General features: G+C 49.7%; 2 protein-coding genes and 1 non-coding gene across 4 annotated transcripts; 2 read left to right on the forward strand and 1 right to left on the reverse strand.

The window, feature by feature from the left end:
• The first annotated feature begins 458 nt into the window (after positions 1–458).
• Mybl2 (MYB proto-oncogene like 2) lies at positions 459–28,915 on the forward strand. 2 transcript variants are annotated; one of them, XM_006235525.5, is made up of 14 exons: positions 459–712; positions 4,777–4,870; positions 7,002–7,073; positions 8,455–8,547; positions 10,019–10,239; positions 13,476–13,635; positions 17,699–17,989; positions 19,465–19,890; positions 20,729–20,868; positions 22,664–22,766; positions 24,207–24,320; positions 25,076–25,180; positions 26,722–26,871; positions 27,386–27,885. In XM_006235525.5, exons 1-14 carry the CDS (start codon positions 693–695, stop codon positions 27,512–27,514), a joined length of 2,118 nt encoding a protein of 705 aa, XP_006235587.1. In that variant the 5' UTR covers positions 459–692; the 3' UTR covers positions 27,515–27,885. The 2 variants fall into 2 exon arrangements, with proteins under 2 accessions (XP_006235587.1, NP_001100006.1); NM_001106536.1 differs by having other exon boundaries at positions 499–712; positions 22,667–22,766; positions 27,386–28,915.
• Positions 5,547–5,665, forward strand: LOC120101931 (5S ribosomal RNA). Its single transcript, XR_005502985.1, has one exon. It is a non-coding gene; the product is annotated as a 5S ribosomal RNA (ribosomal RNA).
• Positions 28,916–31,226: 2,311 nt separating the features above from the next.
• On the reverse strand, positions 31,227–33,922 carry Gtsf1l (gametocyte specific factor 1-like). The gene is made up of 2 exons (NM_001399371.1): positions 33,847–33,922; positions 31,227–32,048 (listed from the first exon to the last, which is right to left on the reverse strand). Exon 2 carries the CDS (start codon positions 31,749–31,751, stop codon positions 31,296–31,298), a length of 456 nt encoding a protein of 151 aa, NP_001386300.1. The 5' UTR covers positions 31,752–32,048; positions 33,847–33,922; the 3' UTR covers positions 31,227–31,295.
• Positions 33,923–51,574: the final 17,652 nt, after the last annotated feature.

Raw genomic sequence — 51,574 nt, forward strand, 5'->3', positions numbered from 1 at the left:
ATTTTGAGCTGGGTCCCTCTGAGGCCGCGGAAGAAGCAAGAGTTGCAAAGGAAAAGATGCAAACCTAGTCAAAGGGAGCATGGGGCCTCTGGGGACAGTCTAAGCAATGACAATTTGGGCGGGAAGTTTCTCCCATTCAGTTCTTTCAGTCTTTGCTATGTGTGTTCCTGGGGGACTATCTAAGATCCACACAGAGCCGGTCCCCGCGCCTCATTGAATCCCAAGGTAGGTGTATCTGGACGTAGTAGATTCCCAACCGCAGCTGGAGCATCTGCCGGCTTGACTAGCACTTTCGGTATCAGCCCTCCGGTAAACTACTCCCCTCCTCCCCTCCATGGGCTCCGCCCCTCCCAGGCTCCTCCTAGGGCCCTGGCGCGCCGGCTCCGCCTCTCGTCTCTAGTACGCCTGGCCCCTTCCGTGAGCTCCGCCCCCGCGAGCTCCGCCCCCGCGCTCGCGCGCCAGGGCCGGGCGGCGCCGACGCACTTGGCGGGAGATAGGAAAGTGGTTCAGTGCGCTCCCTAGGCAGCTGCAGTTCCTGGGAACGTGCGACAAGACCTGCAGACACGCTGACGCCTCAGAGCACCGCCTGGGGCCCGGAGCGGCCGGTGCAGCCTGAGTCCTGACCCCGGCCCGGCTCCCGCTCCGGGCTCGGCCGGCGGGCGTAAGGGCGCGGCGGGGTCCGGGCCGGGGGGATGTCTCGGCGGACGCGCTGGTGAGAGGCTGCGGGCGCGCTGGGGTTTTCGCCCTTCTCCTTGGGTCAGCAAGCGTGAGATGGGGATCCCGGGAGAAATGCACCCCGCGCCGCCGGGTGCAGGGGCGCGCGCCACGTTAGAAGCTCTAGGGACCCCTCGATCGGTTCCCGGGCCTCCTGGGCCCGGGAGCCTGAAAGCGCGGGTTCCCCCTCTAGACCCGGTCCCGGCCCTGGGTGAGGTCCATCGTCTCCCGCCTAATTGCTGGGTGGGGAAGGAAAGCTGTTGCCCGCGGTGTCAGCTGGAGGCCCATTACTGGGTAGGGAGAATGTCTCCCCTTGTCGCAGCGAGTGGAAGGCAGAAGTCTGGGAGACACTTGTCGTTCAAGAGTGGCTCGACTTTGCTGGCGTTCTTTTCTTGTTAGCATTCCGGGAAGCACAAAGCCCCTGGGCCCTCCGCGGGATGTGAGGCTGGGGACTCGTTGTCTCTTTGGGGATTCGGCGGCCGGTTCGGTTTGGTTTCAGAATTCCTCTTCCTGTCCCACGCTAGTTTTGGGCAACCGGGGATGAGTAAAGACTAATGGTGTGCAACGAGACTGGTCTGTCAGCAACCGCTGGGCCAAAGGCAGGAACTACGTTTCCCTCCTAGTTCCCTAGAGGTTCGGTGGCTGAGTCAAGTCTGGACCTTTGGTACATCTGTGTATCTGGGGCCTAATCGCGGGGCTTTCTAAGGAGTGGGATAATAGGGTTCCGCTGTGTTCTCTTTGGGACTCTCCAATTGAGAACACCTTACTCGAGTCTTCAGATGGCCGAATCAAGCTTCGGTTGAGGATAAGGAACAGAGATGCCTGCTTGCTTACTTTCAGAGTTCCTCGGGCCTGGGGCGGGTATTGGTTGGGTCCGTGGGCGCTGATCAGTGTGGTTCCCCATGCCCCAGTTTCTAGGGCAGTTCAGTGCCCAGGAAGAGCGTCTGGAAGTACTACTCCGAGAGCGCCGGGGTTTACTGGAGGGACCCTTTTGTGAAGCACGGGCTCAGTGTCCCTGCATCCTCACGTAGCCTTTCTCTGCCACATGGTGTAACTCCCTGTACCCCAGTGGCCCATTTCCCTCTTGGCCTCTGACTCACCTTTCCCTGGAGCATAGCCCAGAACGTACAAGGGCATGAGAAATGGTATGTGTATATACAAAAATGTGACTTTTCTTTAAACAGCACACAGGCCTCTGCTTTTTCATGCTATGGTTACCAGGGAGGTTAGGGTGTAAAAGTGTGGAGTTTGATGTGGCATAATCTTTGTTGGCCTCACTTTTCACATCTGTTAAATGGAGCCCTTGAGAATGCCAGAATGCATGTGAATGATGGATACTCCCATCTGTTTAATAGTGTGACCCTGCCGGGTGGCCACACACACCTTTAATTCCAGCACTCAGACAGGCGAATCTGAGTTCGAGGAGCAGCATGGTTGGTTTACAGATGGAGTTCCAGACTACATAGAGAAGCTGTGTCTCAAAGAACCGCCCCCCCCCCCCCCCCCAAAATAGTGTCACCATTACAGGGCCCTGAGGCTTCAGAGCTCTGCTACACAGATTTTTTTTTTTTTCCTGCGACATTGGCCAAGCTCTAATAGAATCAGGGCCTTGTGCTGGGTTTTGGAGAAGCAGACTCAATTGTTAGGACTTTAGAGTGGTAGGCAGTGCATGGGTCGGGTCAGACATGACTGAACAAAACTGCGTTGCTAGGTCTAGGAACGTCTTTTCATTTTGGTTAGGGTTTCTAGAATTGTTTAGTAGGCGGTATCTTTGCAAGGATTCATTCATTCACAAATCCACTCCTTCCCTGGGCAAATATTTCTTTAGGCCTTTTCTGTGCCAAATTCCAGGATGTGAATGAAGGTGGAGCTGACCTTTGTGGGTGATGTCAAGACCCGAGGTTGGAACTGAGGGCAGGGCCTGGCTTTCCAAAGTGCTTTGGGTGTGTAGGGGTGACTGGAGAGGCTGTGAGGAGTGTGAGGGAAGAAAGGGGAGGGGTGTGCAGACACCAGCAGCACACTTTGGGGCACAAAGTGTGGCCTGTCTTGCTTGTTTGGAAACCTCCTCTTTTCCCAGTTACATGACTGACTTCACCTTTAGTGTTTGTTAGAGGTGACCCAGTGCAGGCCCCGGGGAAGGATTAAACGAGTTCTGGGAATAACTGGTTGTTTTCCTTTCTTCTTTAGTTATGTACTTGTGTGTGGCTATGTGCACTTGGGTGTAGGTGCCCACAGAGGCCAGAGTCCCTGGATCCTTGTAGAGGTGGGAATTGTGGGAAAGGGGGTTAGAGGTTAAATTTGGATCCTTGTCAAGAGCTGTGTGTTCCTCGACAGAGACAGCTCTCTAGTCCCTAACGAGCATTCCTAGAACTTCATAGTATGATCTCCTTTCTCAAAACCATTAAACTAGGTAATAGGACAGCAGTCAAAAGGCTCCATGTCAGCCAGGCCGTAGTAGACCCTGCCTTTAGGTAATCCCAGCAGGGAGACAGAGGCAGGCAGATCTCTTGAGTCTGCCGAATGAGTTCCAGGATAGCTAGGGCTACACAGAGAAACTGTCTTGAGAAACAAATAAAAACAAACAAACAAAAAAGAACAAAAACTTCCATGTTCGTTCTTTGAAGCTTCCAGACGTCAAATCATTGTATTCTGAGGTCTTTGTTTTCCGTTAGTTGTGCCCGTGTACAGGCAAGGATTGGAAAGGGACAGGCAGGAATGAATGAAGTTCGGCTTGGTGAGGTGGAATATGCCTTTAATCCAGATCAAAAGAATGGAAAAAGTTATTGAGGACATACCTAAGAGGTTTAAAATTTTGCATTTTTGATGATTACAGGTTATCTTTAAAATATCCAATGCCGGCGGCCGTGGGAGAGGTGCCGCAGAGGTTAAGAACACTTAAAGGCTCTTTCAGATGATCCAGGCTCAGTTCCCAGGACCCACCCGATGGCTTACAATCATCTGGAACTCCAGTTCTGGGGGGGGGGGGTCACTATTCTAAATGCATGCACCAGGCTTACGTGCGGTAGGCAGATACAGGCAAAACACCAGGGCACGTCATAACATAAATCTTAAAAAAAAAAACACAGGCAATGCCCAGTGTTAAGTTTGTTATTGAGAAGAAAAAAGTGAGAAGGTGGCTTTGAATATCATTTCCCATCTGTTTTGAGCTAGGTCTGTCTCTAGTTCATGCTGGCCTTGTGTTCACAGCGGATCTGTCTCAGCCTCCAGTCTCGGGGTCGTAGGCCTGCACAAAAATGGCTCAGCCGAATACCACAGTCTTTGTGAAGAGTTTAGATTTTTGTATTTGTGGTGAGGTGGAGGTTAGGAGCCAGGGCTTTGTGCATGCTGGGCAATTTTATCCCCAAAATAAAGCAACGAGAAGGAAAACGGAGCCAGGCATGGTGGCCTAAGTTTCTAATTGCAATTTACAATAGCAGAGAATTAAGGTAGACTTCATAACAAAACTCTTTCTCAACAAATCAAAAAAAAGTATACGCTTCAGCCGGGCAGATGGCTCTGCGGGTGAAGGTGCTGGTGTACGCGTACACAGGCACACCAATAAGTGTAATTTTTAACGCCCATAAACCCATTTCGTTGAGAAGAAAACAGAGGGTAGAGGCTGGTGGGGCATGCATGCCTTCAATATCAGCACTGGCAGTAAGATCTGCGTTTGGGGTCAGCCTGGTCCACACAGCAAGTCCCAGGACAGCCAGGAGAGATACCTCATAGACTCTCTCTCAAAAAAGAAACAAAAAGCAAAGTGAAATTCTACCTATATTTTTCGGCTTTTTGAGACAGGGCTTGCTGATTTAGCCTTGTCCGGGCTTGTCTGGGCTTGAATTGATTATGTAGTTAGAATGACCTTGAACCTTTCTTTTCTGTCACCTGAGTGCTGGATTACCGGTATGGGCCACCACACCGGTACCTACTTTTGTACAAGTAGAAAAGGCAGGCCTGCCTCCCCAAACCTCCCTATAGTTGACCTGCCCCTGGCCACACACTACCACCCCCAGGTAAAGGTGTGTAAACACACTGTCCATGACCTTTAGCTTGCTTCCGCAGTGAGGAACTGGATGAGTTACGCTACCAGGACACGGACTCAGACCTCCTGGAGCAGAGAGACAACAAATGTAAGGTCAAATGGACCCACGAGGAGGTGAGCCTCACAGCTACTCCATGGAATGTGGGGGTGGGGGTGGGGTGGCCTTGTGGGGGGAGACCGGGATAGGCTGGTTAGCCAATGAGTGTCTGACGTCATCATCTATGGACTGTGAAGAAGCTGATGGGCCATCTGCTTCTCTTTGCTTCCCCAGAGCATTCTCGGGCTCTAAGATCTGAGAATGGGGGTTAGTCCTCAAGCCTTGGGACCTCAATCTCTTCTGTGCTTCTTGCTCTGTATCTTAGCTGGCTTTCTGCTGTTACCGCCTAATGCCAGAGACCAGGTATTTTATCAAGATTCCAGGTTTATTCATCTCACCATCCTGGGTGCATATAATTGGAAGGCACTCTGCCCTGTGGGGACTGTGTTCCTGGGCAGTGTAGAACATCACACCGTAAGAGGGATACACAAGAGGCAGTGCCAAACTGCTTACGTAACAGACTTATTCTCAAAATGCTAGCCCGTTGATCCATGTGTTGATAATCTATACTGAGGCCAGAGACACCTCCAATCCTTCTTGGAGTATCTCATGCTGCACAGAGGAGATGAAATTTAAACGTGCTGTGGAAGGAGGCATTTGACCAAGTACTGTTGGCTGCAAGGAAGCTAAATAAATCTGCATCCTTTGTTTTGTTTTTTTTTTTTTAAGTTACTTTTTAAAAGATTTAAAACAGTCTACGGCCATACCACCCTGAACATGCCCAATCTCATCTGATCTTGGAAGCTAAGCAGGGTCAGGCCTGGTTAGTACTTGGCTGGGAGACCACCTGGGAATACTGGGTGCTGTAGGCTTAAAAATAATTAAAACAAAATAATTTTATTATTTTATATGTATGGGTATTTTTTTCCTGCATGTATGTAGGTGCACCACTTGTGTGCCTGGTGTCAATAGAGGCCAGAAGAGGGTGCCAGGTCCTCTGGAACTGGAATTACAGATGGTCGTATACTGCCATGTGGGTGCTGAGAATTGAACCTGTAGCCAGTGCCCTTAACCACTGAGCTAGCTCTCCAGTCCCCTTTCATTAAACTTTATGTATGTTTTTGGATGAGAGAGGGCTGGTGTGTGCTACTTTTTTCTTTGTTTTTATTACGTGTGTGTGAGTGTGCTCGCACATGCAGATGCATTGGGACAACTTTTGCGGGTCAGGTCTCTCCCATTTGGGTTCTAGGGATTGAAGCCACAGAGCAATCTTTTTGGTCCTTTTTGTTTTCAGACAGGGTTTCTCACATACGCTGGGCAGCCCTCCCAGTTTGTGGTACAGCTGAGGTTGGTCTTGAGTTTGTTATTTTTCCTGAAGTAAGAGCTGGAGACAACACACGGTGCCCACTAGGCAAGAGCGCACTCTAGCAGTGCCCACTAGGGAAGGGCGCGCTCTAGCGGTGCCCACTAGGGCAGGGCGCGCTCTAGCGGTGCCCACTAGGGCAGGGCGCGCTCTAGCGGTGCCCACTAGGGTAGGGCGCGCTCTAGCGGTGCCCACTAGGGTAGGGCGCGCTCTAGCGGTGCCCACTAGGGAAGGGCGCGCTCTAGCGGCTCAGCTGCATTCTCAGCCCTGAATGCCAAAACCAGTTCTTGTCTGTCTGTGGGATTCCGTTGTTTCGGTTTGGTTTCGGGTGGATCTCTTGTCTCCCAGGCCGCTCTGGAATGCTAGCTAAGTTGTATATTTTCGGAGAACCTCTGTCTCCAGTGCAGAGGAATAGATGGGAGCCCCCCTTGTTTGGCTTTTGTTTTCTGAAACTTTCCCACTTTGGCAGCTCTCGGATACTTTGTAACAATGACATTGAACCTTGATCATCTGCTTCCCCCTCAGTGGCTAATCTGCCTCTTGTTGATAAGAGTCCTGTCACTGGCATCCTCTCCAGCCATAGCCTCTTCTCTCCCTTCTCCTCAGTTTAAACTGTCCTCCTGGCTGAAGAGGCGGTAACCGTAGCTTTAGCACAGGGTGTCCTCCAGCGTGGAGTGGCTCTGCTTCTGTTTGCCTGAGGCTTTGATTGGCATCTCTGACTAACACTTGGCACTTAGTAGGCACTCAGTTCCTGAGTAATGCATGAATATGCTGTTATCACGGCATCTGTGAGACTTTCCATACATGTGAGCTAAGCCAAGCCCGTGTCTTTCTTACCTTGGCAGGATGAGCTACTGAGGGCCCTGGTGAGGCAGTTTGGACAGCAAGACTGGAAGTTCCTGGCCAGTCACTTTCCTGTGAGTATTGCCCCTCCCCCAGGGCAAGGATTCTCTGTAAGCCCTCTCTAGAAAGCTTAGAAAGTGTAGGTGAGGTGAGGCTGGGAGGCCAGGCTTCCTGTACTACGCTTGGGGAGGCAGAGGCAGGTGGATCTCTGAGTTCAAGGTCAGCCAGGGCTACACAGAAACCTTGTAGCAAAACCAATTTATGTTTATTCCTGACTAGCTTACAAATAAAGGAGACTCAGACTGTGGTTATTATACTTGGCTTTGACAATTATGGGGGGGGTCACCCCTAATCTACCCTTCTAACTGCAGGCCTGGGTACTTCCCCAGCGGTGTACCCCAGATACTTGCTGTTTCTCCTGGCCACGTGCTCATGGTTCCTCTCCCCTCCTAAAGGCTTCTTTCTCCTTCTTCTCCCTCTCCCTCTGGTCTCTCCTCCTCCAACCAGGTCACTCCAAATCCACCTACCTCTAATTCCTCCAGTAATTGGCTATAGCCAATTTTATTTAGCCAATAGTTTTAAATTAAGGAACAAGGAGGTTTGCACAACAAAAGCTTATAAACCCGAGACGTCACTGCTAGAATTTAGCATTATAATATATAGCAGTAGACCAAACCTCAACAAAAAATAAATAAATAAATAAATAAATAAAAGGAAAATCAACCAAATAAAACAGGAAAGTTTCCCGGGAGATGACCTCACATAGCTGCCTTAGCGAATCTTAGTCTGGGGCCCAAAGGCAAGTTTGTTTTTCTTCCAGCAAGTCAGGAGCAGCTGGATACTTAGTTCTGGGCCCTGAACTTGAACCTAAGGGGAAGCGTCGTTTGAGCAGACTTCAAGCTCCTGCACGGTTTTAGTGCCACTACACTAACATGCAAAGTCTGTGGATGAGAGCTCCCTTCTACACACACCCTCCCCAGGACTGCTGGCACCAGGAAAGGCTGGAGTATCCAAGGCCACCACTGACTGCTGGGAGTTCCATAGGCATCCTGGGCTGAGTCATCACCCTTCTTTCTGCCCTCTGCCTTTTTCCTTGTAACCTGAGCTCTTTAAAGACTTAAAAAAAATGTTTTTTTTTTTTCTCCAAGAAGAAAGGAGGGATAACTAATAATTTTCACAAAACTTTCATAGACTCTTAGATAGTGCACCTCACACACACACACACATATACTAGGTTCACAGGATGGGAGGTTCCTTTCCACAGGGCCTGAGTTCATCCTTTAAAGTGAAGCAAAATTACTGTACCCATGTTCTGGTATATTGGCCTCTGGTGTGTGGTGGGTGCGTGGCACAGGACACAGCTACCTAAGGTGTGCTTGTACCCTGCCCCCTGAGCTCAAGGCTCAACCAGAGTTCAATCTTCTAGTGTCAGCATTCTTTCTGTTCCTGTTCTAGAACCGCACAGACCAGCAATGCCAGTACCGGTGGCTGAGGGTTTTGAATCCAGACCTTGTTAAGGGACCGTGGACCAAAGAGGAAGATCAGAAGGTCGGTGCTGGCAAAGGGACTGCACACACGGTGGGCTTGCAGGGAATCTGAACATCCCCGTACCATACAGCTTCTCCAGGGACTTGTGTGTGTTTGTGTAGTGAGAAAGGCCAGCTTTGTAGCTTGGCTGGTCTCATATTCATGCTGTAGCATAATCTGACCTAGAGCTCAGAGCGCTCCTCCAACCCCAGCCTTCCTAGTGCCAGGCCGAGTGGCCACCTCACTCCATGAATCATCCAGACAGCTCTTTGTTGTTGGTTGTTTTCCGAGACAGAGTTTCTCTGTGTAACCTTGGCTGTCCTGGAACACACTCTGTAGACCAAGCTGGCCTCAAACTCAAAGAAATGCACTTGCCTCTGCCTTCCAAGTGCCAGGGGCCACCACCATCCGGTGAGACTACCTAGCTTTTTTTTTTTTTTTTTTTTTTGGTTCTTTTTTTTCCGGAGCTGGGGACCGAACCCAGGGCCTTGCGCTTCCTAGGTAAGCGCTCTACCACTGAGCTAAATCCCCAGCCCCGACTACCTAGCTTTTAACTGGTAACCATACCTACCACATAGAACATCATGGACAGGTAATGGGTGGTCCACATAAGAGGCTTGCTTCGCTAGTGACAGCTGGCATTGAAGCTGTGATAATGTGGTAGACACGGTGACACAGGTTAGACCACACAAACACAATGCTCAGATGCCTGGTTTGAGGGTGCTTCACACGAAACCTGTCGCATGCTGGGTAAAGCTCTCTGTCACTGGGCTTCACCTCTCCTCTGATCCCTGCTCTAGGATTATTTTCTTTTTGAAACGGGGTCTCACGTTAGCTTGGGCTAGCCTCAGACTTTCCGTGCAGCCAGAACTCACTTAAACTCCTGCTTCTCTCCCCTGTGGGTTACAGGAGTTTTGCCACATTTGACATTCAGTGCCATATTTCCGTAGTCTCTCGGGGTGGGTTATTTGTGTAATAGGTGGGTAAATCAAGGCATAGAGAGGGATTGACATTCCCCAAACTGCGATGACCCTGGGCTGCTTTTTTTTTTTTTTTTTTTTTTTTTTTCTTTTCTTTTTTTCGGAGCTGGGGACCGAACCCAGGGCCTTGCGCTCGCTAGGCAAGCGCTCTACCGCTGAGCTAAATCCCCAACCCCCTACCCTGGGCTGCTTTTTCGGTGCTTCTTTAACCATGCAGAAATGAAATAGAATATTTCCACACAGAAATTCCTTTTTTTCCCTAAGTGTCTATTCTTGCCTGGTTTTGCCTGTGCACACATGGGAATACACGTGTTATCACACATCTTGAGGCCGTACACCACAGAAGTGCTGAAGGGATATATCCTGCCCTAGAGTATGGTGCGGGCGGACCTCTCACAGGCTTACTGTAGCTCTGTAAACTGCAAAGTGAGACCCACCGGGCTATCTAGACGTTTAATGGAGGGCGATGGAGGCGGGGTGGGGTCCGGTCCTTCACCGCTGTTCTCTTTAAGGTCATTGAGCTGGTCAAGAAGTACGGCACAAAACAGTGGACGCTCATTGCCAAGCACCTGAAGGGCCGTCTTGGGAAGCAGTGTCGTGAGCGCTGGCACAACCATCTCAACCCTGAGGTGAAGAAGTCCTGCTGGACAGAGGAGGAAGATCGGATCATCTGTGAGGCCCATAAAGTGCTGGGCAACCGCTGGGCTGAGATCGCCAAGATGCTGCCAGGGAGGTGAGGCCATCTCCTGGTAGGGAGGTGAGGCCCATCCTGGGATAGAGTGTCCCAGAGAACTGTGATCAGCCCTATGTGGTCTTTAACATCCAACCAGCCAGGTCTTCTAGAGATGTGCATTAAATGGAAATAGGTCCCTCAAGAATGGCCTGTCTAAAGAGACAGTACTAGGAAGTCTGGTTGAACCCTGTTAGGGGGAATCTGATGGGAGAAACACTAGTTTCTGTCCCCAGATGTTGAACCTGGGCTGACTTCTCGAACTTGTGACCTTGGCTTCACAAATGATACTAATGTGGATATGTACCACCATGCCTGGACAGTCTATTTAATGTATGTGAGTGTTTTGCCTACTTGTGTGTCCGTACCATGTGCATGCCTGGTGCCTGAGGAGGCCAGTTGTGAGCTGGTCTGTGGGTGCTGGGATCAAATCAAGATCTTCTGGAAGAGGGAATGCTGTTAACTGCTGCTGGGCTGTCTGTCTCCTCATCCACTGTGATGGTTTCCATCCTGGTTTTCAGCCATGGAGGATTTAACTCCCTGCGACTCTGACCCTCCCTCCCACCCCATTGCCTACAGTATATCCTATCCTAGTTTCCTTTCTGTTGCAGTGATATAAAACACTTCACCTAAAGCAAGTTGGAGAGAGAAGGGTTGACTTGGCTTGCACTTCCAGGTCACCGTTAATCATCGAGGGATAAAGCAAGAACTTGAAACCAGAACCAAGGGGCAACCCTGCTTGCTGGCTGGTTCCGAGCTTACTTGCATGCTCTTTTGGAGACAGGGGCCTTCCATAGCCCTAGCTATCCCGGAACTCTGCCTATATAAACTGGCCTTGATCTCACAGAAATCCGCCTGCCTCTGCCTCTGCCTCTCAAGTGCTGGGATTAAAGGTGTGCACCCCCGCCTCCCAGCTGACTCCAAGTTATTAATTAAAGTGAAGTAGATGTTGGTCCAGGTGCTGGTGATGCACGCCCTTCCCCCAGCACCTAGGAAGCAGAGGCAGGGGATCTTAGTAGTTAGGACAACAGAAGTTACACTATGATGCCTCAGACATAGAACTAATCTGCTAGTACTGTCTATGAGTATATTTCCTTATTCTCTGGCTTTTGTTCTAAGTGTTTCCCCCTCCACTGTTTGTTTGTTTGTTTGTTTTAATAAAGACAATTTTATTAAAAGTTTAAGAGAAAGACATAGTTCCGGGTAAGTGTAAGTTCCAGCACCCACCAGGAGATGGAGAGAAAGCCATGCCTTTTTAAGTTAGTTGTGGAACAGAAGTAGCTTATTAAGAAAGGTAAGAGCTGGGCAGTGGTGGCACACACCTTTAATACAGGCACTTGGGAGGCAGAGGCTAATGGATGCCTGTGAGTTCAAGACCAGCCTGGTCTACAGAGTTCCCAGGTAGCCAGGGCAACACAGAGAAACCCTCTTGAAAAACAGAGGATGGGAGGGAGGGAAACAGGGTTGGAGAGATGGCTCAGCATATCTTGCTGCTCTGCGGAGGACCTGGGATCAGTTCCCAGCAGCCACGTGGTGCCTAGCAGCCCTCTGTAACTCACTTCAGGGATCCTTTGTCCTCTTCAGCCTCAGACACAGGCACGTCTTTAGTCCCTAGATAAAGTATGCAGGTGGAGCCCGGTTCCTCTGTGCTGTGACTGCCGCCCTGTTAAGTTGCTTGTCTTTGACCTCTCACTGTTAGAATGAACCCTCCTTTTCTGTTGTTTACTTCCTTGTTTTAGTGGAGCACACCCTTCATTAGCATCCTGAGCTCTGTCCTCAATTCTATCTCCCACTTAATAGATGAGTTGAGTAGGTACAGAGCTTAAAAATAACTTTTGTTCAGAATATTGAGAGCATTATGATGCCTTCATCTTTTCCTTCTCTCTTTGGTTTCACGCGTCCTGGGACATTTCTTATTTTTTTTTATTTGTTTTAACCTTCCAATCCTTTGGAAATTACTTTGGCTGAGAAGTTTTTGTTTTCTAAATTCTCCTTTTTGGACCAAGTTCCTAATGTATGTTTGCAGCTGCTAAAATGACCAAAACACCTTCTGTGCCTGTCTGTCGGTCTGTCTGTCTGTCTGTCTGTCTGTCTGGTGTAGTGGTTCACGACCTCTGGTGGTGACCCCTTTTGACGGTCAAATGACAAACACAGGTATTTACAGTTTACAACGGAAGCAAAAGTACGGTTAGGAAGTAGCAGTGGGAGTGACTTTATGGTTGGGGTCACCACAGCGTTAGGAAATTTGAGAATCACTGGCCGTGTGTTTCTCTCTCTTTGCTGACCCATCCGTATTGGTTAACGGGGGAGGTTTGCTGTGAAGGGATGCTGGTCTGTGGACGCCCCAGTGCAGTTAAGAAGCAGTCAGTGACTGTGGTTGAGCTTATCTGTGAATGCCTTTACTGCTTATCTGCTGATGGCCTTTACTGCAGTGTTTGGTGTCCACAGGCCCTTTGGGAGGACATTCCAAGGACCTTTCCTCTGGAGTTAATCATTTCCCCAGAGGCAGGTAATTCCTTTAAGAACATTGTTGCCTGGGCCCCCAGGGTACGTAGATGGGGTATGGGGACCTCACCTCCAGGGTACAGATTTCCATGGAACCCCAGTTTCTGACCTGTGTGTTGTGGCCACAGTTGCTGGGTTATTTCTCTCTAAAGAGGAAACCTCCTGCCTTGGAGGTTGGACAGCTGTTGTGCTTACTTAACCTGGGTTCCTCACTCCAGTCCTGGGGCTCCTGCAGTTCTGGGAGGAGCCTAGGAATGAATTGGTTCTGACTCGAATCCTCCTGTAAGGTCAATTTGGTTTGAACTCCTAGTCTCCTGGGCTGGCTGTTGTCCGCTTTCCATCTTCTGGTAACTTCCACAAGCTCACCTGCTGCCACTTCTTCCCAGGGCCCTTCCTGTTGCTACACCTTTGCTCTCTGGCTTTGTTTCCAGTCTTCCTTTGTTGTTGCAGTGTGATCCTGGGAGAATAGAGAGGAAGGCAGGTGCCAAGTGTCACCTGAGTCTGAGCTGGCTCTTTTCTCGGGGTAAACCCATGCATATTATCTTTGGGGGCCTCCCTTGATTCTCGGTTGGGAACTCGGAACTCCTCTGTGGGGCTTGATTGGCCTCGATCGTGCAGTAGCCTCACCTCCCTCTGCAGTCACCTTGGTTGCAACACTTCACTTACAGATGTGTGGATAAGCTGCAGCCGCTGAGAGCTGCATGTCAGAGGCCCTGGATTTTTTTCTTCCTCAGGACAGACAATGCTGTGAAGAATCACTGGAATTCCACCATCAAAAGGAAAGTCGACACGGGAGGGTTCCCAAACGAGTCCAGAGACTGCAAGCCTGTCTACTTGCTCTTGGAGCTCGAGGACAAGGATTACCAACAGAATGTCCAGCCTGTGGAAGGCCCGGTGAGTGGGCAGCCTTGGGGCTCGTTCTCTGGGCTCGGTTCCAGGCTGGTTGGTTTGCTTTATTTCCTGGTCATCTGACCCAATCTCCCCAAGAACTTCCCCAGAGCCACTCACCCATTTTCTGCCTAGGATCTGAGTGTGGCCAGCATGTTTCTAGAGCTTTGCTTGTGACAGACCAGCTAGCCCTAGTTCTCATTCAGGAGGGGAGAGCAGTGGTATGATGGGTAACACTGAGGATGATGGGTAACACTGGGGAGAGGTCCTAAGGCTCTGTCCTCTCAGTGACTGTCTTCCCGTCAATCTGCCCGTGTGGAGGTCAGAGGACAACTCGTCATGGTGACTTATATGTTTTTTTCTTTCTTTCTTTTGGGGGGGGGGATGGGGGAGGGGTGCATCTTGTGAGACAGGCTCTCTTTCTGTGTGGCTCTGTCCTGGAATGTGCTGTACAGGCCATGCTGGCCTCAAACTGCCTCCCAAGTACTGGGATTAAAGGCACACACCACTATGTTCTGCCCTCAGAAGCCAACGTGGAGGAGTCGGTTCTCTCCTTCCGTAATATGAGTTTCCGCTCATTCTATCTGCTGAGACTTTCCGATTTAAAGATGTTCGTTATATGTGTATGTAGGAGCCCACAAGATCAGACGAGAACATTAGATCCCCTAAAACTGTAGGTTCTGGGAACTGAACATGGGTCCTCTGCAAGAGTAGTAAAGTAATCTTAATTGCTGAGTGGTCTCTGTAGCTCTCTATTTGCTGGTTTTTTAAAAAAGGGCATATATTCTGAATTATGATAATTCTCTAAATGCACATTGGTGCATTTCTAGCTGCTTAACAGCCACTATATTTCTGCATTAGCATCTACCCAGAATCCTTTGCACTTTTCTGTCGGACTTTAACTCCCCTCGTCTCCCTGATGTGTTTTCTGTCTATCACAGTTATAAACAATGACACTGGTAGGTGCGTAGGCTAAATCTCCACTCCCCAGACAGCTGCATTTCCCCTTCTGTTCATGTGTGTGAGTATGAGCACAGGTGTAGGGGTCAGAGGGTAGCTTTTGGGTGCCAGATCTCGCCTACCTTAGATTCTAGAAACTGAACCCCAGGTGTCCAGGTTGTGCATCCTACCCACCTGCTCCCAGTTTCTTTGGAGACAGGGTCTTTTACCCAGGCGTAGTTAAGGGTAGCTTAACTTCAGCTTCTGGTCTTCTGCACGTAAGTCCAGAGGCTGGACTCACATGCATACGCACTGTGCGTGCCCAGTTCATTTGGTCTGGAAGTTGAATGTAAGTATTAGGGCTGTCTAGAGGAACTGTTTATGGACTAAATGTGTGTGTGTGTGTGTGTGTGTGTGTGTGTGTGTGTAATATATAAATCATATATATATATATACATATATATATGTATATATATATATATAGGAGATTCATTAGAATGTCTTTCAAGCTGTGTCCAGCTTGTCCAAGGATCCAGTGGTTGCTTGGCCCACAAGACTGGATGTCTTTTTTTTTTTTAATCTTTATTAACTTGAGTATTATTTACATTTCGATTGTTATTCCCCTTCCCAGTTTCCGGGCCAACATCCCCCTAACCCCTCCACCTCCCCTTCTAGATGGGTTTCCCCAACCCCATCCTCCCCCCATTACCACCCTCCCCCCAACAATCACGTTCACTGGGGGTTCAAGACCAGATGTCTTAGACGGTCTCTATACACTGAATTCTGAAGCTGGCTCTATTGCCAGTGGAGGTGTGGACTTGCCAGCCGGTGAGGGTCAGCTGGCAAAGAGCAAAAAGCTTCCTTCTTCTGTGGCTTATGATGGCTGCCAGCAGGCAGGGCCATTAAAGGAGGATCTTCCCACCACAAAAGATCCAGGTTAAAAGTGGTTTTTCCTGCTTGAAAGCTTTAAGGAAAATTCCTCCCAAGTGCATCCATCCCCTTGTGTTTGAGTTCATTCCAGATGTAGTCAAGTTGACCACCAAGAAGAGCCATCTCACTAGGGCTTCCTGCAAACTAAGCAATCACTCCCCCAATTAATTGGCTAACTGATTTACAGCTCTGCCTCCCAAGCGTTACATTTTAAATGGTGTCTGCCTCGATTTGATTTTCTTTACACATAACATCTTATCTAAGAGGTCAAGAAACTGATTTATTTTTTAAAAAGTAAGACTGGAAACAAAGATGGCTCTGGGAAGATTTCACAGTGAGCAGCTCTGCATTGTCTTGTGCTTTCTGTGCACCAAGCTGGTCAATGATGTGTGTGTTTGTGTCTTAGTTAGGGTTTTTCTGTTGTGAACCATGACCAAGACAACTCTTACAGGGACAACATTTCACTGGGGCTGGCTTATAGGGTTAGAGGTTCAGCCCATTATCCTCAAGGTAGGAGCATGGCAGCATCCAGGCTGGCATGGTGCAGGAGGAGCTGAGAGTTCTACATCTTCATCTGAAGGCTGCTAGCAGAATACTGGCTTCCAGGCAGCTAGGATGAGGATCTTATTGCCCACATCCACAGTGACACACCTATTCCAACAGGGCCACACCTCCTAAAAGTGCTACTTAGTGGGCCGAGCATAGATAAACTGTCACAGTTTGTTTTGTACCCTTTGACTTGTTCTTTCCTTTAAAGGTGTTTTGTACACATTCTGTTGTAACAGTATCTCTCTTACTGGTGGGGGAGACTTGCTGCTCGTTCTACCTGCTACAGATGGTGTTTGGCCCCCTGCTGACAAGTGCAGCTCTGTAGGGGGTATGGCATTGATTGGCGAGGAAAGGGGAGAATAGAGTGAAAGGGTGTCTCCTAGTCCTAATTCCCCAGAGGTCCCCTTACCAAAGGAGTCAGCTTCTGGCAGTTTCCTCGGTATCTGTCACAGCGTTGGGATAATGTATTTTCAGACTCTATAATAAGCACCCAGAAGAGTTTCAGGAATAGTGCAGGGAGTCCCCACGTATACTGGGTTGGTTCCATCCTCATCCCATTCCTAAAGGGCCTTGTTCTTGCTCAATAAGCACCTTCCACAGACCTGCAACCCCAGGGCTCAGCTCAGTTAACCATTTGCCAGACCTATATCAACTCACTGTATTACTTCTGTGTGTCCTGTCCTGTTTGAGATTTACTTCATCTAGGGCGGGGGGACCGGGTCCATGCCTTTAGTCTCAGCACCCAGAGGCAGAAGCTGGTCAGCACAGACTTCTATGCCAACTGGGGCTAATTAAAGATACTGCCTCAAAAAAAAAGAAAGAAAGAAAAAGGGAAAACTCAGACCTACTACGTTTTTATCCCCTGAATGAATGCTTCATACTTTGGCTTGTATATATATATATTTTTTTTCTTTTCCCTTTTCTTTTTTTTCGGAGCTGGGGTCCGAACTCAGGGCCTTGCGCTTGCTAGGCAAGCGCTCTACCACTGAGCTAAATCCCCAACCCCTGGCTTGTATTTTCTAAGATGTGGGCAGTCACTTACATGCTCGTGCATGTTTATTTCTAAGTCGGGGACTTCCATATTGATCCCGAATCTTGTGGAGACAACAATTTATTTTTGTTTGCTTGCTTTAAGGCATTTAAAAAAACCAAAACAAGTGTATGCATGCGTGCACGCACCTGCACGCAAGCACACATGAAGACGTTGGGACAGAGTCTGTTTTCTCCTACTGTGTGGGTCTTAAGGGTTAAACTCAGGTCATCAGCCCAGCTGCAAGCACCTTTACTTAATGAGCCAATTTTAGCCAGTGCTGCTGTGGAATTCACTTAACTTCTGGTAATCGTCCTGCCTTGGCCTTCCAGGTTCTGGGATAGTAGGCAAGTGCAGCTGTGCCCAGCCTTGACTCCAGAGCCTCTGTCTCGCCTGTGTTCTGTTCCATTTTGTTAATGACAGTGTCATTTATGCATAAATCTCATTAGCCCCTGTCATGATACTAATATGTTTTCCAGTGTTCAGGAGGGTTGGAATGTCCCTCAGCCTCTGTTCACATGAGTTCTTTGGATATTTGATTGGGGTTATGTGTCTTTAGCTACAAACAACATTAGCACGCTATTTCAACAAAAATCTCCAGTGTGCCCTTGCGTCCGACAGGGAAGTCTTGTGAGCAGCTGGCCCCTGGCGCCCTCTACTGTGAAGGAGGAGGAGAGCAGCGAGGAGGAGGCTGCCGTGGCTACTACTTCTAAGGAACACAAGCAGGAGCCCGTCCCCACTGATCTGGGGGAAGTGCGCACCCCAGAGCCCCTGGAATTCCTCAAGCGTGAATACCAGGAGGAATCCTCCCCAGAAACAAGCCTGCCCTACAAGTGGGTGGTGGAGGCCGCGAACCTCCTCATCCCTGCTGTGGAGTCCAGCCTCTCCGAAGCTCTGGACTTGATCGAGTCGGTATGTTTGTTGGTCCCAGCAGGCACACAGCGAATAGCACTTCCCTTGTGAGCCGGCCCCCTCCACCGCCGCCATCCTCCTAGCATTTATTGAATGATGGGGGCTGCACAGCTCTGAGCAGTCTTTACCCTCCAGCATGGAGTAGGGTGAAAGGGCTTCCCAGAGAGAAAGGCTGAATTGGCGTTGCATAGCCAGATCTCACTGGAGAGAAGCCCCGAAGGGCCAGGAGTAACAAGACGGTTTCGGCTGCTCAGCCAAGGCCGTATACTGTTGTGATTCATGCTCCCTGCACGGCTTTTTCTGAGGAGACAAACACACAACCTGTTTACCCCAGATAAGTGGTGCTAAGGACAGGTGAAAGGAGCAAGTGCACACAGGTCTAGCATGGCAGACTAATAAAATCCTTAGACACACTGGCAGGTCCATGGGTGACAGGAAGACTGCTGCATGACCAGAAGAATGACAGACTCATAAAGGTGCTCTCCCTGGAGCTTCCGGCCCAACACGCATGCAACCCGCAGGGCAGCATCTCCTTTTTTCACCAGCAGTTATTTACAGCTTTAGAATCCTGGGGAGGGGCCTTGTGGCTCTTGTAACTTTCCTCTAGGAGGGACCGTGTCATTTCTGAGAAAATAGCTCAACAATGACTTTGCCTGCGAGCCTGTGGGTGGAGCCACTCCTCTTGGTTGTGACCTCCAGCTTTAGGCTCCGTCAGCCAGAAGTCCTCATGTCTAACTCTTCCAAGGTGAAGATCAGGGAAAGATGCCCAGAGCCTGCTCTCTATGCCCCCCTCCGCATCTTCCCCAGACATTGTTGCAGGATAGCTTCCTACCACCAAGGTAGATGCCTTCAGTCTCCAAGACCTCTGGTCTCTGAGGTCTCTGATCCCAGCTGCCAGCTAGTTTCCACTTAGGAATAAACTGTCCCGGCTCCGGCAAGTCCCCACAGCCACAACCTGCAGCTGAGCTCGATCTACTCAGGCCACATTTCCAGGATCAAAGTGGAACCTTCTGTTTTCAGAAAGCTTTGGGTAAGGAAAGACAGAGGGCATGTGGTTCCTGTTTGTTCTTAAGAGCTTAGCGTGGGTTCCTTGATGTGCGAGTGGGAAAAGGAGCTAGTGAGATGGCCCAGTGGATAGAGGTGCTTATCACCAAGCCTGGCCATCTGAAGTCACCCCCCAGGACCCACGAGGTAGGAGAGACCTAACTCCTTACACCAACGCATGTGTAGTGAGCTGACAAACATAAAGCAGCAAACGCATGTTTTCCCAGCCGGTTGCTATAGGCACTATAAAGCCATGGATGGGCAAGCATCCTGTTCAAGTCCCACTATGGTATGTAGGATGCTGAGGAAATGAATGTAAACAGTAGCGACTAAGTGGATAAGGGAGCAGGTTTGACACCGGTCTGTCTTCTTCCTGTGTTTAAATTAAGTTCTACCGTATTAGGAAGACCTTTAACCTCCCTTTCTGGCAGGACCCCGATGCTTGGTGTGACCTCAGTAAATTTGATCTTCCTGAAGAACCGTCTGCAGAGGGCAGTGTCAACAGTAGCCCAGTGCAACTCCAGACACCGCAGCAGCAGCAACAGCACCAGCAGGCACTGTCATTCCACCAGGCTGCCACACCAGGGCCCAGTGTGACTGAGTATCGCCTTGATGGCCACACTATTTCAGACCTGAGCCGGAGCAGCCGGGGAGAGCTGATCCCCATTTCCCCAAGCACTGAGTTTGGGGGCTCAGGCATTGGCACACCGCCCTCAGTGCTCAAGCGACAGAAGAAACGGCGCGTGGCCCTGTCGCCTGTCACAGAGAACAGTGCCAGCTTGTCCTTCCTGGACTCCTGTAATAGCCTTACCCCGAAGAGCACACCTGTCAAAACCCTTCCCTTCTCTCCTTCCCAGGTGTGTGGGCACCTCTGCCTACCTTGGCTTCCATACATAAACACATTGTGCCCGGTGAGGGCCTGGCGCAGGTACACACTAGATAATCAGTATTCGGTGGTTCTCTCCCTGTGCTCGGTTCTTGGGAACCAGTGGTGAGCAAAACCAGAGCTGGCCCTCCCCTTATGGAGCTAACACTCTGGTCTTCAGATCCAGATGGGTGATCACATAAAAAGGAAGAGGCTATGGGGCTGAAAGGGGGGCTGGCTAAGGTCGTTAAGTCATTCGTGGAAGCAACTGAAGGAAGGACAGCCTTATTTGGGCTTCAGGTCTAGGGTATAGTCCACCAAGGCTAGGAATTCGTGGTAGTCGGAGTTGAAAGCAGCTAGTCATACTACAGCCGGCCAAGAGGCAGAATGATGTCCCATTCGGCTTCCTTTTCCCTTGTCGGTCAGTCTAAGAACCCAGCCTGTGGACGGGCACTTCCCATATTCAGGTGGGTAATCCCACCTCATTTAACTGAACCTAGAAAAATACTTGGCAGACAGGCTGAGGCTTTTTCCCACAGTGACTGTGTAAACCATCAAGTTGATAACTAGGGATCCAGAACTTGTAGGGGTGGAGCTTCCATTGAGAAAGCTGAAAGGCCTCCCTGGATGCTAACAGACAGAAGGGCTGAGTCATGTTTGTTGAAAGAAGTCTTTGCTGGTGCCCTACAGGTTAGGACAAGACCTCAACCTTCCTGAACAAGCAGTCATAGGGAAGGGGGGGGTCTAAGGAGCTGTCCCTCCTCCCTGCAAAGGCCTCATGGACGCTTACAAAGGTCGCCTTGTCACATGTCTTCTCTCTTCCCTGGCAGTTTCTGAACTTCTGGAACAAACAGGATACCCTGGAGTTGGAGAGCCCCTCCCTGACGTCCACTCCGGTGTGCAGCCAAAAGGTGGTAGTCACCACACCCTTGCACAGGGATAAGACGCCCCTGCACCAGAAGTATCCATCGTGAGTCCCACAAGGCCACCTGTCCACCCTGGAGGATGGGGAGGTGCTCTGGTCGGGTGGGGGGTGGCTGCCACACCCCTGCCCTTGTCTAAAGAGCCTGGTCTTAAACATCTTTGTCCCTCACTTGTCTTTTAACTTGATGATCTCAGAAATGTCAACTGTCACAAAAATCCAGATCTTTCCCTCCGTCGATAAGCATCAAGTGTGGATCAGATGTGTTTGAACCATAAGGTGCCCCTGGGCGCTGTCTGACTCTGGAGCCTAGAGCTCAGCAGTGTGTCTGTCCTCAGCCTGCTGTGAGGAGGGTTGTCCAAGGGCGTCCACTTCCTCTGGTGGCGAATGGAGTTCTGGGTCCATGAGGGTGCTGTCATTGCTCCTGTTCGTTGGTTTTCAGTGAAGCATTGCAGTCTGTCCAAGGAACCATTTCAGGGATTGTACAACGTATCGAGATGCCTTCAGAAACAAGTTACTAATCCATTGCTCAGTCTGAAATGATAGGCCTTGCGAGAAGTTCTTACATTCAAACGAGAATCCTTTAAATAGGGACACTGAACCACAGAACAGCCTGGTCTTCACAGTCGCAGATGACTAGAGGCCGGTGCTGTCAGTAGTAAGAAGTGGGTCCTTTAAAGGATCTACTAAGACGGGACAGAGCAGGGTGGGCTTGGTGGTGCATGCCTGTGGAACAATTGGACCTCTGAGTTCAAGGGCAGCTTGGTCTTCAGAGCACGTTTCAGGCCTACCAAAGCTGCACAGTGAGCCCCCATCTCAACAAGGGATAGCGCTCATCTGGTGTAGCCAGTGAGAAAGAGTGTCCTTCTGGGCCTGTGAGTCACGTACGGGCTGTTTCCTCTAGTTTTTCCGAGTCGTACTCACGTGGGCCAAGGTGGTTTCCTCACCTGACTGCACAGGATAGTATGGCGCTGAGAGTACTTTGAAGGGCCTGCTGTGCTGACAATGTCACCGTGACAGCTAGCCCTTCCTCTCAGGCACTGCCTGTGTCAGCACTCGGCAGCTAGTTGCCCAGTGTTGGATGGACCCTTTCTCTCTTCGGCTCACGTGTCTGCTGGGCTCGACCTGGGGGCCCCTCTCTGTTCTGTGGCTAGGATAACTGGAATAGCCATAGACTCCCCCCTCTTTTGGGGGATCACTTTCCCCAGTTCCCCGATGTCCCCAGTACCCCTGTTCAGCCATCTCTTCTACTGCCGAGAGGGAATATCTAGTTCTTGTTGCATTTTGTCCAGAGGTAGAAGAAGACTTTGACTTGTATCTTTAAATGCAGAAAGGGACCAAGGGAGGAACCACCAAAGCTTGAAGGTAGAAGCATGCCCTTGTGCATAGTTGTGGCTCTTGAGCTGGGAAGGGGTAGAGTGAGAACACGGGGGAACGTGGCAAATGGGTTCTCACCACGTTTCTGTCTCCACCGTGATGATTGAGGGGACTTGTGGAGATAGATCATGACCTCACGACACGTTCTGTAGAGAGGGCATACAGGGAGGGTGTAGTCTTTTCAGGCCTGCCTGTTTCTGGGACGTCCCACATACGTACTTTGATGGGGCAACACTCTCCAGTATTGTCCTGGCCTCCTCCCCCCTCTTCCTGTCCTTTCTTTGAGGACAGCTGCTGCTCTGGGCCCCTGACCTAGACTTTTGCAGGCAGGTAGGCAGGCAGGCAGGCAGGCAGGCAGGCACCATTGGACCACTGTGGTAGGGGAAGGTATCTGTGGGGAAGCGGTGGGCATGACCTGGAAAGTGAATCTGCTCTTCTTTGCTGAGCTGCTGCCTCTGGCCTGTAGCAGGTTTGTAACCCCAGATCAGAAGTATTCCATGGACAACACTCCCCACACACCAACCCCGTTCAAGAATGCTCTGGAGAAATATGGACCACTGAAACCCCTGGTATGTGGCATGGATGCTGTGAGTCTCTGGGCTGGGTTTATCTAACATGGGATGACGAACCCTTTTTTCTCTGGGGTCTCTATATTCTAGCAAAGTACAGTTTCCACTTGTCACCTCATCTACATGCCCTGAGTCCCCTCAGCGCACCGGGCAGATACTGGCTGGCTGATGAGGTAGTGGTGACTTGGATGGGGGATGTGGATATTAAAACGCATGCTATCTAAAAAACGGAAGAGTTTACTGTAAAGGAAAGGGTTGAGAGGTGCTGGCCACACGCCTATAATACCAGTACCTGGCTGGTGGAGGAGGCAGGCAGATCAAAAGTTCGAGGTCGTCCTCTGCTGCCTAGCAAGTTTGAGGCTAGCCTAACTGGCACGAGACCCTATTTTTAAGAAAAAGCTGGAAGCCAGGTATGGTGGTCTTCTAATCCAGCACGTGGGTTCCTGGGGCAAGCGGATGGAGAGCCAGTCTTCACAACATGGGGAGGAAGGAAGGGAGCTCCTGAGCAACGGAAATGGACACCCTTGTGTCCCAGTTAGTGTGGAGCAAAGACAGAAGGAGCGTGGCTTTCGGGGCTGTAGGTTCTTTAGTTTTTGAGGTAACTTGTCTACAAAGCCCAGTGTCTTAGGTTTCTGTTGCTTTGGTAAAAAACATTGTGACCAAAAGCAACCTAAGAAAGATAGGGTTTATTACAACTTACAGTTAAAGTCCATCACTGAGGGAACTCAGGGAAGGAACCTGGAGGAGGGAACTGATGCAGAGGCCATGGAGGAGTTGTCTTCTTATACACTCCTGGACCACCTGCCCAAGAGGGAGGGGCACAGCCCACCCTTGGCCCTCCCACATCAATCTCTAATGGAGAAAATACCTGCACAGATTTGCCTATAGCCCAGTCTCACTGGGTGTCTCATTTCTCAGTTGAGGGTCCCTCTTCTCAGATGACTCTAGTTTGTATCAAGTTAATGGAGATCTAACCAGCACACTCAGATCACCCCTGAACTTGCCTGGGGCCAATTCCTCCACCTTGGCCTCTTGGGTGCTTAGGTCATAGAAGGTGGTGCTGTCTAAAATTCCTGGGTTCAAGGGGTGCTTCTACCTCCACACATGAGAGCTGGGACTTGGTGGAAGACTGGGCTCACGAATCTGAGCTCTAATGACTGCTATGGTTTGGGTCGGGCCCTCGGTGTGAGCCTGAGTTTCAACTCTGGACATGGTAATTGCTACACAGCATTATGGGGGTGCAGAGCTGAACCCATAGGCCTTCGGGGTTAATGTCTTCGTCCGTTTGTCCAAGGCAGGACAGTTCATGGTTATGAGCAGTGCACATGAGGTCATCGTCCTGGCGTGAGCTCTCTGCTTGCCTGTACTGCTTACCTCTTAGACGTACACGTCCTGCAGTCTAAGTGGCCCTCCCATGCTCACCCTCGCCTCTGCCCACAGCCCCAAACCCCACACCTGGAAGAGGACTTGAAGGAGGTGCTTCGTTCCGAGGCTGGCATTGAGCTCATCATTGAGGATGACATGAGACCCGAGAAACAGAAGAGAAAGCCTGGGGTGAGTGGCTGTGGGCTTGACCCTCAGCTCTGCCTGGGCAGTTCACATAGAAAGCCAGACCTGAGGGCTGGAGGACCCATAAGTGCCTTACGTGACTGCTCCTTCCAGAGAGGGCCCTGGCTTCTCACCTGGGTCCTTCCGTACTGTGAATGATGCAGCCTTTCTTCCAGCGTTGTGACTGGGCGTCCTGACATGAGCTTGGTTGTCTGTGGTGGGTGCAGTAGTGGTTAGGTGAGACTCTCGGTGCTCAGTGGACAGAGAATGGCATACAGCACACTTTATTTCATGGCTGGCTGAATCCATGTGGGAGGAAAGGCAGTAGACAGGACAGATCCCAAGGGTTCCTTTCAGGAGCGAGGGCCTCCCTCGGCCATGAAAATAGCACAGGGTGTCATTGAGTGAGGTGTGATTCACAGGCTGCTGGGTGGTGGGGGAGGCCCCAGACTCAGGGTGAGCTTCTTTCCTTACACTGTCTCTAGCCACAGGTGGCACTTGAACTCTCTCCTTGTTTCTTTACCTCTTTTTTCTAGACTGCTCTAAGGATAGACAGTGAGGCTGGGGAGATCCCCAGTGTCTGGCAGGGTAAAGTTCATCTGGGTCAGGATCTAGTGTGGCCAAGGGCTCCTGGTCTTCCCCTATCCCTGGAGCAAGAGCTGCTAGCTAGGCCTTGAAAGTTCCACTCTTAATTCACTGAGGCGCTGGCCATGGGGACCTGATGGCTGACGCTGACCGTCCGTTTTCTTCCTAACCCTCAGCTCCGGCGAAGCCCTATCAAGAAGGTTCGGAAGTCTCTGGCTCTTGACATTGTGGATGAGGATGGGAAGATGATGTCATCGACCTCGCCCAAGACTCTGTCCTTGGTAAGGGGCTGACAGCACCTGCTTCAGATCTTCAGGAACCTTCTGTCTTTGGAGCTGTCTGGTCATGGAGAGGACACTTTAGTTGGAGTGGGTTCTTGTTCTCCAGCTGGGCTCAGTGTTGGCACTAAGCCTGATTTCTTTCCTAGGTTTTATTTGGCAGTAGTTTTATTGATAGAATGCTATGGGCCCCCAGCACCACTCTTCTCACTAAGGGTCACCCATCTGTGCCCCCAAGCACAGCCTGCGGTTGAGGCATAACCCCAAGTGGCTACTGTCTGTCTGGTCTGTGGGCCAGCCTTGTTCTTCCAGGTACAGAGTCACTGCCGTTAAGAGTCCAGATGCTGTGGGGGACACTGGTCCCTTGCAGCTGATGGGAGGTGACCTGGCTTGACTGAACCGATGACGTGGCCGGACTGTGATATGGTTATGGGGAGGTTTTATGAGATAGAGAGCAGCCCTGAGAGGCATCTGGAGTCCAGAGCAGAGAAAGCAGACTGAGCATGGACAGCAGACTAGACATGGCCAGGGCCTCTAGCTCTGTGAGTGTGGGGAGAATGGCAGCTGAAGAGAACAGAGAAACCATGGTGAGGGTATCAGGGCTCTAAGGAGGAGAAGCTGCTAGGAGGGAGCTGGAGGAGTTTAGGGGAGGGGGAGATAAGGACTGGGTGGGCTTTGGAATGTGTGACAGGTACTTGAGATGCTGAGGGAGCCTGGAGGCCATCATAGACTGATAGGTACGGTGCCTATCTGTCCCTTCTGCCAGAGGGACGGAAAAAGACTCCTTTTGGTAGAGTGGAACCGGCTTCACAAGTTCCTAAGGAATGCCGGGCTCTTACCTAACTGCCAGGAATCCTTCTGTAGACCAGGTTGAGCTGTCTTGGAGTTTGGGGGATTGGAGTTTCTTTTGGACCTGGCACCAATAGAGAAGCTGTGAGGAGGGGGTGGGGAACATTATCAAAGGACATGAACTGCTAAAGAGATCTTACAAGTAAGGCTGTGTCCCGTGTCCTTCTAGAAAAGCTTTTGTCCCGGGAAGCCTCAGACATTTTTGGCTACCTCTACTCGAAGTTTTTTTTTTTAAAGCAGTACTGGGGGTTGAGCCCAGGGCCTCACCCTCTCACTCTGGGTGTGAGCTCTGCTGTGGAGATGGGTGTGGGAAGTAATTAGCCTGTGCCCCAGCCCCAAGTGGGACATTAGGAAGGGAGCACTGAGCAGAGCAGGGAGCGCCTTCTGGGTCCATGTCCTCCCCCACTTGATGCTTACGGGATTTCTAGACCAGGAAGCCTGATCCTCCGGCATAGGAGCTGGCATCGCTGGGCTCTGAAATGAACAGTTCAGATACTCCCTTAATCCTTTAAGCAAGAAGATTAAGGGAGCTCATCTAAACTTCCATGTCGGAAAGGGAACTGAGGCTTAGAGAGGTACATCCTGCTCCGGATGGCGGCAGCCCGGGGTGGTGTCAGGGTGTGTTGGTTTGTTGTGTTTTCCTCTCCTTGCAAAGATCTCCGACAAAGTGGTGACTATCTCGGTTTTGATTCCAGCCAACCAGTGTCCCATCCAGCTCCTCTGGCTTCATCTTGCCGGGTATCAAGGAGGATAACAGCCTGCTCAACCAGGGCTTCCTACAGGCCAAACCCGAGAAGGTGGTGGCCACCCAGAAGCCCCGGAGCCACATTCCAGCCCCTGCTCCTGTGAGTGCAGTAGATAGGTCCTTCTGCCCATCCTTTCACCCCCAGGGCCTGCTTTCTGCTGAGTTCCCGGCTGCTTGGCTGATTGACTTAAACAGTTACCATAGCGCAGATGCAACTTCCTACAGGAAGCCATTCCTGACCTCACTGGAGAGATGCCCCCAGCCTCATTTCCTTCCTGAGGCCCAGACTTACTGTCACTAGGTCATTATCTGTGTTAGGTTTGCTTATTGCTCTGTTCCTGACAGCTGGCCTGGGCCGCGCATCCCAGTGTCCTCGTCTGCTCGGCTGACTCCTCGAGATCCCCCACCACCTCCTTTCCTGTCCCGGCCTCCTGCTCTCTTTGCCTTACTGTTAAAAGCCCAAAGATGAAGCATGGCTTCCCCAGGTCCCCCAAGAAAATGGAGGAAGCACAGGCTGGCTTCCAGCGTCGAGAGGGAGGGGTCTAGAAATGCACCCCCTCTTATAGTCAGGACCACTAGGTTTGTACAGAGCTAACCCCCTCACCTCCTTTCAGATGACCCGTGCCTGGAAGACGGTGGCCTGTGGGGGCACTAAAGACCAGCTCTTCATGCAAGAGAAGGCCCGGCAGCTCCTGGGCCGTCTGAAGTCCAGCCACACATCTCGGACCCTCATTCTGTCCTGAGGGGCTTGCAGGGAACAAGCCAGCTCTCATGTTTACAGGGGTAGGGTGTGGGGTAAGGTGTGCGTTGAAGTCACATTAAATGACCAGCTTCAGGAAGTCTTCTGCCAGCCCCTCAGTCTGCTCAGGTGGCAGAAGTCACATGGTACATCTCTTCCCCCGGTCTAGCCTTTGTGAAGTTCCTGGTGGTGCTAATAGAACAAAGTCCCACTCCTGGGCCTGCCTGCCCTCCGCCCAGTGCCACAAGGAGCCCTATTAGGTTCTCCCAGGCTCTCATCCAGACTCCTGCTTAGGATGGGGGTGTGGCGAGGGGTGCTCCTTCCCTCGTTTGTTGGTACACTGTCTCCACAATAAAATACCGTTCTCCCTATGCAGCCCCGACTCTGCCCTCTGAGTCTTGAAGTGCCTTGAAGGCCCTCTCCTGACACGTAGGCCTGTAGACCTCTGTTCTTGGGTACAGCTTTACCCAGTGAGCATCTCTGCAAAGCTCCCAAGAGCTCTGAGTGGATGAAGATGGGTTCTGAGAACCTGTTAGAACGGTGTATTCACCTTTGCCCTGATGCCTCAGGGCCATGGCTTGGGGCATGGGTGGTTCTTATGGCTTCCACGGAGCAGCTGCTGCCTTAAGCCGAGCCTGCCATAGGTAAGACCATTAATATAGGTAGAGGGATGGATGGCAGGCCTTTCGACTCTGGCCAATGTGTGGAAGGCTGCCCAGCTCCTGGATCTTTTATCCTGAATTGGTGGCAGCCATGGCCTGGGCTGTCACCTCCCTTGGAGTCAGTGGGTAGAGCGTGGTCCATAGTTCAGTCAGTTAAGAGCTTGACTAGGGAGATGCTGAGCCTAATGTCTACGTTAGGAAGTGTTGTTTTCTGTAGCCTGCCTGGGTGTCCCTGGGTTGGGAGTTAGATGGACCTATGGGAGGTCTAGACTTAGTCCTGGTTAAAGGGAGACTTGAGGCAAATGTTCTCCAACTGGGCAAGAGATAACGTCTGAAGAAGACTGCGCTAGCACACCGGAGTCCAGGCGCTCTCCTGTAAAAGATACGGGAGCCGGGCTGTGCTCTCACACTGTGCCTACTGCAGCCTCCTTGTCTGAGCCCCATGCTCAGTGAGCAGCACCTGCCTCACCCCTGGCTCTCTAGTTCTTTTCTCAGAATGGCTAAGGCGACTAGCAGCCACGCGTGTGTGCGGTCTGTGCTTGAGAAGGCATGGTGGAGGACAGGCTGTCAAGCAGAGGATAAAGGCTGCTGGTGCCTACCAGGCTCTCCTACAGTCGGGGCTCTCTAAGGGGTGCCGCAGCCTGCATTTAGGGGGGCTCTTTTAACCCTGGAATTTCCTCATAGACACACGCAAATGTGTGCCTTCTTGTCAGCCAAGTTGACAATAAAGAGTAGCAAATTGTTGTGTCTGTGTAGTCTCTGTATGTAGTCTCTGGCTCTACCTTCTTCTCTGCCATAAAGGGCTGGCTGCTTTCTTGGGGAAGAGGCCTGAACTGCATTGTTTCCAAAGGTTCCTACCAAGACTCTGGAGTGTTGTGGCTGCCTGCCGCTGCCCAGAAATTCTTAGGTCTAAAGGCTTTCAAGAGGAGCCCAGTCCAAATCTGATTGTGCTGAGCTAGCCTAGGAGAGGGACCTTAGGCTGCCTACCGGGTCCCATTTCCTATCTCTGGTCTGGCTCTCAAGAGCTACCTATTCCAGAAGGAGCCCACTGGGGAGAGGGCGACCTGTTACCACTCACTTATGACATAGGTGATTCAACTGTGGTGAGCCTTACATCCTTCATCAGTTGGGCTTCCTAAGCTATTGTAATGAACTCATGCTGGGAGCAGAATGGGACTACATGCGAGTAGGAAGTCTTTCTGAAGATTGGATAGGGTTGAGCTAGCAAGATCCAAGGCGAAGATGGGAAACTGAGGCTGGGACACGGAGGATTCGAGCTGACAGTCAGGCTTGGGAGTGCCTCACCTGAAAGAACCCACACAGGACACAAACTGAGGTGGCACTGCAGCAGGCCTAGGCCACAGCTGATGGCTGGAACCTGGGTTTGTGGGTGGGACTTTGCCTGGAAGAATGGCTTGGACGGCTCAACCATTAAGGTCATTAGCATTGAGGGAAAGGCTCCTTAGTCTGAATTTGCTGAACTCAGTCCTTTTAACAAACATGAGCTGTACTCATGAACAGCTGGTGGAAACTTCCCAAACCCAGCACTGGACGGAGACAAGAGCTGGGACTTAGCCCGCACCAGGCTGTGCAGAGGCCATTAAGAGTCTTCTGAGCTTCACCTGGACTTTGTACTTGCAAATTTCTGTGACCGTGTAATGAATTCTCAAAACCTTACTGCTTCCTTACCAATTCCTATCTCACCAGGAAGAATGGCTGGTTTAAACCATCCACAAAACAGACTTAATATGACTTTTACCAGGTTATGTTTGTTTTGTCCTCTGTTTCTGTATTCCGTGTATGTCACAGGGCATTTAGCATATGTATCTAAACTCCATTATGGAAGACTTCAACTTTAGATAGAAGTAGGCCAAAGACATAGCAAGCGATAGCGTGCGTGTTTAGTGTGTGCAAAGCCCTGGGTTTGGTCCTTAGCACCAAATGTACACAAGAGTAAAAGTGCTAGGATGAATTTATTTGAGATGAAAGTAAAATTTGTTGTCGATGACCAATTTATCTCATAACCCACATCAGACTTCTTTTCCTGGCCTTATACAACTATTCTGTGTACTACGTCCCCTAGATAACCACGTCGCAGTTCTTTAAATTGTATTAAGAACCAGAGAGATGGCTCTCAGTGGTTAAAGACACGAATTCCAGCCCCAGTGGCACCTTCTAATACCTGGCATACATTCGCACACGCACAATAAAAATAAATATTAAAATTATTATTGGATATATGTTGGGGGGGTGCCCACATGGAGGTCAGAGGACATGTGGAATTGATTTTCTTCCCACCTTTATGTAGGTTCTAGAGTTTGAATTCGGGTCAGCAGGCTTCTCGATAACCCACCGAGTGAGTAATTGTGCCAAACTTCACATACCCAGAACCTTCTTTGGAGGGACAGTTTCATGGAAACAACTGAAGAGGCAAGTGTAGTGTGGAGTGTAAGTTATGGTAAAAGAAAAAAAGTTTCCTCCTAAACTGGATGTGGTGGGACACCTGTGATCCCATCAGAAACTGGAAACTTCAAAGTTTAAGGCCAACTGACATCCCACCAGCCAAATCCAGCCTGCTGCCGGTTTGTGTACAGTTTTATTGGAACACTGCCTTAGGTGTTCTCTCTGGCTGTTTTAAGGCTATAGAACCAAGTAGCTGGTTCTACCTATAGACTTCTGAACAATCAATGTCAGAGTTTCCACACCCATAAACTGTACCCCTGTTTCAGGACGGTATCATCTCTCCTTTGTAAAGCTGCAACATAGTTTCCTTAGTTAGGCCCTCCCTCTGGGTAAGTCAATGCCACTATAAATAACGCCTCACTGAATAACTGTATTCAACTCCATTTTCTGCATGTGGCTGGCTGTGCAGGGTGATGTTTTAGATGTAGAATTACTTGATCAAAGCCTGTGTGTGTTAAGCATTTTTCATAGCTACTGTTAAGTGTTCCCGGTGGAAGTTGGTTCAATTTGACATTCTCAGCTCTGTCCTAAACCCCACCTCCACCGCAGCTCTTCCCAAGCCCTTAGAAACAACCAGCAGAGCTCGGATGGTTACTTTGTAGGTTTTTATTCAGATGAGATGCGCATCCATCTGCGCATTTGAGAGCCCTCTTCCTCCTGCTAGAAGTTTGCCTTCCTGGTCCTAGTCTGAGGATCTTCTGGGCATTGGTCTCCTCCCGGTGACTCTTGGATGTCACTTTCACAAACAAGTTTTTGGGGAACAAAACTCTTAAGGACGAACATTGGGTGACAGTTGGCACCGTCAACATTCCAAATATCAGGGCTGGAAAGCCAACGGACCTGTAGTGTGTCCTCGTTCTGAGGCCGTGGGAGGCTGACTTGCAGAGGGCCTAAGGCGTCCTCTTCCTCCATGGAGCTTCTGTTGACACAGGTAGCTTCATGTTCAGCCAGCTTTCTGATGGGGACCACGTGGCAGGCGTTGTATTTACAGCTGGCCATCTTTTTGGCTTTCTTGGGGTTCTTCTTTCTGCACGACGCCAGGTGGTACTGGAATCTGCTGAGAGGAATTCGGTGGTGTGGGTTATAAGGACAAATTTCTATGGATTCTGGCTCCATGGGGGAGTTGACTTGAAGCCAGGTGTCCTGCTACCCAAAGTGTAAGTGGTACACCTCGCTAGGAAACGCCTCTTCCTAAGAAATATTGTGCTGTCTTCTGCCAGGCTTTGGCTCTTGGGACTCTGGAGTGAAATTCTTACTCTTCCAAGTTCTGTCAGCAACAGCTATGCAGAGAAAGCCATACAATGGCCACCAGAGACGTTAACTCAGGCAGATACAAGAGCCCAAAACAGTAGCTTCCAAGGAGGTGAAGTTAGCAGGTTATAATAACCCTTTGACTCGAAGGGCTAAGATACCCTGTGTTGTCAAGGGACAGAATGGGTGGTCACAATGGGCAGCTTATGACATCAGGAACAGACTGTCCACTGGGTGGGGGAGTGGCTTGAGGAAAGCTGCTATTCAAATCTGTTTATGACACGGACCTGGACACTCTCGGCCTCTGACTTCATTAGCATAATTAACCCCCTTTTTCATTTCAGTTTAAATCAGCTTACCCGTTTAGTCTTTCGAAAACATCTTTTTCACATCACGTGTTTCTTTGTTAGGAGTGGCATGGGTGGTACACTTGGAGGTTGGAGAACAACTTGTAGGAAGGACTTGGTGTTTCCAGGTGGGCTCTGGGGATCATCAAATCCAGGTTATCAGGCTTAGCAGCAAACACTTTTTTTGTTGTTGTTGTTCTTTTTTTTCGGAGCTGGGGACCGAACCCAGGGCCTTGCACTTCCTAGGCAAGCGCTCTACCACTGAGCTAAATCCCCAACCCCCAAACACTTTTACCCAATGAGTCTTCCTGCCATTCCTTCCAAGTCCTTCCTTTGTTCCTCTGCTGTCCCCCTCCCCTCTCGGAGACAAGGTCTCCTTTAGCTCAGGTTGGCCTTGACCTTGATATGACCTTGTATGCTGGGATTATGGATGTGTGCCTCCATATCCAATTTACATGGTGCTGGGGACCAAATCCAGAGCTTCATGTGTTTATGGCAAGTGATCTGGCAACTGGGCTACATCCTCAGTCCTTAGTTCCTGCTCTCTTTTCGGTTCATGTTTTTCTCTATCCATCTATCCATTCATCCATCCCTCCCTCCCTCCCTCCCTCCCTCCCTCCCTCCCTCCATCCGTCTATCCAGGCTACTAGGTCTTAGTGTAGGCAGTTCCAAACTTAAAACCCTCATGCCCCAGCTTCCTGCATGCTACAGTTTCTTACAGCGCCAGCACACCTGGCATCATTCCTCATTTTAAGTACACAGTGTTAAAGAAATATTTCTACCCCTTCCTCAATCTGTGCATTTTTCTTTTATTTATTTATTTATTTATTTATTTATTTATTTATTTATTTATTTATTTTTATATGCAAGTTTGTTGTCACACACCAGAAGAGGGCATCGGATCCCATTACAGATGGTGGTGAGCCACCATGTGCTTGCTGGGATTTGAACTCGGGACCTCTGGAAGAGCAGTCAGTGTTCCTAACCGCTGAGCCATCTCTCCGGCCCCTGTGCATTTTTCTAATTGTTTAGTAATTACAAATTGAATCATCCACGGATGATTTACCAGTGTCTTTTTAATTTTTTTTTTAATTTTGTGTGTGAGCATTTTTCCTGCATGTGTGCAAGTGCACCGTGTGTGTGCCGAGCCGGAAGAGGGCTCTGGATCTTCTGGAACTGGAGTGACAGACAGCTGTAAGCCACCACGTGGGTGCTGGGAACTGAACTCGGGTCATGTGGGAGAGCAGCAAGGGCTCAACCACTGAGACATCTCACTAGTCCTCGATTTACCAAAATTTCAAGTTACTACTTTACCCTTGCTGGATCATGTGCAGCTGTCTTTTAATCCACCAACCCTCCTCCCTCCCTCCCTTTCTTCCTTTTAGTGCTGGAGACTGAACCTAAGGTCTTACACACATCCTCAACCTCTTTGCATTTTAAACCTTGTTTTACTGCTATTGCTTTTTATGAAGCTGAGTTAGGGTTTTATAAAGATATTTTGGAGGCGTGTAACACAACTAATTTAAGCTTATTCCCAACTAGCTTACACATAGATGAGACTCAGTTTGTCGTTATTTTACTTGGCTTTGATCCCCAGCAGTGTCCCCAGATACCTGCTGTTTCTCTTGGCTCATGGTCCATCTCCTCTCATGGTGCCTTCTCTCTCCCATTGTGGTCTCTCCTCTCTCCCTCTCCTGTTTCCACCCCCCAGCCAGGTAACTCAAAACCCACCTACCTCTAATCCTTCCAGTAATTGGTTGTAGCCATTTTTATTTAACCAGTGGTTTTAAATTAAGGGACAAGGTTTTGCACAAGAAAAGCTGGTAACGATGAGAATTCACTCATAGGCCAGACCTTTGGGTTCAGAATTTAGCATTGTGGGGTTGGGGATTTAGCTCAGTGGTAGAGTGCTTGCCTAGCAAGCGCAAGGCCCTGGGTTCAGTCCTCAGCTCAAAAAAAAACAAAACAAAAAAAAAACAAAAACAAAAACAAAAAAACCCCACAAACAAACAAAAAACAAAAACAAAAACAAAAACAAAAAAACCCCACAAACAAACAAAAAACAAAACAAAACAAAAACAAAAACCAAACAAACAAAAACCCAGAATTTAGCATTGTAACACACAGCAACAGATCAAACCTCAACAGAAGACTGGAGAGATTACTCAGTACTTAAATACGTCTGTTCTTTCAGATCCAACGCCCTCATGAGAGCTCACAGTTGTCTATTACACCAGTTCTAGAGGAGCTTGGTGCCCTCTTCTGGCCTCCGTAGACTCCTGCATGCATGTGAGCTTCTCAAAGGAGGCAGGGCAGACTAGGACTTACATAAGGGATGGAAAGGGGTACTGAAGGGAGAGCTCTAACTCTGATCTAAAGGCCTCCCTGGACCTCACTGCTCTTGTCATTTTGTATCGTTGAGATTTCCTTCTGTTTCTCCTCTTGTGGGTGCCGGGAATCGAACTGGGGTCCTCTTGCTTCTAGAATCTGCACCTGCCTCTGCTATTCTGGCTTAGCTTGCTTCTTACCCCTGCTTAGGGAACCACTGTCCTTCTGATTCAAGTTCAGCTTCCTGAACTTCCTTTTGACTGACCGGCCGGCCACCGTTAGTGCCATCACACTCTAATTTCACTTCTTTTGACCTTAAAGATTTATTTTATTTATATGTGTCTCCGTGTAAGTGTATACTGTGTGTATGTGGCGCCCTCAGAGACCAGAAGCAGGTGTTGTAGGAGGTTGTCAGAGCCTGCTGTGGGTTCTCTGTATGAGCAGCAAGGGCTCTTAGCTGATGACCCTGTCTTCTAGCACCCACTTTTATTTATTAAGATTTATTTTATTAGTTTGTGTTTATGAGTGTCTTGCTTTGCTTGCATATATGTAGGTGGACCAAGTGTGCACCTGGTGCTCTCAGAGGTCAGAGAGGGTGTTGGATCTTGGAGGACTGGCGTTACAGGCAGTTGTGATCTTCTGTGTGGGTGCTGGGAATCAAACCGGGGTCCTCTCTAAGAACAACAAATGCTCTAACCACTGAGCCAACTTTCCAGCAACTTCCTCCCCCCTTATTCTTGAACAGTATTTTCTCTGACTTGCAGTGAGTTACTTCCTCTTTTCCCTTCAGCTAAATCCAGTTTTTATCGTTCTACATGGAGTTAAGGGTCCATTTCAAGTACTCACACCTTTGTGTGTGTGTGTGTGTGTGTGTGTGTGTGTGTGTGTGTGTGTGTGTGTGTGCGTGCGCGCACAAGGAGCCAGATGACTATGGTAGGCATTACCCACTGCTTACCTCCCTTGTGGAAGGATCTTTCACTGGCCTAGTGCTCGCCGGTTAGGCTAGATTGGCCAGCAAGTCTCCGCCCCCCCTCTTTTCAGTCTCTGGGATTCTAAGCGGGCACTACTGTGTCCTGTAGCCTTTTCACCTGGGCTCCAGGGACTGAAACCTCAGGTTTCCAAGGACTTGGCTCCTCAGACCTGTGAGGTCAGAACTTCACTGATGAGCTCTCTCCAAGCCTTCCTTTAACTTGATAGAAGATAGTCTATTTCCTTTTCTATGTCTTACAGAACTTTTATTGTTGGTTGTTTCCACAGCCTAACCTTTTTATTGAGTTGAGGTATTTCTCTTTCTTCTGTTATTTCTTCTTGTGCGTTTGCTACTGAGACTGAGTCCCACTGCCATACATAAGCTAGGCGCCCACCCTGCCATAGAACTTACAGCCTCGAACTTTTCTTCTCTATTGAAGTTGAGACAGAGTATTGCTAAATTATCCAGGCTGGATTTGAACTTGCTTCTGGCTCAGACTCCAGCACGCCTCAGATTAGCAGGCCTGACTGGGTGGTGATTTCCCTCTTTTATTCTTTTTCTGGTTTTGGAACACACAAATGGTCCATGAATGAAGCTGTGAGAGGTTTCTGGTTCCTCGTGAGAAAACGCCAAGCAAACCCGACAAGAAGAGTCTTGCAACCTCTGTCCCTCTATAACATGGTTGTTCTAGGAATGTGCCCCTCCCCGGGGTGAGACTAGGAGTGGATTTTACTTTGGATTACTCATCACTAACCCTGTTATTCAGAATAATGTTTTCAGGCAGGTGTTCTAGCAACGGTACAGAGCTCACACTAATGCGACCTTACCCTGGTGACTGTATAAGTCTGAACTCATGTGACCTTTGCTCATATGACCTTGCTTAATTTTCAAGAATACCCTCAGAGTATGAATTGTCAGAGTTGGCTACTGCATGAGACTTTATTCCACTTCAGTTTTAGGATCCACTCTCCCAGGTTCATGGTGCCAACAGAGCGGTAACACCCTGTACTTACTCGGTTTCTTGAACCTGGGTGTGGCTATCTTGTGTTGGTTTTGGAAAACATTCAGCCGCGCCTCGAAGGCTGCTTCTGCCTCATTCTCCCCCACCCCCCACTGAGGACCCTAGGGCTACCCTCACCAATCCGAGCATCTCACACCCTCCTCCACGAATGTCCTGTGAGATAAACTATAATTTCCTCCGATTGCAGTGCTAAAACAGTGCTTTAGCTCACTGTTTCTTCTACAGGGACAGATCTGTTGACAGATGCCCCTGCTCCTTCTTTAACTGAGAGTGTGTTGCGCGAGTGTGTACATGTTTGTGTGGGTTTGCCTGTGTGAGCAGAGCCTACAGGATAGCATTGGGCATCATCTTCAGTCACCCTCCACTTTATTTATTTTTTTTAAGCGAGACAAAGTTTCTCAATGAACCTGGTGCTTGCTGGGTGTTTTTAACCTTTAAAAAAATTTTTTTTTCTGGGTTTGGTCCCCAGCTCCGAAAAAAAGAAAACAAATTTTTTTTTAATATTGTTGGGTGTACCGCCTGCAGGTGTATGCCCATATATGGTATTCAGGTAGCAGTGCCCACGGAGACTAGAAGAGAGCATTGGAGACCCCGAACTGCAGTCACAGGTGGTTGCGAGCCATCGCATTGGTGCTGGGAATTGACCTAGGGTCCTCGGAAGTGCAACCAATGCTCTTAACCACCAAGAATTCCCCCCACTCTACCACAGGCTCAGAAACTCGGTTCCCATTGGTGACACGTTTCGGTGTGTATTGACTGGTTTTATGCTAACTTGACACAAATCAGCTAGCGTCTTGAGGGAGGAACCTCACTCAATTGAGAAAATACCCCTTTAAGATCCAGCCGTAGGGCATTTTCTAAATTAGTGATGAACGAGGCAGGGTCCAGCCCTTTGTGGGTGGGGCCATCCCCTGGGCTAGTGGTCCTGGGTTCTATAAGAAAGCCAATAAGCTGCATCCCTCCATGGCTTCTTCATCAGCTCCTACCTCCAGGCTCCCACGCTGAGTTCCCGTCCCGACTTCCTTCAGTGATGAAGAGTACAGTGGAAGTCTGAGCTAAATAAACCCTTTCCGGGGGCTGGAGAGATGGCTCAGCGGTTAAGAGCACCCAACTGCTCTTCCAGAGGTCATGAGTTCAATTCCCAGCAACCACATGGTGGCTCACAACCATCTGTAAAGAGATCTGATGCCCTCTTCTGGTGTATCTGAAGACAGCTACAGTGTACTTATATATAATAAATAAATCTTTAAAAAAAAAAAAAAAATAAACCCTTTCCTCCCCAGTTTGCTTTGGGCATGGTATTTCATTGCAGCAATAGACACCCTAACCAGGATAGGGTGTGTGGTTATTTACATGAGGAAGGTTCCCTTATAAGCTCAGATGCTTGAGTACTTAGCTCCCACTTGGAGAGTAGGTCTAGGAGGTGTGGCCTTACTTCTGGTCATAGTGTTTTAGAACTGAAACAGGAAAGTAATGACTACATATCTGCCTCTGCCTCGGCACTGGCATCATAGGAGCCCAGGCCCAGCTTTGTCTGTGGGTGCTGGGATCGAAACTCAGGTCCTGAGGCTTGTGTGGCAAGCACTTTACCCACTGAGCCGTGTACCCAGCCCTTCCCTACTGAATCATAATTTGGGTGTTTACAGTTTGCATGTCTAGGGCTCTGGTTGTTTTTCCAACGATCCACACTGCCTTGAATAGCTTCCTGCTCTGTGCAGACAGAACAGGAAGTTGGCCATTTCATTTTTTTAAAGTGTGATAAGCTGAGTTGATTAAAAACTGTGTTTGAAGCCCATGGACCTGTTTTTTGCAAATTCATTTTGGCTTGAGGGAGGGAGGATCCTATTATGTAGTTTAAGCTAACCTTGAACTGGCAATCCTCCTGCCTCAGCGTCCTAAACTGGGATAGTAGATGTGTGCTGCTAACTAGTTTTAGTTAGTAGCTTGGTGCTCATTATCTTTGGGAAATCCTTAGTAGTGCAAATTCTGTTGCCCTAAAGTGTAAGATAGATGTGTCCTCCTCCTGAAGAACTTTGCCGGGTAGCGATACAGCGCCAGGGACCGCTACAGCGCCAGGGACCGCTACAGCGCCAGGGATCGCTACAGCGCCAGGGATCGCTACAGCGCCAGGGACCGCCTCCACCGAGTCACAGCCTCCGAGTCACAGCCTCCTTACCTGGCAAGCTTCTGTACCTCGCAGAGACTGGCATAAAGGCGAGGGCCTGCAAGCGTGGCTCTCAGTTTTGCCCTCCTTTACAAGTAGCTCAGCTGCTACCCTGGGAAGCCTCCTAAAGTCTCACTGGGTGGAAAGAAACCTTCAGATGCTTCCCTGTATCCGTGAAGCTGGAGCTCTTGGTACCTCGGCTGGATGTGGGAAACAGTCCTTGCTCTGGGCGTGAGGGCGCGGGTAGGGATTCATTCCCACTACTGTTCTGCTTCCACTGCACAGGGCAGAACTGAAGTCCAAATTAGACAATTGTAGGAGGGTTTGTGGTTTTTCGTTTGAGGCAGCGCCTCATGTATCTCAGGCTGGCCTCGAACGCAGATGTATCTAAGCGTGCTCACAACTTCTGCCTCTTCCTACCTCCCGCTCCCAAGGGCTGGGATGACGATGGGAGTCATATTGTTGTTGTTGTTGTCGTTAGTGAGTGCGTGAGTGTGAGTGCATGTGTGTGCATGAGAGAGAAGGGGGCAGGGACAACTCTAGACAGCAACATTGGGACCTCTACTTTATGAGCTTTGCTCTCATGTTAGACCAAGTCTCTGCTTGCTATTTTTATTCCAAAAAGAGGGCAAGGCACGACTATCTTCGCGGATCTGTATTTCCGGGTCGGGCATCAATAAACGATGACCCGTGGCCTGAATCCAGATCTGCTCCTGTAAGTAAAGTGTGAAGTCTTGAAACCTCGCCAAACCCACTTGTTTACATAGCGTCTCCTGGTGGCTGCGACTCGTTTGAGTAGTTTGGACAGTCCAGATGTTTGCCGGCTGGCCCATTCTGGAGCTTCCCGCCCCAGTTCTTGCTGAGTTTCGTAATCCGCATGAGTTCTTTCCAAATCCCTCATCAATAATGGCTCAGAAAGCAGACTAATGGCTCAGGTTTAAATCCTCCTGCCCGCTGCTTAACACTTTTGTGACTTGGGCAAGGGGCACGTGCACACATGTGTGCCTGACATATACACAGTTCCCTGAATTTTCTAATCTCTATCAGTGGTTTGTGGTTTTTTTTTTTCCCCATTAAGTTTAGTATTTTCTTTATGTTGGACATTATAGTGGCTAATATTGTTAACTTGATAGGATCTAGAACCCTCTAGGAGACTACCTAAATATGGTCTGTACCGTCTACGGGGTGAATGAAGAGGAGAAGCACCTTAGAAGTTGTTATGGTTTGCATATGCTTGGCCCAGGGAGTGGCATTATTAGAAGGTGTGGCCTTGTTGGAAGAAGTGAGTCACTGTGGGGGTGGGCTAGGAGACCCTCCTCCTAGCTGCCTGAGGATGCTCAGTCTGTTCCTGGCTTCCTTCAGGTGAAGATGTAGAACTCAGCTCCTCCTGCACCATGCCTGCCTGGATACTGCCATGTTCCCGCCTTGATGATAATGGACTGAACCTCTGAACCTGTAAGCCAGTCCCTTTATAAAACTTATATTGGTCATGGTGTCCGTTCACAGCAATAAGACCCTAACTAAGACAGAAGTTGGTAGCAGGGACTGGGGTATTGATGTGATAAGCCTGATCATGCTTTTGCTCAAAAGAATGTGGATTTTGGGACTTTGGATTTGGAAAGCAGGGGAATGCTTTTAATGGGGCTTAATGGGCTTTCCTAGTAGGAATGTGGAAGTCTTTGTTACTGAGAGTGAGTTGAACTGTGCAGGCCAGGCCCAAGAGGTTTCAGAGGAGAATAATTTTGGTAAGTTCTGTAAAGACTGCTTTTGTGGTATTTTGGTGAAGAATGTGGCTGCTTTTTGCCTTTGTCTGAAGGCCTGAGGCTAAGGTGAAAAGACTCAGATTAATTACATTGGCAAAAGAAGTCTCAGAAACGCCCATCATAGATTTTGTTCTCTGGTTAAGTCTCATGAAGAGCATTTTAATGAAAAAAAGGGAAGTTGAAAGAGGAAAAATACACAATATATGGTTCGAGTATTAAAGGGACACCTGGAAGACCCCGGTGTATTGGAGATGCCGGGACCGTGGGATGATCACCAGGAACAGCTGAGACAGTGGAGTGGATCAACCTGAGTGCTACAGAGGGCAGAGCTGGAGAAGTGAAGCCAGCGCTCTGGAGGATCATGGACACTGAAACAAGTTCCCTGGGAGACCCAAGATGCTAAAGATGCCAGAGTCCCGGGCTCTCTGCTGAGGAAAGCTGCTAACAGGGAGTGGAACCAGCCCAGGAGAAAGAAGTGTGTGACAGACAACAACGATGAAAAGGGCGTTGAAGACCTAAAGACTGCTTTGACATCAGACATGGAGAAGACAGAGTTTGGAGTTTGCCCAGCTGGTCGCCTGTCTTAATTGGGGGATTGCCCTTTACCGCCATGCCTCTTCCTTACCCTTATACCCTCAGGCAGCACCAGGACAGGCAGGGTCAGACTGGTAAAGTAGTAACATAAGGTTCGCCATGGCTTGGAGCAGTAGAACTTGTCTGAAGCAGGCGCCTGGGACATGGGGTGCCTGGGAAGGGGGATCTGCTTGTTGCTATAAGAGGGCTTTAGGCTTATTAGGCCTCTGTAGCAGTTCATGCTTCTGTCTAAAAAGAGATGAGGCCCATGGTGAGCCATGCACTAGCTCTGTGTGTGTGTGTGTGTGTGTGTGTGTGTGTGTGTGTGTGTGTGTGCGCGCGCGCGCGCGCGCGCGTGCTTCATATGCGTGACATATGCATGTGTGTGAGCAGATATGGAAGCCTAAGGAGGCATTGGGGCCTTACAGTGCTCTGCCAAATTCCTAAGACAGATCTCTCACTGAGCCCAGAGCTAGGCTGGGATCCAGCCTGCCTCAGAGATTCTCCAGTCCCTGTCCCCAACAGCGTTGGACTTAAAGATATGTGCATGGGCACACGTGGGTGCTGGGGATTCAAACTCAGGTCCTCATGCATGAGCAACACGTATCCTTCCCCACCGAGCTGTCTTCCTAGCTGCTTTCCCTAGCTTTTAAAGCTGCTACCCTGGAATGGTAACTACCCCTCCTAGTGACCTTTCACTGTCTAAAGCATGCTAACTTCAGGGTTCCAGGAGTTGTCAAATTTCCAGGCACAAAGCCTGGAAGGAGGGCCCAGCTTAGTCCACAGTCCCGAGGTCTCTCCCTGTCTCTTTGCTTCAGTATACAGTTCCGTTTCTCCAAGCATAGAACACGCTTCCACCTTTGCTAGGAAATAAACCCACATCCCGACTCAGAGTGGGGCTTCTTGACGTTGGACAGGACTCTAGCACTCCCTGATCACATAGCCTTTGGGTCGGTGCATAAATGAGAGACTCTTCACTTGCAGGGATCTCCTTCTCTGACTTTCTCTGGGGGAATTCTAAGCACCTCAGGCCTCTACCTGAGGAATGTCATATAGCCTTAGTTCAATTATAGGATCAATTTCTTTTCTCCTGATAAAAACCTGTTCAGCTAACACCTGAGATTCCTGAGATGCTTCCCCCTGCTGATGAGACATTTTGGTACCCTTGGCCCTCAGCCCTCAGCCAATGATGTTTACCCGTCCTGGATGTTCCTATCCTCAGTCCCTCAAAACTTTATAAGCCTTGAGTCACCCAAAGTAAAGTTGTTCTGCCTCCCGATAGCTGGTCCTTCCAAACCCCCTCCCCCACAACTTCTCTGCTCCCACTTCCCCGTGAACCTATAGGCTGAGAACGGGAGAGCCACGAGGAAACACCCCAAGGAAAGTTCCGGTTTGCTCTGCTCAGACTAGATCCTTGGTAAAGAATGACTTCCACCATTGCCGTGGCAGATACTCTTTTTGTTGTGCCTGCAGCCCAGCTCAGGAGAAGCCCTGTTGCTAGCCCTGTAGGGAGTCAGCAGACGCTTTGGCTTTTGCTCCACACAACCCAGGAGGTGCCTTTTCATGACCAGGGACCCAGGGACTGCAGTTCTGAACCCCTGAAAGGCCACATATGGTGACAGCAATGGTCGCACTTCATCTACCCTGGAAACCATAGTACAGTAGTAGGCTCTTAGGGTGTGTTTAATGGCCAAACAGGCATTAGCCCAGCAGGTGGATGTTAAGTCCATTAGTGACAAAGGGAGAGCTGAGTGCTTATGCTCCTAAAGGATGTCTTGAGTGGCCCTCCAGCCTGCAGCCTGCTCCCAGCATCCCTCACCCTTCAGCCTGAGCCTGGGACCCCAGAGGTCGCTCACCATGGTAACCTGAGGGGAGACCAGGGTGTACACACATCTGTCTGGGTAGTGCTTTTTCAGACCTGTCACGTAGACAGGATCCATGATGTAGGTGAGATCGGAGCTGCTGTCCACATACCTGCATCTTTTTCCAAGAAATGCTACCAACGGTTGGTAGAATGGGCCCAGAGAGGAAGATTTGGCCTGTGTACCAACAGCTTCCCCCAAGATGAAAACCCATGTGTCCGGAAGGAGTAGGGGAGGGAGGTGTCATCTACACAGCTGGGAGGAAGTCATCATCCTGGGTGGCTGCTTTAAGGTCACCCATGTTTCTATCTATAACCCCCCTGCCTTGCTCTGTCTGTAACATTAATAAACTCATTGGTTCCCCGGGGAGACCTTGGTGGATCTGGACTTTGCTTCACCATTGGGACCTTACTTAGGAGGAAGCAGGTCCATGTCGCCTAGCCCTGGCCCAGGGTGAAAATTCTGTGTATATTCCTGTTATTAATCAGAGGCTCAGTCACAACTGGGCTTCCTAGCAGCATCAGCTGCCAGCCATGAGGAAGGGGGGTGGTTTGGGGGGAGGGAAAGCACTTCCTGTTCATCTGGTGAACTCCAAGGGCACCTCATCCTGACAATGGACGTCCTACACTGCTAATTTATTTAATTTTTGATCGCGTGTGTATGTGGGTGTTTGTGCGTGTGTGTATGTGGGTGTTTGTGCGTGTGTGATATAGATGCCTGGGGAGATTCAGGAAATAGCCTGGGGTCCTTTGGCGTTAGAGGTGGCTGTGTGTCTCTGGACACAGGTACTGGGAACGGAAGCTGGGTCCTCTGCAAGACCAGCCCGTGCTCTTGACTCCTGAGCCGTCTCTCCTGAGTGCTATTCTCTTGTAATCAAAACTCTGCTCTGTACCTGGTACTAAACTACCTTCACGTTTCTCCCGCTTCTTATACTGCGTGTCCACAAACCTGGGCCCTTCCCCACTGTTTACAAGAAGCTGCCTGTGAGGTTGGCTCACTCCTGTTCTTACTCGTTCTACCTCATGGACTCAACATTTGCTTTTTTGTTTTTCTATCCGGGTTTATCTCAGTGCTTGTTTTCTCTCTCCGGTAACATGCTTCTTTTATTTTCTTCCTTGTTTAATGACGAAGTCACATAGAGCGATGGGGGGAGGGGGTGTTGGTTATATTCCCCCGTTTCCTGCCTGGGGTTCCAGTCCCCATTATGCGCTGAACTGCTTATAACTGGCATTCTCTTCTTTGTGTTTGATCTGAGCCATTAGGGAATACATTTCCAAGTGATTGGTTTTTGTTTACCTTGGGTTTAACGGTTCTGTCTTTATTGCGTTGTGGCTAGTGTGGCCTGGCAAACCATGGCTTCTTAATGACCCAGGTGCTTTTGTGACCCAGAACCTATCGGTGTTTGAATCTAGGAAGCCAGTCCTTTTGTTTTTCTTTGCCAAAATGGGAATATTTATGTTTTAATTTTTAAATTTGTTTTAAATTATTTATTCAGCGTAGCACAAACGCGGTGCATGTGTGCCCTGTGTGTGTGTGTGTGTCTGTGTGTGCATGTGTGTGTGTGCGTGCTGTGTGTGTGTGTATGTGTGTATACCGTGTGTAGGTGTGTGTGCCGTGTGTGTGTGTGTATGCCGTGTGTTGTGTGTGTGTGTGTGTGCTGTGTGTGTGCCATGTGTGTGTGTGTGTGTGCCGTGTGTGTGTGTGTGTGTGTGTGTGTGTGTGTGTGAAGCCGCTGTGCTCTTTCTACAGTGTGGGTCCTGGAGATCAAAGTCAGGGTGGTAGAGCTTGGTGCCAGGTACTGTTGTGGGATGAGCTGTCACACAAGGCTTGTTTTTAAATGTTAATAGCCCTGATCTTCACCCCCACCACCCCCGTGTCTCCCTCCTCCACCACGGCAAATGAAATTGTTTTTCTCATGTACTGTAGGAACTCAAGTTACTATTTTTTGTTGTATCTGTGGTGTTGGGGCTTGAGCTGAGCACACTGTGCTTTCTGGACATGCGCTCCACCGCAGAACTATACAGACCTAGCCCCTCTAGGTTCTCTTTTACAATGAATTATTCTCACAAATACATTTATTTGTGGCACAGAAATAGGACAGGTGGTACTGGGAACACCAATAATGAAGACGTCATGGCAGCATCAAAGACTAAACCAGGAGGTCTCGTCTGGTGTGAACACTGGTACCCAGACATCAAGACGTCACTAGCCGGTAGGCGGCCCTCGCCACTGGCCTCAATTTGGGAAGCCCGCTGCTGCTATGCAGCCACTCACCACCAGAGGGCAGCACTTCCCCGGTCTCTACTAAGGGCCTGAGATCAGTTCAATAGGGAGAAATTTATTCCTTGAAACAGATCCTTGGGATTGAAGTCTGGGACCATCTCCCTTCAAAATTACCTGGGCATTTGACAATTGTAGGGTGGTTTTGTGTGTGTGTGTGTGTGTGTGTGTGTGTGTGTGTGTGTGTGTGTGTGTGTGTGTGTTAAACCTACTCTGTCAGTGTCTTAGAAGCTGTGGGTGGGCAGAGGTGGCAGCTTGGGGATTTGTACAGCAGAGTCTTGACAATTTGGAGAGCAGTGCTCCAGAGGGAAGGGGAGGTGAGCCTAGCCTCCCAGAGCCTGAGTCCATGGTCTCTGTGTGTGTGCACGACAAACATTAAGTAGGGTGGACAGCTTGGTGGTTGGTTTTGGATAAGTACCAGATGTCTTTGTTTTAAATCCTTTTTCTTATCCATCCATCTCATGTATGTGTGTAGGAAACATGTGGTTGTGTGTATATGTGTCTGTGTGGGTGTGGGCATGTGAGTGAGGCGGTCAGAAGCAAAGGACAGACATTTTTCTCCATCCCTCTTCGCCGTTTCTTTTAAGACCGGATCTGACTGACCCTAGAGTTCACCAATTTGGCTGGGCTGGCTACCCAGTGAGCTACAGGGATCCTCCTGTCTTTCCCTGCAACCTGAGGCACAGACATTTACCGCCATGTTGACTTTTTATGTGGGTATGATGTCATGTTTGCCTGACAAGCACTTCACTGACTGGGCCATCTCCCCAGACCCTCTAAACCCCTTCTCAAGCCCAGGCTGTTGTGTGTCTAGGAGACACATTGCAGAAAAGGTGCATTTAATATAACATTACAATTTACAGCAGCTGGTGATATGTCCTATTGGGTGCTACAGGACTGAGAGTTTTTCCCCTTTGGCTTGGCCAGAGAGCTGGAGTTTGAGAGGAATCCACTAGGCTCTCCAAGTGTTTCATGCGTGAAAATCTCTCCCGTGCAAAGGCCCTGAGGTAGACGTGAGCTTCCTCTGTGCAGGAAAGGGCAAGTTGGCAGCATGGCTGGGGCAGGAGAACATGGTCAGTGGCTGGAGTTGGGTAGCAGGTCAGGGCTGGGCACTTCAGAGTATCGAGCTGGGGCAAAACGTCTGTGTGGTAAAGAGGATTTGGTGTCACGGTATGCTTGAAGCATCATGGCGCCCAGCCCACAGAATGGGGTGAACCAGATGTGGCAGAAGTGTGTGTGTGTGTGTGTGTGTGTGTGTGAGTGTGTGAGTGTGTGAGAGTGTGTGTGAGTGTGAGTGTGTGAGAGTGTGTGAGTGTCTGTGTGTGAGTGTGTGTGTGTGAGTGTGTGTGAGTATGTGTGTGAGTGTCTGTCTCTGTGTGTGTGAGTGTGTGTGAGTGTGAGTGTGTGTGAGTGTCTGTGTGTGTGAGTGTGTGTGAGTGTGTGTCTGTGTGTGTGAGTGTGTGTGAGTGTGTGTGTGAGTGTCTGTGTGTGAGTGAGTGTGTGAGTGAGTGTCTGTGTAGAAGCACAGCTGCTTAAAGACCAAACCTGGGGATACACCAGGCAGGTGCGGGACCAGCTGAGGAGCTCAGTTTTTAGCAAGGTGAAAGTTACCGTTTAGTGTCCGTCTCTCACTGGAAACAGAGTGCAACTGGAGAACACACTGTTTTCTTTATCTAGGCCATGATGACTAATTACTAAACTCACTTCAAAAGGTTACCCTGTGCAGACATGCGATTGGGCGGAGAGAAGAGCTGGAACCCCAACTCATTCCGAAACCCCGGTTGATTAAAACTCGTGTGTGGTTCCCGAGCACAACGACTGTGAACATTCTCTCTCACTCAGCTGTCACCACAGGCGTGACACAAAGCAGAAGGCTCTGCATCCGCTCCCTGGAGCATCCGGCGCAGCTCGCGGTGGAGCTTGAGATCTCTGCCCGACTGTTTAGGCTGTACAAGTGGCCAGGCGAATGATAGGGAGAGGGAGGGTACCAGACCTGGAGCTGGGGAGCTGTTGCTAGGCGTGGCTTTATCACATAGCAACCACATCCATCCCATCTGGCCCAGGCCTTTCTAGTGTTGTTGCCCAGTGACATTCATGAGGGCTGCAACATCTGGGTGGCACCTTCATCTTTCTGAGTTTTAGGTTTTCTTCCCATCACTTTAGAGTTCTCCTGGGGGCTGCCTCATTCTATGGGCCATCTCTTTCTTGCAAATCTAGCGACTTTAATTCCTGCAGTCCATACCCCACTGAGAACAAACTTCTTTGTTTCCTTCCCTCGAAGGGCAGGCCAGTGGTTCGATCTGACGATGTGTGAGCCCACTATGACCCCACGTAGGACACAAGCGCACCAGATTTAACCCAAGGATGCAGCTGGTCTGATGCCTTGCAGGGCCCCGAGCCTCACTGCTTTGCTTCCTCTCCACAGGACTGGCCAAGGGACAATCATTGAGTTAGTATCAGGGCCAAAGATGAACTGGGGCTTTCTAAGGGTCTAGTGTACTGCTAGACACTTGGCCAACATGGCCGCGTTTCTTCCCCTCCCTGACCCTGTGAAGTTGTCAGTCAACGCCCACCTGAGGAACAGAGAGGCTCTGACAGTTTCCCAAGTCCACATAGTAAGCAGGGCAGAATGGGACGGCTGCTCAAGCCGGCCTACTCCTGCCTCATGGCTAACTTTGCACACTAACCCCCTCTTCTTTAATGCTCACAACAGCAGCAAGGCTGTCAACAGGCACCAAATGGTGGGGGCCTCTTTCTGAAAAAAAATTGTATTTATGTGTTTATGTGCACATACCCACAGATACATGTATGTCATGGCATGTGTGGAGAGGCCAGAGGTCAGGTTTTGGGAGCCTGTGCTTGTCTGTTACTGTGTAGGTCCCAGGGACTGGACTTAGCTCATCAGACTTGGAAGTGTTGCCTTCACCCACTGAGTTACGTCGCTGGCCTGTCAAAGGCTTTTACAGAAGACAGAATGGAGAACTTGGCATCCTCCCTCAACCCCTTGGCCTGGTTTGGAAGGCACGAGGCCTCATTGCCCATGTGACTGTGTTAGCTTTTCACACGCCTCCTCCTGTGACCAGGCTCAACGGTGGGACACTTCCGGTGCTCATGCCAAGTAGAGAGCCTCCGGGAGCAGGGTGTTTGTTGGCCATGTGCCCCATGTTGCTTCAGTAATCTTGGAAGCACCTAATGTTGCCAGAGTGCTGGCCTTAGACCTAAGCCAGGCTGAAGCCAGGCACACTGGTTCTTCTGTGAGCTAACGGAGGAGGCTGCTTGCCTGCCCTCTTACTCCGAGGAACTGACTAGTAGCTGGACTAGTTTGGAGAGGGTCCGTCACCACATCAGAAGTTGCATTGTCCGGCTGCTGAGGGTTCCCAGGAGGAGATCAGTGTTGAAATGGAACAGGATCCACCGTCGTTGCCCCCGGTGATGCACTGAAGGCCATTCCTGTATCATTTGCACGAACTCAAAACCTCCATTTAAGCAAAAGGTTCTTGCTCCCAAGTAGATGCTTCTAGGAGTGCAAAGCTTCCCCAGACATGGAAATACAATTTTGCAGATTATTTTCCAAACCTGACTCCTTTCCTCCTTTTTTTCTCACCACAGAAGAGTACAGGACCCATTCAGGACGGAAGCCCCAAGGGGCTTTTTATAGTGTGTGTGCTTGCGGGTATGTGCGTACGTGCCAGAGGTTGGCCTTGGGATAAAACTGCCAAACCTCTTTCCTAGCAGCTGTAACAGCCTACATCCCAGCCACGCTCAGGTGAGCATCCAGTGAGCACAGTGTCCTTGGTGGTACTTTCCATTGTGTTTGAGAGTGTAATGGCACAGGCTATGGTCTCCGGTGCTCAGGAAGTTGAGGTAGGATGCACTCTTGTGCTTACGTGCTCAAGGGCAGCTGGGTTGTTACAGCAAGACCTTGTTCCGGAAAATCATTCTAATAGACACATGAGTACTCACCGTGGCTTTTAGTTGAGTTTCTTTGAGATGTTTTGTTTTGTTTTGTTTGCTTGTTTGTTTTGTTTTCAAGACAGGGTTTCTCTGTGTAGCCCTGGCTGTTCTAGAACTTGTTCTGTAAACCAGGCTGGCCTGGAACTCAGAGATCTGCCTGCCTTTGCCTCCTAAGCACTGGGATTAAAGGAGCGCACCACCACTGCATTCCATTATATTATTATTATTATTATTGTTGTTGTTATTATTATTACTATATAAAACCTTTTTTTTTTGTGGGTACATGTGGATACATGCCATGCTATGTGTGTAGAGATCTGGGGACCACTATATTTATTTATTCATTCATTCATTCACATCCCAAATGCTGCTCCTTCTCTGTCCTCCCCTCACAGAGTCCCTCCTCCCATCCCTCTCCTTCTTCTCTGAGAGGGTGGGACCCCTCCAAGCACACCCCTCCCACCCCCTGTGCATCAGGTCTCTGCAGGGCTAGGTGTATCCTCTCCCACTGTAGCCAGACAAGACAGCCATGTTAGGGAATCAGGCTACACCTTCAAGGGCAGCCCTGCTCATTTTTGGGGGGGACCCACATAGAGACTGAGCTACACATCAGCTACGTATGCACTGGGGTCCAGCCTGTGTAGGCTCTTTGGTTGGTAACTCAGTCTCCAAGAACTCTCAGGGGTCCAGGTTAGTTGACTCTGTTGGCCTTCCTGTGGAGTTCCTATCCTCTTCAGGGCCTTCAATCCCCCAACTCTTCCCTAAGAGTTCCAGGACCACTTTTGAGATTCATTTCTCTCCTTCTACCATGTGGGCTCCAGGGATCAAACTGAGGTCATCAGGCTTGTCCGAAAGTACTTGTGTCTGCTGAGCAATCTTACCAGCCCGGAGAAACATACAAGTTTTAATTACAGATTTTTTTTAAAGACAGGTTTAGCTACATAGCCCAGGCTAGCCTCACTTCTTTTCTGTCTTTCTTTCCCTTTCACTGTGGTAAAATATTCTGATAACCAAAGGGAGAAAAGGTTTATTCTGGCTCACATTTCAAGGGTATGGAGCAAGCCCATCATGACGAGCAGAGCCACGCCAGGAAGCAGTGAATGACGCACGTGACTCAGCTTCCCATCCCCATTTACAGAGTCCAGGGCTGCAGCCGAGGAAAGGTGCTGCCCACAGTGGGCTGGGCTTCCACCCAAAATGAACACAACCAACAGAGCTCTGCATAGGCATCCCCGAGACCCTTCTCCTGGGTGATTCTTGTCAAGCCGACAGCCACACCAATCATTATAATGGTGCGCCCGACCTCCGCTCCAATGGCATCTTCAGCTCTCACCTGTGTCTGAGCCTCCTCCCGCTGTCTGTCTGTCCGTCCATCCATCCATGTATCTGTCTTTCCCTCTCCTTTTCCCTCTCCATCCCCCCTCCTTCTCTCTCTCTCTCTCTCTCTCTCTCTCTCTCTCTCTCTCTCTCTCTCTCTCTCTCCCTGTCTCTGTCTCTCTGAAGCTGTAATTTCTCTAGACAGGATTCCATTTCCAGTAACTTCCCATCCCACTCCTTACACTTATAGGTAATGTTCTTGTCTGCTTGTTTCCCGTCTCACACAGCCCTGGCTGGGCTCAAGCTTACTAAGTAACAGGCCGATTTAGAACTTGCAATCTGATCTTTTGGCGGCCGTGTACACCCCTGAGTGCTGGGATTAAAGACATTTGCCACTGTGCCTGGTTTTATTTGGTGCTGGGGTTAGAACCCAGGGCCTTGTTCATGCCAAGGAAGCACTCCAGGAACTGAGTGGGATTCCTAGCCTCCATTTGTAGTTTGCCTGTGACATCCTGGTCTCAGCAGATCCTTGATCAGACGAACCAGCCAGCCGCCACCCTCACCCCATGCTGCATGCTGTGTGAACTCGCTTCTTCGTGTATCTGAGGCTGTTTCCCCTTCAGCGAAGGGGCATGGTGGAGGGAGGGCCAGAAGGTGGAGACGCTTCCGGGATTGCTTTTTCCAGTCCCTGTGATAAAGTACTCAGGACACAATCTAAGGGAGAAAGGTTTTTGTTTTTTCTCCCCTTTTGGCTCACAGTTCACGGTTACAGTCTTGGAAGGAAGTCGAGGTGATTCTGAAGCAGCCAGCAGGCATGCTGTTCTCGGTTAGCTTCCTCTTTGAGCCCAGGAGATGGCACACACCCTCCTTAGGGTAGGTCTTCCTGCTCCAGTTAACCTAATCTCCGTAATTCCTTTCAGTAGTGTCCTGAGGTGTGCTGAGTGATTCCAGCTCCTGTGATAACCACGCCAATCACCACGGACTCTTCGAAGTCTTTGGAGGGAATGGGATTTGGTAAATGTGTCTCCATTTCCCTTTAGAGTGTGGGTAGTTAAAACCCTTTGTCCCCAAGGCCACTCAGATGCGTGGACCCAACAAGAAAAGCCCTG

This window comes from Rattus norvegicus, chromosome 3, assembly GCF_036323735.1.
Source record: "Rattus norvegicus strain BN/NHsdMcwi chromosome 3, GRCr8, whole genome shotgun sequence".
In the NCBI taxonomy this organism is placed as follows: domain Eukaryota; kingdom Metazoa; phylum Chordata; class Mammalia; order Rodentia; family Muridae; genus Rattus; species Rattus norvegicus.

What these genes read in the sequence shown, in the direction of transcription:
- Mybl2 (XM_006235525.5), top strand. Translation starts at nt 693, where the DNA reads ATGTCTCGGCGGACGCGCTG. An exon ending in CTCTGGACTTGATCGAGTCG is followed by an intron (nt 17,990 to 19,464) that starts GTATGTTTGTTG and finishes CCTTTCTGGCAG; the next exon opens with GACCCCGATGCTTGGTGTGA. An exon ending in TTCCCTTCTCTCCTTCCCAG is followed by an intron (nt 19,891 to 20,728) that starts GTGTGTGGGCAC and finishes CTTCCCTGGCAG; the next exon opens with TTTCTGAACTTCTGGAACAA.
- Gtsf1l (NM_001399371.1), bottom strand. Translation starts at nt 31,751, where the DNA reads ATGGAGCCAGAATCCATAGAAATTTGTCCTTATAACCCACACCACCGA.